Consider the following 69032-nt stretch of genomic DNA (forward strand, 5'->3'; position numbering starts at 1 on the left):
ATAAATTGTATTTTGATTAGATTGTTATTTTAATTAATCATGTTTTTGATTTTTTTGTTAAAATTTAATAATGATTTGCTTTTTTTTTTTTTTTCTTATAGTGGCAATGTTGTCATAGAAACAAAATTTTACGATGACAATCTGCTTGTGAGCACATCAAAAGTTCGTCTTTTCTACATGTAAAAAAATAAACAACATATCTCATGAAAGGATATTTATTGAAAGAACTCTAATGCACCTAATTAGTTTGGTCATTCCACAATAAATGTCAATATAATTATTATGGAAAAAATATCTATTTTGATGTATTATGATTTTTATGAGGGAAAAAAATCAAACTGTGAAAGAAATGAAATTGTTTCTTACAAGATAAAAAAATAAAATTGTTATGAATTGAAACTTTATATATAAAAAAAAATTAACTAATTATATGACATTCCATTGTTTAATTTTATTCCAAACACATTTGTGTTCTTAAAAACTGCCTCATCCTATGTAATCACAAGTACGAGATACTTAAATGTATCTGGAAAAAAGACAAAAAAAAAAAAAAAAAAATGCANCACACTGTCTTCATTGTAGTTTCCCACATCTGCATGTAAATAGATTGATATGATGTTGCATATTTGTATTTTATTTCCATATGTTATACCTAAAGTATGCTTTACTTTGCATTCTTGTTTTGATACAATACAATATTGACGACTAAGAACAATTTCTATTGTGAAAATTACCAAAAATAATGCCATTTTCATAACTACATTCAAACTAATACAATTTTCATTGATTTAATTTTAAATATTTATCTTAATTTATGTTTTTATTGTAACAACATTGTGATATCAATTTACAAAACATAAAACTTGATAGAATTTCATAATGTAAATACTGTATTTATGTTGGAACTGTGAAAAAAAAACACCCTTAGTGCATCCAGCTGAGTACAGTATGAAGTTGTTATATTCATTATAATAAAAAATTTGCATTAAAACACAGATGACTGACTTGTGCTCAAATATGTTTAGATAGATCACTGCAACAGTTTTTTCATTTAAAACTTGTTGCAGTATAAATCAACTGCTCGTGAGAGATAAGCACGAGCTTTTATTTATTGATAGTTTAGTCACAACCGCCAAATTTTTAATCACATAATATAAAAGAAAACTTATTTAATGTAATGGAGTATTGCAGTAAAGTTTCATCAGAATATTTGTTTTATTTTAAATTATTTAATTGTATGAATATGTTTCCCAAGTAAAAGCTGTGTTGTATATGTTAAATCACAATAAAAGTGAATGAAAGTGAGTGTGTATTTAATATATTTTCTTCTATCCCATATCCCATAGATTTTGTTTACATAATTTGCAAACAAAATCTATTCTAAATAGATTGCCATTCTACTTTTGCCATTGTGTTTTTTGGTCAGCAGTTCAAGTGCTGCCTTCAAAATTATGTTATGCAGTTACCAGTGAGTGGGTATGCAGGTAATCACTACAATAGTATTACAAGAGGTGGGAAATGTTTAGAAAAACACTATTTAATGCTTCTCTTATCAATCCTCGGTTAACAGAATGATACATTTTTTCTGAATGTTGCATAGCAAACTATACCTTCAGTACACCTTGCCGTATTATTCCTTATTATAATTAAGAGGTTTAAGGATATGCCTTATGTAATTTTAAGGATTGCTTTGTATCTGCACACAAGTGAAATAATAATAATTGAAAAGAAAAAATTGAATAGTAAAAGAAAAGAGCAAGCCCATTATGGGTTCGGTAAGGCCGAATTAAATTTTAAAAATTCAAAATGTTACATGTAAATAGAACTAAAATTTGTCGTTTTTAAATTTCTTACAATAGAAGATTTAAACATGCAACTATATCCAATGTAAAAAAATCCAGCAACGAGTTGCATAAGTTTCCCGTTGTAAAAGTTTTACAGTATACTTTTAATTGCAATCAAGGCCAGGACACCAATGTTTCCTATGGAGCCGACATTTTGGTTTCGTAGTTCCATGGTCACGGTATAGATTCACGCTAGACTTATTACACCATCAATGAAACGGAGGACAAACTTTAGAAAGACTTTATATTTATTTGCGTGAAAAACGTCGACGTGGTGTAATATTCTTACTTCTAATCTTTTGCCCTACGGCCGGCCGTAGGGCAAAAGATTAGAAGTAAGAATCAGCGTTCACAAAACGTGAAAATGTTACGTAACGGCCGCGGCCGTTACGTAAATTTTCACGTTTTGTGAACGCTGATTGATTTCAGTTGGTGCGCGAAGTATTATTTTCAAACACGAGTTTGGCTTACTGTTAATACGTATCACGCGTATGTATTAATACACAGGAAGTCCTCGTTGGTTCGAAATTCAAAGAACGAAATAATCTCGAGGTATTCTTTGGTTAACGGGGCATATTTATTTCGTGATAAGAAACTCCGATTAAAATCCAGATAATTTTTATTCTTTCTTTTCTTCTCTTGATTGTAACTATTGCGTTCGTCTCTCCTATTTTTCTAAACGCCGAATGGCCGAGTGCTTAAGGTGGCAGTCTATCACTTTGGGAGACTCGAAATCGAATGGGTCGAAAACCCCCAGGAACCAGGAACTTTTTGTAGGGTGATCCGTCCTAATATGTCGGTCTTCGTCCTTCACCATCCGGTTGCCCCATTGTGGGTCTGGCCGGATCCATAATGAATTTACTAAAACAATGGCTCTCTTAATGACTAAAGTATAGAAAGAGTTTTAAAAAATTCAAATTCGGAAAGAATTCTTTTTTTCTTTCTTTGAACTCAAAATAAATAAAATCTTTACAATTATGAAACAAAATATTACGCGAAAGAAACCGTGCGGATGTCCATGTCAGCTTAGCTTCGGCTTGCCGTTCTGGAGAAGGCCCGGATTCGATTCTGGACCTTTCCCAGAATTGCTTGGATTATGAACATGTGACGAGTGCCGGCGGCCTACGAGATTTTAACGGAGATGAGACAGCTTTCCCTCGGAATTCTGCGTTGTATGGCGGGTGCTGAACTCAATTGAAGAAACGCGACTCTCGTGGACTTCAAGAGGTGGTGGATCGGTTTTCGCAACTTTCGGTCGATCCGACACAGTGGGCCTTTCAGATCTTAGTGCCGATAGTTTCTCATAATTAAAAATTAAAATAAAATTACACGTTTAATATTCAATTATAAGCTTTAAAATTTTGTATAAATATCAAACGAATGAATAAACAAAAACAAAAGTTGGAAGAAATATTTTCAAAAAATTAGTATAATACTTCAAAATTATAATATTACAGTGTTTCTGAAAGTATTTAAGTGTTCTAATAAGTGCATCTAATTTAAAACGATTAAGCAAGCGAACCAATGGCAGAGTCCGTTACATAGGAAACGGACTCTGCCATTGGTTTATTTGCTTACACGCTTACCTCTAGATTTGTAAAATAAAATTAAAAGCTAACTCGATACATAAATTTTAATACTTAATTTATAAATTTATATTTTTTTAAAACAGGAATATAAAATAGAAAATAAAATTAATTAGATTCGATTCTTCCAATAAGTGAATTAAATGTATATAAATTTCAGCGCCTCCTAGCGAGAAAAATTCTAAAAGAAAATCTTCGTTGGATTGTTTTAAAAATAAATCATTTAACTTCAACATTATAAGTAAAAATATTGACTAACTTTAACAATATTAATATTGATAATTAATTCATATATAAAAATAAAATATAACGAAATTAAAAATAAAGAGATGAAGAAAAAGGGGGAAAAATTCCGATATTTAAAGAGAGAGACTCGGCGAGCAGCTGGGAGAGTTGTCGGACAATAAAACGTCGGGGGTTTTTATTTATAAGAAATAAACCGATGGATTTGAAATTATCTTAAGATTTTGTATCGAGGAGAAGATTTTAAAATGTTTATAAACCAGTGCGATTGTAAATTCGTTTAAATAATTAAGAAAAATGGAGACTGTTGAAATTCGTAGCATGACAGATGCCAGAAATGGAGAAAACTCTGAAGTACAAGAGGGAAGAGTCGAGCAAGGTATACTTTTTATTTTCTCCTCTTTTAACTCAACCATATCAAGCTCATCATTCAAAAGAGAAATCTGCACTATTTCTTTCCCCCATTTTTTCCCTGAATTCCCTAAATCCCTCTTCAAGGATATTATTACTGTAAATACCCTGACCTGTAAATATAGTATTGTTTTATGAGGTTAACATGTGATTTTTCCATAAATATTTCCTCATTGGATAATTTCACAAATTACTTGATCAAAATTTATTTTTATTACTGTAAATGTTTACTTTTATTATTATTATTATTTTAATATAAAATTTTAAAATTTATACTGTAAATTAAAATGTTTTTCAGTGGACCGACTTAAAAAATCATGTGCTTTGCTTGAAATGATTGAACTTTTAAAGAAATTAACATGACAATTTTTTCAAAAGTAGAAAGACGGGAAGAACGAAACAGAATATTAGCCTCTTGGCTATCTTTATTTTCCTCGAGGCTACCGAATATTAAAATTAAAATTAAAACTGCGACACTGGAAAAAAGATTGACCGTGAATAGCAAAAAAGTTATAATGTTCTGTTTTTGTTTGTTCTTTTGAACTCTTTTTTCTGCTTTGTAACAAACGCCAAACAAATATTTTATATTCTACACCATATAAGTGCAGAATATAAAATATTTGTTTGGCGTCGATATTTCATTTAGTTTTACTCAAATTAAACAGAAGTTGATAGTCATTCGATACCGAGAAAAAGATCTCAAGTATAATGTAAGAGTTTACAGTGTTTGTTTAAAAAATATTTACAAGTGATTATTAAGGAATGCTGAATTTCACACACTGTACTTTGTAATATTTACAGTACCTTGACAAAGAAGACAAGTTTTTATTTATAGGTTTATAAACTCTTATCATAATTCTTTAAATTATTGATTTTTTTTTTTTAAATTCTGTCTTAAATCAGATTATAAAAACATTTGAAAAACCATGTAAAAGAAGTACATTTATGAACTGCTTTAAAATTAAGTGTTCATTTTTTTTTCAGNATTCCAGTCTCTAGCTTGTAGCCTTGGAGACATTTTACTAACAAGATGCCATTGTGGACCGGAACTTCCATATAAATAGGAAGAAAAGAAGAGCGTCTCTTTATGACTTTTATAATTAAATTCCTTTGAAAAAATAAATTGTCATTCAAAAAGGTGGTTAAACCTGCTAGATATTGCGCATTACCTTTTGTTATACATGCATGACAAAACATCATGATGCCATGATGAATAGTTGAATTTAACATTAAATGAAATAAAAATAATTTTATATATAGGCTAAAATCAACAATTAAAATGCAAAAATGAATTATTTTTCATCTAAAGATATTTGAATTTGTAAATGTTAATGGAGGATAAAAAGATTATTAGTATTTACATTTAATTTTTTTATTATGTATATTGAACATACTGTTTTTTTCAAATATGTAGCATATCAGTTACAGTGCAAAGCTAGTACTCAATAAAAATGCTTACATGTTAAGATTTATTAAAAAAAACTTATTGATTTTTTCTTTTCTATTATAGTGTGCGAAAAGCAGTTTCGTATGCCCTGAGGTTGGTGTAAATTTTATAAGTATCGGTAAAAAAGAGAAGTTTGGTAGCACTATGGTTATAGTTTCTGAATTTTTATTATATCAAGTTTAAAATAAAATACTAAAATGATCAAAAATGTTATATTGAAAAAAGTAATAATTTGAGACATAAACTACGTTTACACGTAAGTTAGATACAGACAATTCAAATTGTTTTGACCGAGTAGCCAATTTTCTTGATGTCCTTGTTTTATCAAGACAAAAAATATTTTCAAGGCTTTCTCTTATTTTCATTTTAAATTACCAGAATACAAATTCAAGCATGCTTGTTTTATCTGTGTGCAGACAAGAATGTTTGAAAATATAAATAGAAAAAATATTATGAATTAAAAAGATAAAATCTTTAATGATTTGACAATACAATGAAATTTTTAAGTATTATAAAAGTAAATATTAGGCGATGGATTTAAATTTCTTGTCTTTAGGAAACTTATTCAGTGTTTTATTGGCTGAACTGATTCAACTCAAAAGGTGCCAGGTTTAATTTTACTTAAATATATAATACTATTTAAATTATCTATTAATTGAAACAGATTTAAATAATAAAAATTATTATCCTAAATACAAATTTATTATTTAAATTCATTTTATTAATCATAATAATGAATTTAATAGAAATTAAATTGACTTATAAATTTATATGTGTTTGAAATTAATCTATGTTATACTGACAAGAATTATCTTTGAAACATATTAGACAAAAGATATGCTTAATTATTTTTATTTCAGTTAAAATATCAGTTTTACTTTTCATCATTAGTCTGCATTATATTTGTTTACCATCATATGTTATTTTTATAAAATAAATGAATCTGTTTTGACAGAAAAATGATTGAATAAATTAATGTAGGTTTTCTGTAAATTGAATGTAATTTATATTTAAAACTGTTATTTTGGAGATCCCTTCAGTAGATGCCTAAAGGCTAAAGACAGCATGCAATCAATAATATGAGATCATTCTATATTTCTCCTATTTCCTTCCTTATACGTCTAATACTTGAAATAAAATATTTGACCTTCACTTTGAAAAATTTTCCCCATCAGTTATTCAAGATAATATTTTAATAGAAATAATTATAGCATTCCTTGAAACTACTTATCTAGATAAATTTTTGGCATTAGAGTATGAAATTATATATTTAAATTAGATTCATATTTGTTTATCCATAACTATTAATAAGAAAACTATTTTTTCATTAATATTCTAAATTAATTTTATTACCAATTGATTAATTTTTACATCAGGTAATTGTAAATGTTTGAAATCTTTAAAATGTGACTAATATATTATTAAAGAAGTACAATAAATGTTTAAAATATGAAAATTCTAGTGTGAAACCATGTTGATGCTGTATTCTCTACATAAAAAGTTCTGTATATATATGACTTTATATATATACAATAAGATCTCATGTTGCATTCAATATTACTAACAAAGGAAAAGAAAATTTAAATTCAGTATATTAAACATAACTTCTTATTTTAATTTGAAAGGTAATGAGTTAATTCATTAACCCATCTAAAAAAAAAAAAAAAATTAGAATTGTTAAGCATTAGGTCGTTAGCCAGCCATCTTATTGTATGGGATATATTGTATTTTTTTAGAATGCTGTCTATTGAACATTCAAGGTTAAAACAGCAATTACAAACCAGGGAATTTTTCCTGTGATCAGTTAATAAAAATATTATTTAGTGGTTTTAATATAATTTAATGGTTAAATTTTTAGTAAAAATTTTATTCTGCAAAATAATAGGAATTCACTATGTTAGTGTATTGAATGAATTTTTAATAATTTGAAATCAATAAGTAATACCTTAACAAATGCTTTAACAAATGCCTTAACAATTAGCAAAATATTTATAGTACTGTTAAAACTAGTTTTAATGAATTATGCTGGTATTTAATAAGAGCATTACAGAACTATTAATTTATATTGATACACTTAATACATTCTCTTAAATGGCAACAGTTTATCATAATGTCATATGTATTAAAAATCCTACTAATTAAGCAGAATGAAAAATGAAAATGTATTAAAAAAAAAAAAAATTATAAATTAATGTGTGGAGTATTTGAAAAGATAATTTTTCAATAGTAGAACTTACTCTTTTATATGAAGAAAAATCAATTAGTTTATGAAGATTATACATAATGTATACTTAATTTTCTTAATAATTAAATAGACATTCTAGTGTCAATATATTATTATTAATAATGGCATGTTAGATTGTTCTTCCTGAAATATAAATTTTCTGACTGACTAGATAAATACCTGCATTTCTTCTGAGTATAAAATATTTATCATAAACAAGTTAGCTAAATGAATGTACTGAATCATAATACCAAAAAAATAAAGTGAAATAGTTAAGATCATTTAAAATTTAAATATTTGGACATGATGTAAAATTTACAACTTAAATATAAAAAATTTATTTCATAGAATATAAAATTGGGCCAACAACGTATCCAACTTTAATGCTTTCTCTATATTTTTCCGATTCATTTAACGAAACTTATAATTAAAATATTTCGTTTCCTGACTAAAATTTGGCATTTTTTTTAATATAATAAAAATAGATTATGATTGATTATTTTCAAAATATTTAGCATAAACTATTTCTGTTGCTCAAAAATTTATATTTATTTAAAATAATTATATAAATTCTCCTAATTGTTAAATTGGATTTGAAATATATTAATTATAAATTTTTTTAAAGATTAACAGTATATTGTGATGTAATCAAACTTTGACATATTTTCAGTATTGTGGATTTCATGTAATGAGAATTTTAAATAAAATTAGCTTAAAAATTCTGATTATGTAAGTCATAATTTATGACAATTAGAAATGATATGACCACAACAGGAAATTGATAAAGTTTATTTTCTAACACTATTATTCTTTATAATTTTCCTTGGGAAAGTAATGTAATATAAGGCACCAAATATTTATATTTAGGTCTATAACAAATATATTATTTAAATTACTTCATAATATATGTCAAATAATATCAATATATAATCTAAATTCATAACTTTTTGTCTGGCTTTTATAATTATTTTTAATTTAATTTATTAACTGTGACCATACCAAGCATCAGTGCATCTAATTTAGTATATTTACTGCTTTAAAAAGGATGTTTGCACTTCTTTTTTACAATTTGTCTGATGTAACAAAATTATAATTTAGTTACGCAATGAATGTAACAATGTTGTTTTTTTTCTTTACAAATTTTTATAGATACATAACATCTTATTAAATATTTTTATAGATTATTATTTTAAAGATATTGAATATTACATGACAATACTGTATATACATGTTTTTGTACTGTACAGTATATCAAATTTTTTCCCATTCAATTTGAATTATAAACTTTAACTCTGCATTAAAATTTATATTATTGATTTTAACTCAAGTTTATAAATTTTTATTTTGTATGTAAGAATCTTTTAAAAATTTTTTAAACTTTTGGTTTTGTTTAATTAGAAACAGTTTTATTACAGTGGGAATGACAAAATTTAGAGCAAATGATTTCTATTTTGGATTACTGTTAATTTGCTGCATATCTTAATCATTTTTGAGATCCTTAATTTGGAAATATTATACAGCATGAACGTTTAATTCTTAAGCAAAATTCAAAATTTATTGATACAATCTAATATGAATCACCATTACGAATTAAACGCCGACACTGTAGTTAATTATTCCATAAACTAATTGTTCTGCTGGATTTTTCATATCAATTTATTATTAAATACATACTCCTGTTACCAAAATTACATTTCTTTTTTGAGATTTTTTTTAAGACGTCGTCGTTTTTTTTTCTTTTTTTAAAGACAGTTTGGCGTCATAATTTTTAAAGGAATTTAAACTGCCAGAGCTGTAAAATATTTTTATTCCTTTAAAAAATTTACCTCAGCACGGTTTATGGTTTCATAATGTAGATTTTTTCTTCTTAAATTGAAGAAATTGAAAGGATAATTGATAGAGCGTATCGATATTAGCAGTAACAAGTTCTTTGACATCTTAAACGAATGGTTAAAGTTTTTTTTAAGTTAAATCGTCAAAAAAGTGTTGAGGAGCAGTGTTTTTTTCCTCAAATATAAATAACCAACCTGCAAATGACAGTAAATAATGATACGATCGAAAAAATTTCGAGGTTGAAATAATGATTTCAGTGTATTTTATTCCCTGGCGTATACAAGTAACTCTCGATTTTTTTTTTTTTGTTTTGTTTTTATGCATAATTTAACTCAAGAAAATTTCGAAATAAAATCGAAACTCGAAAGTTTCTTTATATAAAGTGTAGTCATACAATATTCTACAAACAAACTTCCATCCAGGAAGTAGTCAGAAAATTTATTTTATGATGAATAGGTTTGGAACTCAGACACGCCTTTTCATCAACAGCCTTATTGTTATTTCCGACGCTCACGAATCAAAATATTTTGTACGTGTTCCACATTGATGCGATTATTTTTAAATGTCAAATGAAGTTTGTCGAATCTGTGACAAATTTCATTGTATAGGGAGAAAGCAAAACGGTTTTTTAACCCCTTGACAGCTATCCATTAGGAAATTCTATACCATTTTATCAATACATAATATAGGAAATTTAGAAAAATTGTTTTAAAAAACTTATATTTATGATTATATATTATCTCATTTTGACATTAAAGTAGATAAGGCTTGCCTGGCTCCGTTTCAGACTAGATTTTACAGAAGTTTTCGCGCTTTTAAGGTGTCCTTTTTATTGTTTGTGGTCAAGGAATATTATTATTCTCGTTTGAAATTCAAACTGAAATATAAAACGAGGACAGTGTGTATGTTTTATATAGAAATATATACACGTAAAGGCTAGATTAATTAAGAATTTTTTACCGGAAGTGAACGTACAGTACAATAGGCGCACGACTCGTTTATAGTTTAATTCGCCAAATTGCGTAATTCGTCTTTTTCTCCCGTGCTTTCTTTGAAGTGCTATTAGCACAATGCAATAAATTATTTCACAATTCGTAATCTGTTTTTTATTCTGGATAATGCGTCGTTCTGAAAAGTGCATTCAATGGTACAGAATAACTTAGCATCCAATTTCATTTCATCCATGTTATCTACGCTTTGTCCATCTGTTTTTAAATATTATCACATATTCAATATATATATATATTTCTTAATTTTTTTTTTCTAGCCAACTTTTGAATATACTGGAATTTATTCTAAAGAAGACCCTAATGCGTTTAACACTATCAAAATTTAATCTGGGAGGAGCCGAGTTGAACGGATAAAGAAAATTTTAACGCGAATTCAATAAAATTCCCATCTTATTTGACCGCTAATTCGTAAATAGTATAGAAATGAATTTTAATTAGAAAAGGATTTTTGGAAAATTTACTAGTGTTTTATTTCTTTTACTTTGGAGGGAGTGCCGGGGCCCCTTGGCGCCATTGGCCTAATATATTATTAGAAACACCTTAAAGGAAGTAAACATGAAAGGTGATGAGGAAATGGAAGAAAAATTTACAACAGATAAAATTAAGATGTAAAAGTTTGATATTAAACGATGTATATTACCTTAGGGGCTGTCCACACTTGAAGGGGGGCGTTACCACATGTCGGACAAGGGGAAGAGGGTTGAGCATAAGTGGATGACCGTTTCATTAAATTTTATAAAGTTTATGTATACAGTTTATTATATTTATCTCAGAATATCTTGTATGTCTCTTATGGTATCTATTATTCATAAAGGGTAAAGGTTTTAAGGGGGGGTTGAGTTTTTTTGGGCGTCCAAAGAGAGGGTTACGGAAACTTGGACATACTGGGACAAGAGGATGAGGAGGAGTAAAAATTTCCAGAAAAATGTGGACGTAATTTATGGACAATCCCTAATATAGGCCTATAAAATAAAAGATTATCTTTTTAATCCTTTATTTTATATCAGGTGAGGCATCGCTTTTTACACATGTAATACTACTAGTATTGTGTAAAAAACGATGTCCACATTCAAACCAAAAGATCAAGCAGTTTCTAGCCCATGTTTGGAAGAAGCTTAAAATAGTTCTAGTTTAAAATCTAGATTATTAACAAGATTTAAGAAAAAATATATGTGAGAACTTATATTCTGATTTATCTATCTATTAAGTAATCAATACAAATTAAAAATTTTTAATTAATTACAACCTGTTTTCTACCTTATTATAATTTTATTTTTGTTAAGCAATATAGCTTACATGAAACTAAATAAACTTGACTTAGTTATTTGTTTTTGGTGACTTTATAACTATATCTTCATTTAGTTTTTTCATAAGAATTAAATTATATTTTTAACATTTTTATATAATAAAAGAGAATCATAATCATTCATCTGATAATCTTTTTAAATAACATATATCTTTCAATAAATTAATTGGTGAAACCTTCACTAGAAAGAACTTAAAATATGTGTAATGTTGTTTAATTAACGGTGTTAATAGTTTTGAAACAAATTCAAAATGGATTAATGTATTTATTAGTAGTATTAAAATTAAACTTTTTGCTTGAAAGTCTTACTTTTTGAAAAATGAATTTCTGTTTTGTGAAATAATATATTGTTTTTTTCTTTGTAAAAAAAATGTTTGCACAAATCCAAAGAGTTGTTTTTGAAATTAAATTTTAGACAATGCTTTTTTCTTGATTTTATTTTAGGCTTGTTCAGTTTGTTAAAGTTGGTAAAAATGCTTATTGCTTATTTTTAATGTTACTTATACTGTCTGAATTCAAATAAACAATAGTGGTAGGGTGGGTCAAATGTTTGACTTTTATCACTCTGTTCTGTGTTGTGACATCTCAAACCAAATGTTATCTTTTAGCCAAAAAAAAAATTATACAGTAAAAAATTAATAAAAACTTACTTAGTAAGATCTATTTCCAAAAAGCTGACCTTCACATCTGTTCATATGAGCAGTGGCGGCCTTAGGGGGTGGCGAGCAGGGCAATCGCCCAGGGCCTCGCTCTTTGAGGGGCCTCGCGCAACAACTAAGTAGAAAAAAGTTGATATTTAAAACTTTTTATTTTATCCTTGGCTATTAGTTATAACAATAAAATAAATTTAATTCATAGTACAGTATATATCAATATTAATGAGTGCCTACTATTTCAATTCACATACTTTGCACAAAGGACAAGGGCCTCGCAAAGATCTGCCGCCCAGAGCCTCGCAATGGATAAGGCCGCCGCTGCATATGAGAAACAGATTTGAGGTCATAAAAGCTTGAGATTCATGTCTGATAGTTACTGGGAGGATGTTATATTTAGTGACAAAATATTTTTTTTATTTTTTTTTTTTACTTTATAAGAATGATGAAAAGATGCAAATGTGATATGAAGACAGTTCACATCTAAATTCCAAGTGCTTCAACTTGAAGAAGAGGGATTTTTAAAAATTTTTATATGATGCTATAATATGTGTGTGTGTTTAAGCCAGAGCCATAGCAATGCATTGGTAACAGAGCAAGTGCCAAGAAAAATATTTAATAAAATTGTTAAATTAATTATTATTTTAATATTATTTTACAAATGTTAGATGAGGTTTTAGAGGATCATTTTGAATAGTGCTCCCAACAATTTAACAAAATATTTACAATAATAGCTTATCAAATTATTTTAATTTAAATAATAATTAAAATGTGAACTAAGTAAATATAAAACTCGAGATTTTTAAACACTTAATGAAACATCAAACACTTTGGGTGATCTTCAAAATAGGCCATCTTCAGGTGTAATTACACCTGAAGATGGCCTATTCTATGAGGCTGAAAATGTTAGTGTTTCATTAAATAAACATTTCTCAGTGATAGGTGTTTGATGTTTCATTAAGTAAAATGTGTACACTATTAAAGATTATTATTTTAAAGAATGAAACTGAAACATCATTGATAGGCTAAATATTTTACATAACTTAATGCTCTCGCTTAAGAATATTTCTGAAAAAGTTAGAATTTTTATCCTTTTGAGCAATTCTTAGAAATTTAAATTTGAAATGGAAATTAATAGAAAAAATACCTCTGTAGAAATGATACAAATATGAAATATCACTATTGCATTTTCAAATGTATTTTATTTTTCTAAATATCTGTTGGGTTTGATGTGATATAATTTACTATCATATAAGTTTAATAAAATGAATCTGACAGTGATTTAATTATTAACTAATAAAGCTTAGATTTATAATGTTTTTTGGATGAAATTTATGATATCATTGAGGAGGGAAAAAACAGGAGAAAAACATTATAGATAGTAATATGATGATGGATCGGAGACAGCTTAGGTGCATCTTCTCAAGGAACTTGGAGCTGAGGACATTAAGCAATATACAGTACAATGTGTTATGAATGACTCCACAAAGTTATAGCTAACTGATATATTTTTAATAATGGTCTTTTTTTTAAAAAATAACATATACTGGAAACATACAAAAATTTTCCACAAAGCAATTGCAACTTGTTTATACTGCTACTTGCCTTGCCTGTGCATTATCCCTAGTGATTTACACAGTGTGAGTGCCAATAAAGTTCATTGTAGAATAATGTGGGCAGATGGTAAGTGGGTGAGCTACTATGTTTTCTACTCTACATTTGACTTGCTCATTTAATCTACTATTTACTGAAATATTTACTTTCCCAATTGTTTACACTGGTTGAGTGGATATGCTTTCATGACTCTACTCTCTACTCTACCATTTACTTGACTAATGTATAAAAATAATGTAATAAAAATAAAAACTAAGCTTAATTGATGAGTACAAAAGTTTCATTTTGTTGAAATAAATGTTTTTGTAAGGTAATTTGATACCCTGTACATAATTAATCTTACTTTTTATTTTATAATATTAATTGTCAATAAGTAGCAAGACTACTTTAAAATGTAAAAACAAAAATCATTAGTTGAAGATTCTCTTGCAAAAGAAATTTTTTTTAAAATGAATGAACTGTCCATGACCTGAACTAACTAATTATAAAAAATAAAGATACAAAATTAAAACTCACACTTTAATAAGATTGTTTGCCTATATGCAAATATTTTAAGTAAGATAATATAAAATAACACAATAATATTTTTAAAAAAATCTATGCTTTTTTTAAAATTTTGTAGTGTTTGTTTCAAATCTAATTTGCATATATATAAATGTAAAACTGTTAAATTTCACTTAATATATGAAATTTTCTTATGTATCAATTTCCCTAATACACAAACATTTCATACTTAATTTAGATTTAATTCTGAATTTTTTTTTTATATTGCAAAATTTTTTATTCTGAAATGAAAAGTATTAATGTAGAAAATTTATTCAATATTTTTGTTAATTAAAATTGTACTAATGTCAAATAATTTGTTTATAGTATGTCGAGAATGGTTAATTAGAGAAGATGGTGTACTGGCTTATAAGTTGCAAACTGAAGAAAGTGAGTGATGTGTATTCTTTTTTTGTTATTTATTGTTTAACATTATTATTTAATAAACAAATGAAAGTTTTAGATTCTGTGAATTCAAATTGAGTACAATTTAAACTGCTACTGAATTCCATTTTTTTGAAAAGTGTAAGTTTTTAAGACAGAGAATTGTGAAGTTTTAATTTTAAATTTTGTTTAATTATCTTAGAGATAAAATAATTATTTAAATAATTATTTTATAGTTAGAGATAAAATAATTATTTAAATAATTATTTTATCTCTAAGATAATTAAACAAAATTTAAAATTAAAACTTCACAATTCTCTGTCTTAAAAACTTACACTTTTCAAAAAAATGGAATTCAGTAGCAGTTTAAATTGTACTCAATTTGAATTCACAGAATCTAAAACTTTCATTTGTTTATTAAATAATAATGTTAAACAATAAATAACAAAAAAAGAATACACATCACTCACTTTCTTCAGTTTGCAACTTATAAGCCAGTACACCATCTTCTCTAATTAACCATTCTCGACATACTATAAACAAATTATTTGACATTAGTACAATTTTAATTAACAAAAATATTGAATAAATTTNCTAGATGTCCCAGTTTTCTGGGATTGTCCTGCATTTTTTCTGACCACCATCTAGCAACAGAAGGACTTTATTAATGTAGAAGACTTGGTTGCTGTATCTTCAAATTCTGTGTTTAGCGTCTTTGTAATCCAAACAATAATTTTGGTAGACGATCAAACAGCAATGGTTAGAAAAACTTTACGATTTATTTAAAAGAACACTTTAAAAATTCAGATGCATTTCGGGTTGGCTTGTATTCTCAACCCCTCTTCAGTGCTGTTAAAATTACAAAAAACAAGGTGAGTTACACGACATTGGTAAGTAGGATTTAACATAAACGCAGGTTGACAATAACATAAAAACCTTACATGTTATATAATGGTACAGCATAGACATGTGTGACAATATTTTTATTACATAGTTGTATGAATATTTCCTATAATATGAAAAAAGGTAAAGGGCATGGTCGTTTAACCCATCATTTACATGCAGAATATATATAACATAGATTATTAATTTCAAAATATCTATAAACACTTACATTTTTAGTTAAATTGTAATATTGGAACAGAGTACAAATTGACAATGGGTGTTAACCGAGCAACAGTACACCGAGAAGTGATGTTATTTAAACCATTTCTAACATTCTGTACAAGGGGGTGTGCTTTAAACAATATTTAATGCGTGGAGGCGCTCTCTATTAGTTTATACCATTGGCATCTATTGACATGACTTCTGAAATATTAATTAAGTTATCTTTAGGGTGTTTTTTGATTTCTATGTGTTCTTTAAATTTCCTTTTATATGGGTCTTTTTCTAAATGTAACACTTTTATATTGATTTTATTCATTTGGCAATTATTGTCACTTATGTGGTTGTACCAGGGGGAAGTGTTATGTTTAAGGCGGATGGCAGCTTCATGTTCTTTAATTCTGGTTTCTAGTAATTGGCCTGTTTCACCGATGTAAGTTTTCGGATTTTGACAGTTGCATTCAAGTTTGTAAACAGTTCCTACAGATTTTAGAATGTTAGTTTTGTTGTTATGTTGTTTATTAATGCCATAATAGATACTTTGAGATATTTTGTTTGTCAAAGATGGTGCCAAACTGATATTGTCTTTGTTTAGGATCTTATTACAGCTCTCGAAAATGTGTTTGACATATGGGAAGGTTTTGTATTTTTTGTTTAATTTATATTTCGTATTAAACCTATTTTCCCAGTATTTTTTTGTCATGTATTTAATTTCGATTTAGGGTAGTCGTTAAGTAAAAATTTAGTGTCTAGCTCCTTCATTTTAATTTTTTGCCATTTATTATCTGATATTCTTGTATATAAGTTTTTAACTCCATGATATAAATATTCTTTTTTATATATTCTGGGACATATGAATGGTAGTTAATAGTTTTATTAACATTACATGATCTTTTGTATGTTACGAAAGAAAAATTATTAAGTGTATTCATGATTGTTATGTCAAGGTAATTTATTTTATTATTGTTTTCTTTTTCAATATCGAATTGAATATGTTCGTTAAATTTGTTAGCAGTGTTCAGAATAGTGTCGTCGTTTGTTATTCCATTATTGTATATTATTAAGTAGTTGTTGGCGTATCTCATTACTAGTTTTATGCCTGGGATATTATTTATTTTTTCATCTATGTTTATCATAGCTAATTCAGCTAGTTTTGGCCCCATCTTTGATCCCATACTGATGCCATCTACTTGTCTATAGAAGTCTGCATTAACATTAAAATAGTTTTTGGTATATGCAGAGTGTATCAGATTAATTAAAGTTTTATCTACATTTAACATAATTAGACTTTCTTCTATTAATTTCTATTTTATATTTGGGTACATATTTTTGATATCAAGACTGATTAGTTTATCAGTGTTTTGTTTCTGTATTTTCAGTATTCTATTAATAACATCATCAGCGTTTTTTACAGCGTACTTAGAATGATCTATGTTTATTAATTGTTGCTTGATATACTGTTCTAAGTTGTAAAGTATAGAAAATCTAAAATCTACTAAAGGTCTGAATTTTTCTTCGTTTTTGTGGGTTTTTAATCTTATATTTAGTTTGGGGGTTCTATTGTTTTTGAAATTAAGGATATAATTTGTATTGTTTTCACTTATATTATTATTGACGTATATGTTTTTGACCATTTTAGTTAGATCCTTTTTAATATCTTCGTATGGGTTGTTGTTTAATTTGATGTAATTTATGTTATTAATCTGTTCAATAGTTTTCTGTTTTAAATTATTATTATCAATAATTATCAGTTGGTCGGTTTTGTCAGCTTTAATTATTGAGAAATTATTTGTTTTAAGGAAATTTATTGTATTTTTTCGGGAGGCTTTATATTTGTTGATTTTGTGCTTATTGTATTGCTTTGCATGTTTTTAAATTTTGGGTGATCGTAGTGATTAAATTTCCTTTCTCTTCTTTTTTAATTGTTAAATCTTTTATGCTTTTGTCAATATCGGCTGTCATGTTTGTTGTTATATTATTGATGGGTAAGTTATATTCTATTCCTAATGCTAGGAAATGTCTTACATATTTAGGTATCAGTACTTTAGAGATATTCATGATTAACTTATTTACCCAAGCATTTTTTTCTTTGGGTGTTGGGTATGAGACTAACTTGTGTAGTTTCATATCTTTTTTTATATTTATAATCATTAAATTAGCTTTATCTTTAACTTTATAAAGATATGAACTTTAAGAAAGCATTACCTTGATTTGGGTGCAAACATAGGTCCATATTTGAAGGCGTTGAGGAGGAAGGATGAGGGCAATATGTTGTCCCAAAAATTCAATTGTGGGTGAAGTTGTACATTCATATTCTGTTGTTGTTTCTTGATAATTCAATCTAATTTTTTGTTGTATTTGTTCATGAGATTTCTTTCTAACCTTTGTTGTAGGTAAATAACTTGTTTATTCTCATATACAAATAAATTTGGGTCCTTGTCAAAAAGAACGTTTTTAAATTTAATTAAGTTCCCCAGTTTAGAGTGTATAACCTTCTTCACAAACATACAGCTTTTCAAAGACAAAGATGTTTTAACTTAGGTAATAAGGATTCACTTCCTAACGGGAGCCAAATACGGTATATAGACATCGGAAATACCTTATAATTTCTGCATTCTACCAAGAAGTTGAATTTGGCTCTAACCTTCATTAGGTCTAGCACCAGTCTTCTTTATAAGTTAGCCAGCATAGCTTAATCATAGCTCAAACTCTGCAAGCCTAGAATATATCATAAAAAAATAGCAACAAATCAAACCTTAAAAGAAATTTCAGGATATATATTGTAAATTTTAATGTTTTCGATCTATACAGGAGATTTCCTCAGGATTCTCTAAATGTGCTTTTACCCACTGCACGAATTATGAGGACACGTTAAAAGAGCTTAAACAGCTAAACATAGCTAAAAAACATGGTTACAAAAAACACCTTATTTGTAAATTAGCAAATGCCTATTCCAACAGGGATACTCCTTCTACACCCAATAATGTATTGCAAAGTGGGAATCCTCACAACACGTGCCACATAGTTCATGATTATAACTACAACATGAAAAGCTTATATAAAAAAATTGCTTGTTACAGGGGTGATAAATTAGCACATAGGCATGTTCCCACTATCTATGTGGAGCCAAATTTGGTGAAGAAATTTTTGTTTGATTTAATTTTTCGTTAAAGTTGTTTTGCTAAAATCATCAAGGATAATTAAACTGTTTCCCACGGACTTATTTCCTTGTGGAAGATGATACATCAAATGTGTCACCTGGAATCAATGAGTGAAAATGTGACTATTGGCCCCAATGTACTCAACCTCCTAATGAAGTCATGGGGAAAAACCCAGGAGGAGCCTCTAATAAAAAGGAGGGGGTGATAACAAGCCAGGAGCAGTCGTCATCAACCCTTTTTCCTAAGTGTGTGTGTTCCGAACCGCCGTTTTAGCTGCCGCCTAAGAAGCCGAGGAAAAAGGATTACCTTCTGAACTGAGTTGCCAACCTTTCCTTGATTTATGCATCAATACAACTAGGACTCGCAAGTATTTTAAGGTATTTATCATCTTGCGAACTTACTGTGAGCTCGCTCTCTCTTGGTCAGGGTCCTGTTAGGTTTATCTCTCTATATCTCTCTCCCTTTGGCAATAGTGCTAAGCATCTAAAATACTTTTTAGTCATTGTGCTAAGCTTCCGAAATGATCATAAACTTGTAAATAATATCGATCAATAAATGAGTATTTTTGTTAAATGTTAATTTGTGGAGTGTACTTCTTCCAGTCATTTCCAAGTCCGGAAGCCCGTGAATGCGACCGCTCACGTGATAAATAATGTAATGGCCATAGAGACTTCCGTGTCCAGCGGACATGGTGGTGTCAGTACTGACAAGGCATCGAAGAGATGCAACCTGCGGTCACATCTATAACATCCTCAGAAACAGAAAGGACAACACTGACATGCTTAGGCTTCCAGGTGTTTATAAGATTATGCTGAGAGACAATAGATTCGAGCCTGATCTTGAGTACATCGGTGCTACCACATGATCTCTCAAAGTAAGACTGGCTGAACACAAGTATGATATTAGTAAAGGAAAATACAACACCGCCCTAGCCAGGTATACTGCAGATGACGACATTCAAGCCTATCTAGACCAAGCTTCCATCATATGATGACCTAAGCATGATGACCAAATAAGAGCATTGGAAGCTCTTGAAATATTCAAATCTGAAAAAAGTGGCCATTTCATTAATTTCAAAGAAGAAAGGACAATTATCTTAAGCCTGGCAATTCTTATACCAAAGGGAACAGTCAAATTAAAAAAAATTATTTTGAAGAGATTTAAATTCGATTTAATCAAATTAAATTTATTTAAAAAAAAATTTTTTTTGAGAGAATTCTTTTAAAAATTCTCGTTTATATGTTTTTTAAATAATTTTTCAAAAAATTTTTATTCCATTTCTGCATTCCAATTTAGAGAATCCTGAGGAAGATCTCCTGTGTAGATTGAAAATGTTGGAATTTACAAGAGAATATCCTGGAATTTCTTTTAAGGTTCAGTTTGTTGCTATTTTTTTATGATATATTCCAGGCCTGCAGAGTTTGAACTAAAATTTGTCTATTTTACACTGTATAGAGAGAGAGAAAAAGATATACAGTGTGTGTATATATATATGGTTGTTTCAGTATGCAGAAGACATTTCTATTTTTAAAAATGTTATATTACTGTATCACTATATCACTACTAATGGTAATAACAGTGTTCAATAGCTGTTTATAATTAATCTTCTGTGATGCTTCTCACATGCTGTGTGAAACTGTCTTTCATGGCTGCCAGATTTACATCATCTTCAATAAATCATACTTTATAAGTATCTCTACAGCCAAAAATCACACAGAATAAGATTCAAAGTGCCAAAAAACTGCCATAATGGTAAGTAATTTTTTATAGAAATGTTACCATACCAGATTTGGATGCATTTGGACTGCTGAATAGCTTTATAGACAGTGTTGAATAGGGGTATGTACTTTAATTATGATCACCCAGTATATCTCTAGGAACAAGCTCAATTTATGATACTGATATTATGAGAAATACACTGATTTGCTTAATGATGACTTTTCAGGAACCAAATAGATTGTAAAAGCAAGAGTTTATAGCTTCTGCATTTGCTAATTTATTTAATATTGTAAAGGAATTAAATCTATTGAAAATTCTGTCTTTGTCATAACCAATGTTTGTTTTTTTTCCAATTTTATTCATTACATATAAATTGATTTTACTACATAATACAAATTGATAAATAAATATAACTTTTAATGCATAATCTAATTTTTACAAATATTTGTGAATGAGAGAAAAAGCACTTAATTGCAATCGTTAACCAATCACAAAATTGTGATATGGCAAAATGTTCAGCAAAAAACTAATTTAAAATTTCATTTTCATTACTGTTGTTACCAGAGAATAATTTAGAAATTGTAATATTTAGGCAGGACTATTGAGAATGGAAGCTGGGGATTTTTCCTGGGCCAGAGAAAACTGTAGAGGCCTGTAGTTGTTCCTATCTCTATAAATTAATGCTATTTTTACTAACAAAAAATAATATACCGTATATCTCGGCAGATAAGACAATAGTTGAATCATTAAAAAGGCCCCCAAATCTGGGGTTGTCTTATAGAACAGATACAAAAAAATGATATTGAAATTTATATAGATTAAAACTATTTTAAAAAGACAGACAAACTGTAATTATTTACTAGAAGAGAGTAGGGTATGTGCACAACATAAAATAGCCCATACATTTTTCATAGTCAAGGTCATTACCCAAATGATGAATCAGTACAAATGTTTGCAATAATCACAAGGTAGTGTTGCCAGATGCAAGAAAATAAAATTTGTTTATTTGTAAAATTACAAATAGGACATAATTTCGTATTCGTTATACAGTATTATTATTCAGATGATGATTGCTGACTTAAACTAAATTCATAGGCCATTGATAGTTTGGAGGTTGTCTTATAGGACAGATACATGCTAAAACTATAAAACTTTGACGATAATTTATACTTTGTCTTATCTGAAGGACGTCTTATCTGCCAAGATATACAGTAGTTTTAAAGATTAAGTTAATAAAAAAAACATTCTATGTATTTCAATTAGTTAAAAAAAAAATGGAGAAAGGGATCCGCTAAAGGGCAAAGGAGGCCTGCTCTACCTCCTAGGCCCTGTATAAACTCTTGATGATTCCATATGTAGCATACAATATATAGATTTAACCATTATAAAGAATATTTTGCTGGTGACATGTGCATTGAAAGCAATAACACTCAATTTTTTTGGAGAAAACCTTTTCCATTATAACGTTTCATAAGATGCCTTGAAGACATATATTCATTGTATTAATTAAATTTGGTGAATAGAAACAAAATTGATTAGTTTTATGATTATCACAGCTCTATTATGATTAAGTTGATTCAGTTAGTCATGGTATAACTTGCATTTCATTACTGTTATATTTTTTTGCTTCCTACTTCTAACAAATTAATGTATATATGTTTTAATTTAATTTGCGTGTAAGTTAAAATTAAAAAATTATTTTAATTATTCAATTGAAATATTCTATATACAGTAAACCTTTGCTAATTCAGACTAATAGAGGGTGAAGATTGTCTGAGTTTACAAAAGTTGAAGTTAGCAGGGTGTTTCTCTGATGAAAAGTAGAAGGTATGAAGGATATACAGTATAGTAATTTATTATGATCAGCTCTATACAGAACTTTTATTGAGCTATAATTATACTGCTGAATTTATTAGAGGAAATGAGTTCAAAAAATTTCATGACAATAAAGTATACAACAATTTAGTCTTTAGAAATTTACCAACTACAGTAAAATGATATACAGTATTGCAAAGACTTCTGGATATCAAAAATTATTGTATTAGAAAATTTATTTAATATTATTTTTTCAGAAAATACTATGTAAATAACTATCTGATAAATTATCTTGATCCAAATAAAATGTTTATTTGAAATAATAATTAATATTCACATTCACATTTGAGACTTTTAAAAATTTAATATTATAATTCTCTCTGCAGATTTGTACACTTAATCTACAACAGTGAAATTTATTTTATAGAATTTTAAGAATATATCAAGAGATATATCTGATATTCAAAGTTTGGTATCTACTATCAAAAGAGCATAAATACTGAATTCAACATGTTTGAATGATAATGATAATAACAAATGAACTTCTTAACAAATACTGGAGGAAATATAATTCATCACACATAAAAACCTTCTGAAACTCCAGTAATGTGTTTACAAAACAGCAAACGTTTTCAACCCTATCAGGTTCTTCCTCTGAGGGCTATAGTTATGAGGAATTCAATTAAGTGTGAAATGGAACAAGAAACCAAACAAATGCAATTCAAACTTTAGAACAGCAATGTTAATATTAAAAAATAGAACATTACACTCATGTAGAAATGATGTTTAAGCACATGTAAAATTAAGCCTGCAAAACGTTGAATGCCGGTGAAATACATACAAATTAAAGCTACTTACTGGGGGGAGTGTTCCCTCATAACAAAATTTCCATGCGTGAGAGATGCTGACTGCATCCTTAGAGTTAATGCACGTGTTATGTAATCCTGCTTTATATATTTCGAGGGTCTCCATGTTGAGCTGATCAGTACGGTATGATAGCCTGATTAGACGGGCATTTTGTAGATCAACCATGATTCCAGGTTCGGTGGCAACAGTTGAAAGGGTGGTGGTATGTTTATTATTATCAATGTCGTGTTTGTGCTCCCGAAGGCGTTTGTGAAGAGAGCGTTGGTTGAGCCCACATAGACCAAACGACTATTAAATCTATCATCTCAAAGAGGGACAGCATATACCCCCCGGTGTGTATTTTAAGTCAAGCGTATCCTTTCCGTTGCAGAGTAAACTGTAAATGGATCTTGGCCTATTGTAAGCTATTTTAGTTTTCTGCTGGAGGAAATTTCTCTGTATATTTTGTCCAGATGGTGGTTGTACCTTACGATTTTTCTTGTACGGTTGTTATCCCGAGAATCCTCGGGGATGTCAGGAGTGTTGTGTGTGTTCCTCCATGTGTAAGCACTAGCAATATTGTATACTAAGTTCCTATTATATCCATGTTGTGTGGCCATTTCCTGGATATGTTTTAGTTCAGCTACAGTGTCTTCATAATTAGAGTGGTGCGCGAATGCCCTCTTACTTAAGGCCCAAAAAATCGTGATCTTGTAGGAGTAAGGATCCTCCAAGTTAGCAGGGATGAACAGTGGTACATAGCACTTTTCGTAAAAGACTTTGAATGTGATCCCATTATCTATTAATTGAATGTCCAAGTCAAGAAAGCATGCAGAGGTGTTGCTTTTTTGGTCCAATTTGATGTTTAGGCCATATGGGTTGTTGTTCATTGAGTTAATGAACTGATTGACGTCAGGTTCTGTCTCCATATGATAAAGACAACGTCGACATATCTCCTGTACAGGAGGATGTTGGAAATGTACAAAGGAATGATTTGTTGTTCAAGTCTCCTGATTACTAGCTCACATAAATCCCCCGAAAGAGGCTCCCCATGGGGTCACCCTGCTTTTGGAGGTAAGTTTTGCTATTAAAACGGAAGAAGGACAAGTAACATAAGATGACCAAACGACTATTAAATGTGTTTATGATGTGTTTGCGATGAGTGGAGGCACCAGAGTAGGTGAGTAATAAATTCCTGAACTCACAGAAGCACGGCTGAATTTTTATGAACAGGTACAGTGAAACAAAAATCCTGAACCGTGATATAAGTGGAGTCAGTTATGTTAAGATTCTTCAAAGTTTCAATAAGCTCAATAGGGTTCCTGATAGTCCAAGTGTAAGTGTTTATACGGTCATATATGCATTTGTGCACTGCATTTTCCAAGGCTCTAGTGGGTGATCTAGCCTTATCTAGGACCGGCCTAAGAGAAGGTAACTCCTTGTGGGTTTTGGCGAAGGTAAAAAGCCTAGGCATATCTGGAGATGTCACCACCACCCTATTCAAGCCCCACTCTCTAGCAAACCTTGTTTGTGTGAAACGCTTAACATGTGCCTGTAATTTGTGAAGGTATCCATCATCAATGCTTTCATAGTCAGTATCTGTGATGTACCCCTGCATCATAGAAGTATGTGTGTCCTTCTTCATTAAAGAGACTTGCTTTTGTCTGCTCTGATGATCACAATGTTTTGTTAAGTTAACCATTTCTTGGATCTATGTATTAGTTTCCAGAACCCATCCTGACGCTTCCTATTGTTGGCTTCACATATCTTGATTGTAGCTTTCCACCTATAATACTCCTTGGGATGTCCAGCAATCCTGTGATGAGATGTTCCATGTCAAGCATTACTTCTTTCGGTTATATTACAGAATCCCCCAGTACATACACGGGGCCATGCACCAGTGCACGGATGAGTTATGGTGGGGGGAAATGTTGTCCCAGCATATGGGCCATGAAGCCCAAGATGTTATGTAACTGTATCTTGGGCTTCTGTTTACCATGAATCCACTCCAACTTTTTCTGGTACTGCTCAGAAATGTTTCTTTGAAGAATTTCTTGGTAGATGGCCATTCTTCTATTGATATCATGTAACCTAGCAGGATTTTCATGATGCAGATTCTCCAGGTTAATCAAGCTTTTGAGTTTAGAGAACACTGTTTTTTGGACTGATTGTATTGCTTTTCTTAAGCATAACATATGCAGCTTTGGTAATAGCAAATCACATCCACTCGGAAGTCAGATCCGGTACGTAGACATAGGAAATACTTTTTTGTTCCTGCATGTCATAAGAAATCCCAGTTTAGCCCTAGCTCTAGTTAGAGCTAACACTATTTTCTTGTACAAATTAGCCGGCATAGCTTGTTATATAACAAATGAACTTAGCAAATACTGGAGGAAATATAATTCATTACACATAAAAACCTTCTGAAACTCCAATAATACGTGTTTACAAAATAGCGAATGTTTTGGACCTTATCGGGGTCGTCCTCAGGCTACAGTTATGAGGAATTCAAATAAGTGAGAAATGGAATAAGAAACCGAATGAATGTGATTCATTTTTACACGAGCATAATGTTCTATTTTTTAATATTAACATTGCTGTTCTAAAATTTGAATCGCATTCATTCGGTTTCTTGTTCCATTTCGCACTTAATTGAATTCCTCATAACTGTAGCCTGAGGAAGACCCTGATAGGGTTGAAAATGTTTGCTGTTTTGTAAACATGTATTACTGGAGTTTCAGAAGGTTTTTGTGTGCGATGGATAATAATTTTATCATGGTTACTGTGTTTTATATTTTCAACTTTCATGTATGCTCTTATAGGAAGAGAGAATTTTTGAATCTGTTACTTGGAATAGAAACATCTAATTGTTGAATATGTATTGATATCATTATTTGGACTGATTAGTTTGAAGTATCTTCAATAGTTCTGTTTATAGAAATAAAAAAATTGCACAATATTAATCAGATAAGGTTGACCTTAAGGACAATTGAATTTCTAATTATTTTAGAAGAAATCATAGTCAAAATACTTCGGTATTGAATCAGTTTGAATTTGTGAAAGTACTATAATAAACTTGAGATTTTTATAGATAATAATTTGTTATTATTTTCAAATGCATTGAATGCTATCAAATTTCTGTCTATTTGTATGGTCAAAGTAGTATAATCATTTTCACGTTACCATAAGGAACGAGTTCAAATCCAAATCGAAGTTTCAGAAATTTTCATGGATAGTCTGAACCAGATAATTGCCATTCATTCAACTATATTACAGTTAATTCTGTTCACAATAGGCAAATTTTAGACCAACCACATAGTCCACAGTTATGTTGGTCACATATATAGATATCTCTCGTATAACACTGTAGTTACATTCCAAAAAAGCTCTGTGTTATGCAAATCCATGCTATATGAAACAAAAGACTAATGCAAAACATTCTAGAATTAGCAAAAGTATACTATTTTTTTTCACTACTAATATATGAGAAATATATGAAATAAGAAAAATATGTTTATTAAAGAAATTGATAATTTATTTCCAATCAATAATTAATTAACAATTAAATTAAAAGTACTGTATCACATGTTAATATTAATTTTAGTTAAATGAGGGCATTTTCTTTTTACAAAGTATCATCATCATCTCAGCTTTTTTGTCGATCTTGATCAGAAATTTCAGCAACATCTTCATTTTTTTTTATTTATCATAATTTTTTATGGATGACAAAATAAAAATATGTTATTAATTGAAAATTTGTTCTAGCAGATTGTACTTGTTCAATTGAGTTCCAAGCAACTTGTTTCCATAATTTGTGTTCAAATACCGGATTGTTCGAGTACCGAGATACTGCCATATTTTATCTGTCATTTTATGAATGATTGCTTACCTAAAGTTAAAAAAAAAAGTTTAATAGCACTTATTTTAAAATGTTTAAATAAACTGTACTAAATACAAAGATTAATCTATAAAAAGAAAACACAATGACAGTCTTAAGGGCTAAAATCTGAATGCAGTGACAACACCTGGTTGATAGGAAAGTTAATGCAATTTTTTCCTTCCTTGCACTATTAGTTTTTATTAAAGTAAACCTGATGAAAAGCACCAAATAATTTGAAAATTTTAATATTCTAAAATTCATGGGCAAATTTGAGACAACACGTGTGCTTACTCGAATAAAAAAAAATATCAAATAACAGTTTGTACTTAAAAATTGTGAAATTTTGTACAGAAGATTTCCAAAACAATGTTAGAGTGAAACCAGAAGTCATATTGTATGGAGAATATTCCCAATTTTCAAACCATGTTAGAGCAAAACCATGTTGTACAAGGGATACCTGTATATGTTGATATCTTGTCTTGTGTCAACTATCAATTTCTAAATTTTGTTTAAAGGCTTTTTATGTAAATTACTATTCTTCAAAATTTTGATATATATTTATTTTTTTTTATATTTACAATATTATTTGTTAAAATTTTTCAAAATATATAAATGACTAAATTTTTGTAACAGTTTTATTAAGATAATACATATTAAAAAAAATCATTCTTTAATAAGTAGTAATAAATATTTAATAGAACTATAATCAATTCCCTGTAATAAGTTTTTCCATTAAATTTATTTTTAATTTATTAACAATTTTTATGTTGTTTTGATAATATTTTTGCAGCTGAAAGTAAAATAATTTAAGTTGATTGTGCCATTATATACAGAATAGGTGTTTATCATACCAGTGTAGTTCTTCAGCATATAAGTTACTTTAGTAATTTAACTAGCTTAAGATTTGGCCAGTTCAGATAATCATAAATAATGAATAATTTCAGTAGAATTTGTTTATTGTAATCACTTTGGGACTTGGTTATACTGATAACAATGACTGAATAACATTAAGTGGGGGTGAGTAAATAAGATTTCATTTAGTTTAGTACAAATTGTTTTTATTGACTAGCACTAAGAGGACAACATAAAGACCGTTATCAAATGCATAATTTGAGAAATTACTAATTATAATTAGTGGAACTGTGAGGTAAGGGACCACTGGTTTTAGTTCATTTTATCCATGTACCAAAGTTCATTTTAACCGTGTATCAAAAGAACAATTAAAAGGCATTGAAAAAAATGCAATAATTTACTCAATATTCAGCAGAATTGCATTTATGAAGCATTTTTATTGTCCTTTATGACTATCTAATTTTGTACAACTTTGAAAATATCTCTAATTGACTTTTGTTTGTAAAAAAGTGTTAAATGAGATTTTCATTTAGCACTTTAATATTGTTTGATATATATTGAAAGATATATTCTCAAAGTTTTCATTTTTCTTGAAGTTTGGCAAGTCCCCATATTTGTATTATTTCCAGTGCCTTCTTGGTCTCTTCAGTACTCAGAATAGGAGCAATTACTTTGCACTCATAACTTTCTTTTTCTTTATCCTCTTCATCTTCCTCCTTTTTTCTTCTGGGACAATGACAAATTGCAAAATTTTTTCATCTGTAAGAACTCCTTCTTTAGTAAGATCTTTATTAACACTGTGAATGCAACTGAAAGGGTGAAACTTCTAGAAACAAAAGGGTGAAAATTTCTAGGTTAATGAGGAATGTGAATCATTGGCTATGTTAATGTCAGTAACTAAACAACAAATGTTTTCTAGGAAAAGGAGCAGCATGTGGTTTACCAGGTGTTTTGGAGATCCCTGGAGGCAGTTTGCTGTAATCGAGATCTCTCAAATAGAGGTTCAGAATAATTTGGTTCAATAAAACCAAGGTTCAACAATATTAAACAATTGAATAAAAAAGTAAAAAATTATTGGGATTAATTACAGGTGTAATCAGTTGACATTATTCTATTTAAAATTGCCACTTCTTGATCAGTTCATATAAAATATTTGAAACATAAATGCTACTTGGACTGTTCAAAGAATTATATGAGAACTACAGTCCAGAATTTACATATTTGTGTAAAGTGCAATAAACAACAGTGCAACAAACATTACATAATCTTATTACTGTTTTCTATGTAGTATGAAATCAATATTTGCCAGCATAAATATATATTAGATTTTCAACCATACTAACTTTTCAAAATATTTAGAATTAAACATGATCACAAATTGAGAAATTAACAATGTACCCAGAACCAATAACCAGTGTGAACAGAAAAATCAAAAAACTAATGCAAATGTTTTCAAACTCCACTAGAGTTCTTCTTTGGGTGTTATAACAGTTACCCAATAGAATGTCGTGAAAGTTTTTTGGAATATAAAAATTTTGAATTACAAATACAAAAATTTAAAAATCCAAATTTCACCTGCATATTCAGTTGCCCAACAGAAACTCAACGAATGGTTAAACCGTGTTGTCAATCAAAGCTTGCCAAGCCATTGACAAAACCATTTCCTCTTTGTAATTTGTGCACAATGATTTAAAATTATATTTAAATATCTTGCACAACCTCCAACCATCTGAGGTGTTCTGTGTGGGGAAAAGCGAGGCTGAGTTTGGTTCATTTGTTTTTTCTGTTCACACTGGTTGTCGGTTCTGGGTACATTATTACTATATCCTGGTGGTGTGTTGTGGTTTACTGTTTACATACTTTAGTAATTGAGAAATTTTTATAAAAGTTTTTTATTAGAAATCTTTTATGATAAATTCAAGTAATCATAGAAAAATAATGATAATTTATATATGCTCAAAATTTTATATCTGAATATATAAAATTACTTGTCCTGACTGACTGAATGAATGATTCATCATCACTCAGAGCAAACTGCTGAACCTAGAGGTGAAATTTGATACACAGTTAGGGTATGTCATGAAAATGCATACTAAGAAGGGATTTTTCAAAATTCCTCTGCAGGGGGCGAGGGATAGGATTATGGCTAAACCTGAACAACGGCTTTTACTGTACTATTTTAGATGCGATTTTTTGTTTTCAACTACATTTAGTCTTCATTGAGTATTTAGGTGTATTAAATTGATAACATTTCAGACATTGTTATAAATATTTTTATCTATTTTGATTTTAAAAATGTTCGAACCATTTTACATTCAAATTTGTTATTGCATATTGGTTTGATTATAGAATGATTGTAAACATTCCAGAAAATTGATGAAATTGAAAATAGTTCATTTGATTTTCGGCAATTCTCATCATTTTTAGCAGTAGGTGTTATATAATTATATAACAATTACTATGGTTGTTGAAATACTGAATATAAATTGGATTTGCTTGCAAAATCTGCACGGGCAAAATCACGTGTAACAGCTAGTATATTATAAAATAACTTATTGATTTTTATTTTAGCAAATGTTTTTATGAATGTTTGTACTGTGATTATTTTAAGTTTGAAAGTAAAAACAAAAAACATTTTTTTTTATTTTTAGTTGAACAACATTATAATTATAATAGACATAGGAACCGTTTAGTCAGAACAGATATGCAAGAAGCAAAAACAGTTCAACAAATCGAAGATGAAGAAGCTGATCTCCAACAGAAATATGAACAAATGCTGCTAGAGCAACAGTAAACATACTTTTTAGAAATTAAAAAAATTTTTTTTTAATAATTCTTTTGTAAGCAAAATACTTTTTCTTATGCAGAGAACGAGATGATGAACTTATTGCTCAGAAACTACAAGAACAATTGACCAAAGAAGACATCGAAAAACAAAAACATGTTGAGCAGGAAGATGAGGTAACTTTCAATTTTCAGCATAATAACAATTTGAAAGATTAAGATTTAATAATGCATACTTATATCATTTTAAATTATATTAATATTAAAAGGAAAATATCAAATGTAATTCTATTATTATTAAATTAAAATCAGTACTTCCATATTTCTTGCATATTGAATACTTCAATAGTGAATAAACTGAAAATTTGTATATTTGACTTTTTATATTTGGTTATTAAATTTGAAATTATTCAAGGCCAAAATATTATTAAAATGAAAACTTTACATTAAATTATAAAATTTAAGAATATATAGTGCAGGCACAAACATTGCACCATTTTTTAAAAAATATTTTCTACTTTTTACAATAAGCTAATTATATATAATATAATATATATAGATATAAAATAATTTGAACTGAATTTAGATAATTAAGTCACCATCTTGTATTAAGTTTATCTGCATAATAGCAGGAGTTGCTGGTTCAAGCCCACTTTGGATTGAGCCTTTCTTTCAGAATATTCTAAATTAATTGATTTAATCTTAATTATTAAATTTAACAGAGGATGGCAACTTAGCCTACCATTTAGTCTAAATTATTTAATATTTATATATTACTTTCCCGGCTGTTATATATAACAAAGGGAAAGTATGGCAATTTGTCAAGAAATAATCCCCATATTTTTAGCAAGTTATGACCTGATGAACCTGGTGTTATCATTTGATTAATTAGGACCACTGAGTTATTTTATTACGATATCAGGTTTATATTTGAATTAATTCTTGTGAAAATTGTCTTTCAGAGTTAAATTACTTTAATATTGAAGAACAATAAAAAATAATAAAATTTACAAAATTTTTTGTTGGCAATTGCCTTCAATAAAACAATCTTATCTTTAAAGCAATCCACATAACAAATAATTTAAAAATAGATAATGCTATTCTAAATTGCTATAGATTTTGGTTTAAAGTAAATAAATATTTAAAGATATTCAATAAACATATTCTTATTATCAGACAAAGATAAACATCTAACATCTTGAATAAATAAACATATCAAAATATACAATATTAATTTCATGAATTCCCAGCAGAATAATTTATATTTTTATTTTAGAAGATAATAAAGGACTTATTGTAGATGGCATCCCTCCCACAACGTGGGTCTATTTTTATAATCACTAATGAATATCTATAAGGCTTTATTTTCCCCTCTTTTTTTTTTACTGTTGGCCATAAGTTGATTCCCAATTTTGAAATCCTTGCTTTTCTTAATTTTGAAAAAAAAATTAGGACCCAAATATAAGTAAGTTGACCTTTTCATTATTAATTCTATATTCATATAAAAATTAGCAATTTGCAGTAAAAAAAATTTGAAAAGTTATTGAAATAATATTTCAGAACTTTTATTGTCATTATTCCTATTTCTTATTTCATTAATTTGATTCCAGATATTTGTAAACAAAATCGGCATAAATGAATTTTTGATTACTTTCTTAGTAATTTTTATGAATTGTATTTAAATTATACCTAATTGCACTCAAAGGGTTTGTTTTATAGAAAGAAATATATGCATCAGATACCTAAATTATAAGTTACAAATTGTAGCTTATTTGCTTCTTTGTCAATATAAATAAAAATGAAATTAATAAAAGTTACAGATAAAAATTGAAACAATGTCTTATACACCTGATGATAGGCTGATCAGCATATAACATTACACCATAGAAGTAGGCTTCGTTGTATATTTCATGTGTTTTCTGGAAAGTGTATTTCCAGTTTTATGACTATCAAGAATGAAACTGCAACTTTGTTTCACTTTCTTCTGTCCTATTTTTTCTGTAACTGTCTAAAATGTGTAATTATAAATTTACAAGTATATATTTCATATGATTATAATAGAAATTTATACCTTACAACAAAATAAATTTTCAGCAACCTTCTCCAATTTTTGACAATCACTCAATTAGTGAAGACTCCTAGGAATGAAATAAAGTTACCAAAATAAAATTTTCGTAGAACTTATCAAACTTGACCAATTCTATTAAATATGATGAATCAAAGCCAATTGTTTTTATCATTCAAAAACAATTGACTAATCAGTTACAATTGTACGTAATTTGCATGCATGGTTTGCAGGCTGCAGCAGAATATGTCATAAATTGGCTGACTTTTAGTATCACTAAACAATTGACACACCAAATTTTAGTGTCAGTTTAAATTCTGCACAATATTTACTGCTGATAGTTATCTAAATTAAAGAAAAACTTTAGATTTTTCCCTCCTTTGTAAAGAGGGAGAAAACATTGACTAATGTTTGGACCAATACAGTATTTACAGTGACTCTTGAATAACAATAATAATTTATTTATTATTTTCAATAAGTTCAGTTCTATTATATAAAACTTACATATTTAAATATATAAGTATATTGATGAATTGTGATTTGGATATTTTGTTATATTTTAGTAAATCAAATTTGATAAATTTCTTTTGTAGAGATTAGCAAGGCAGCTTCAGGAAAAAGAAAAACATAGGTTAGAAAGAAAAAGACTAGAATGGGAACTTCGACAAGTCGAAAAAGCTCGTTGTCAACAATCACCTACTAACATAAATAGGGAAAATGGTAAATATTTTATAAAATTATATATGTAAGTCTAGTTCAGATTTTAGCAAAGTAGTTTAAAAACTAAAAAATTTAAGCTTTAATATTATTAAATTCTTCATTGATAAATAAAAAAGTAGTAGTACTAATTGTCAGAGATTATGAATGATAATCATAATTATATTTGTATTTGTTATATTTGTGATAAAATTCAATGTTTCAATGTTCAAATTCAAAGTTTTTTTCTTGGAGTCCATACTTGTACAGGTAACCAAAAAAGTTCTGTCATTTTTTGTTGAAAGAAAACAAGCATAAAAATGTATAGCAAGTAACACAATTTATTCATCAAAATAACCACCCTCACATTCAATAACCTGTTCCCAATGGGAAACAAGCTTATAAATTCCATTTTTATAAAAGTCNAAATAGACAAATCACTATATTGATTTTTATTAGTGATAAAATTCAATGTTTCAATGTTCAAATTCAAAGTTTTTTTCTTGGAGTCCATACTTGTACAGGTAACCAAAAAAGTTCTGTCATTTTTTGTTGAAAGAAAACAAGCATAAAAATGTATAGCAAGTAACACAATTTATTCATCAAAATAACCACCCTCACATTCAATAACCTGTTCCCAATGGGAAACAAGCTTATAAATTCCATTTTTATAAAAGTCACGATTTTTAGAGTTGAAAAACTTCCCTAATTCCGTTTCTATAACCTCTCTATTTCTAAACTGTCAANTAATAAACTGTGTAATGTGATATATGTAATGCTTTCTTAAAGTTAATTTATAAATCCTTTGATAACCTAGCAATTATATTCTAAATTTAAATTTAGGAAGAATATTAAAATTTATTTTTTTACACTAAAATTACTGTTTTCTTCATTGACATATACAATATTATTTTTAGTTTGATATACAGATTTGTTATTTTCTATGCCACTTTTGATTTTGTTATAAAAAATATTTTGATAATTTTAAGATTTTTTTCATAAATTATTAATACTGGACTAATTTTTATTTATTTTTCTACCTTTTAATCAATCACTAGACTATTTTAACTAATATGATTTCCAAATTTTTATTTACAAATCATATGCTGTTTATAGGGCCTTATTACTGTCTTGAAAATTAAGTTAGAAACACAAATTTAAAAAGCAAGTGAGTTTAATTTTATGTTTGATGTTAGCTCTTAATTTTTATTCTACACTCATTGAACTTTATACTTTTTTTCTTTTTAATTTTAACTGAAATTTTTGATTTTATTAGGAAATCAACACCTAATATTGAAATGTTCTAAACATGTCCATAGAAAAGTTCAGCATGCTTGCTGCTTAGTCTTCATAATAAACTAAGAGAAGAAAAAACTATGTAAAAGAATTCAGTCTAATTTTTATGAAATTTATGAAAACATAGTTTTATTCAGACCATTTTGTGAATGCATGTCAAAGAAGATTTCTGGATTTTTTAAAAATATCAATAATGAGTTGTTTAACTTTCCTGGCAACGTTTAAAACTGCATGTGTGGTGCCATCTGTTATGATATTTTATTATTAAAACCTTTTTATAATTTTATTTATAAAATGGCAAAAAGCTTAATGTTGAAGATAGGGATGGGTTTTATAAAAAATTGTAAATGCTAATAATGAGTAAAATTGTCATTAAGTCCAATCCTACTGGAGATACACATGACCCCCCTTTATCTCCCTCAAACAGGGTGAACAAAATTGTCCCGCTCCACACTAACATCCATACATACAGAAAAACCCTTGAATTTTTTTCATTTCTTGATGTTTCATGGTCCTGAGTCCAAAAATGTAAAAATCTTAGGGGGGGTCATTTGTCAGATTGCCATACTTTTCCTCTGTTATATATAACAGCTGAGAAAGTAAAAATGAAGAAACAATGTAAAATACTAATTCATATTTCTCTACATGTAGGATTGAATGATACTGTAAAAGCATTTATAGAAATTATAGAATGCTGTAAAAAATTTTTGTATTTCTATTTATTTTCTTGCGTTATTATCAATAATTTTAACAGATGATAGTAGAATTCTATTTCATTGGCTGTTAATCAGAAAACATTTCTGATTAAATACTTTTGGTAACCTCACTTCAGCAGTTTGTTTTATTTTTGTTATAATAGTGCTAAGTTTCATGGACTTTCATGAAAATTGAAGAACATGTAGAAGATACATTTAAAGTGGTATTGAGCAATAAACTATATGAGCACCAGATTTTTTAAATAGCATTTATATTAATTGCAATCTTGTTTTATTAATATTTTATCACTAATTTACTTATTTAGTTGAAAAATAATTGGATTTTCTACATTGTTATCTGTTAAATTTAGTTATACATGTCATAGTGTATAAAGCAACTGTTTGTTTGTAACCATATTAATTTCTTGGTGATCAGAAAACAATGGTTTAAGCAAATATTTTATATAGTGAATTATGTTTTTAGATACTAGTTGAGTGTATTAAGTTAATGTTGTAAGACATTATAACTTTTTCCCATTTAAAATAATAGAAAAAAGTTTCTGGTTAATGTTTCACACAGAATATATAGTTTTAGGAAGGGATTACTGATATTAAATGGAGTATATCTGTATATATTAAAACCTATAAATAAATTTCCTTTATTAGTTTAATAAAGATTTGAATAGTAACAGTTTATAACAAATGAAAAACTTTTAATTTAAAATTTATTTATTTTTAGAATGCTCCACAAGAAATGAAGTTGAAACTGTCAGTAAATCATTTGCTAAAACACAAATTACTCCACCTGTGGATTTGCTTGCCAAAGAGGATAAAGACTCAGATCTCTCAGATTTCTGTTTAAAACCCCCACCAGGTCTCACAGATGATGAAATGAAGAAGTTTCAAGAAGAACAAGATGCAGTAAGTTTTTTTAAATGTTATCAATTTGTATTTTTTTTGTTAATAAAATAAAACAAAAAAGAAGTTAAGTTTAATTTACTAAAATGCAAATTAACTAAAAAACTTGTAAGAACCTAATTTTGGTGCAAACTTAATTCAAAAAAGTTATATGAAGATGAAATGATTTAAAGCAATTTAGTGTCATTGTCTTATTTTAAATATTAAATCTTGGTAAGTGTAATATATGTATGTAGTTGTGTGCTATGTAAGATAATTATATATTTATATAGACAGATAATTATTCTGTAGAAATATATTAAAATTCAGAGGTACATTTTCAATGAATGCATAATTAATTCATCAGTTAAACAACAGTTTTTGACTTACATTTTAATTTAAAAATTTTTCTACATAAAAACATAACATAAATAAAATAAATTTTAAATTGAATGAAATTTGTTATTGCAAAATTTGCATTGCTATAAGTGAAAATAGTCTGTTACTGTCATTTCATTTCCAGTTCCAAAGAATTCTTAAGTTCTTTCAAATTTATATACAATTTTAGAAAACTATATGAATATGAATCCCCATAAAATATACTAAGACTGAGCCATAATAAGGCAAAATATTCCAATGTAAGAGATCAGACATCATTTAGATCAACAAACAAAACAAAATCACATATGTCATAGACATAGCTGTTCCAAATACCCACAACATAAAAAATACACTGAAAAAATTACCAGTATTAAATGCTTTATTTCATGAGTGAGTTCCATCTGTTGAGAATGAATATGGTAAGTACTTATTATTTATCATGCCTGCAGTTCTTACTTGTACAGGTCATACCATATACTCTACATATGTATAAAAACATTAGAACTTTACAACAGCACATCACATTAATACTAGACTCATGACATATAGGAAATTCCTAAATACAGATATATATATGAACAGAATATAACCACAGTAACAAGTTTTCTGTATCTATGTCTTGATCTTGATGCAGCATAGCTCTGCACACTGGTATTAACTGACAGGATGGAATTCAAATACACAACAGACCACAGTCCAACAGAATTGGAATGTGGTCTGTGTGGTTTTGCCAAGAATACTATGTTAAGAAAGTTGCACATAGACTACAATATTCAAAGTTCCTATTTACTGTAGAGAATTAACATGTACTAAAATTGATTCAGTAAGCTAATAGGCTTCTAACTAGCTTACTGAAAGTACTTACATAAAAAGTAGAAATTACTTGAAATTTACTAGCTTTTGAGATAAAAGTTTAATTATTTGTGTCTAACATTAATTAAAATAAAGATTGACATACAGAAAAAGAAATGACACGAGATATAAAAATGTGTCTTTGATAGTTTCCAGAAAATTTGAATGATAGATGAATTTACATAATGAGTAAAACTTTTTACAATTATTAAAGGTATTTTTCAAAAAATTTAGATACAAAAAAATGTTGGATGACCTCATAATTGCTAAAATCATCAGATAATTACCAGCAGCAATATATAACTTATATTCTCTTTCAAATTGAGTATAAAACACATATAACCCATAGGTTATTTGTGGGAAATTTTGGCAAACAAATTTATACAGAAATATCAATGCAATTTTATCAACTGAGAAAATTTAAATAAAAATTTTTAGTTTTTATTCAAAAATGATTGTTACTAGTAATTTTAAATTTAAATTTTTTATTTTCAATACCTTCTTTAAAAATTTTGATTTTGTAGGGATGCTACTGTTTAAATATCTATTTTTTTAAGTTCAAATATATTTTAAAATTAATAACAAAAATGTATAATTTTTCACATAGGAATTGGCCAGGCTTTTGCAAGAACAAGAAACAAAAGTAAGTACTTGCTTTTTGAACCAACGTAATAATTATAGATGTTATTGACTTACATATATTTAATTGTTAATGTTTTTGTCAATGTGGTCTAATAAGGACAAAACTTAATTATTTTCAATGGAAAGTAATTTTAACAAAGTTGTAAACGTATGTAAAAATAATTTATGGTGATTTTTTATTCTTGTCTCTAAAAAAGTTGGTTTGAATTAAATTCAGATCATTTTATCTTCTGTTAAATGAAAGAGTGACATGATTTTTCATTAATATAATCATTTTTTAACACACGAATGCAATTACAGTAGAGCATTGATTATCCAAAACAACAATTCGGGACTGGGGTTGTTCGGATAATCGATTTTTTGGATAACTGATTAATATATTTTTTTGTACATAATCTATCCCATGTTGAAATTCGTTCAAATCCTGGTGCGTCCTTAAGTACACGCTCATGGTCGCATCAGTGCTACCAGCTAAAACACGCACACCAACAAAAATAATATTGGGGTAGCCCAAGACATAGCCAAATATTGCAGCGCCATAGCACTAGCAGAAATTTAAATTTGCCAACTGGAACGCTTTCAGTTGATCAATATTTGGATAATCGATGCTCTACTGTACTGTACTTCATTTTTAAATATGAAGATTTTTTAAAATAAGGAAAACATTATTATTAAATTCAGAAAATGATGTAGGTTTTAAGTAGAGATAATGCACCTAAAAATTTCTTTAGGTAATTATTATTTTCTGGTTTAAAAACAGTTTTAAGCTTATCAGTTTTAATTTAATAGTATACAAAATTTTTATAGTAATTATTTGTACCACAATATTTAAAAAAACTAACATGTGCTTAAATCCTTGTAACACGACTCTATGTATTAGATCAACAGTACTTACTTGTAACACAATTGGGTGCAGGAAAGATCTTTAACTTGGAAAATGGTTTGGAAAAACATATTTTCAGTTAAAAATCTTTTCTGGACCCCTTTGTGTTGCAAGTGAGTAAATGTTACTTTTAAAAAATAAAGCTTTATAAGTCCAACTAGTATGTCACAATGTTTAATTTTTTTGATTCAGAGAAATCATACATTTAATTCCTAATAAAAAGTTAAGTATTATAGTAGTAATAAAAAATACAATGATACTCACTCATTTGAAATTCATATATACCAACAATAAAGTTGAATCTAATTTTAAGTATTTTTAAATACAGTGTAACCTCCATTAACAGACACTCCCACATAGTGGACACCTCTACTTAATGGAATTTTTACAATTCCTAGACCTTCCAAATAGAGCATCTATAATATTTACCTCTAAATAATAGACACCATCATCCATAATCTACCTTATGAAAACACAAAGTCCCGCCTTCAATATTCTGAAAGAATTTATTACATAGAAAATATTTTAAAATTAAAACAAAGAATCAGTTCAAATAAACTTCATAGGATGAATTTTGACTGTAGGTGCCAAACAAAGATTGACTTAAAATAGGAATAGGGGAGGAGGGCAGGTTATAAAAAGTTAAATATTTTTTATCTGTTAGAGAAGACTAATCTGGTTAAGTTGTCAATTACCATTCATCATCACACATATTAATGCTATTAAACTTCTGTCTTATTGTTGGAATTAAGCTTATAAATGCTATTGTCTTAACCTTAAAGCTGTTTCTTTTTCATAACTACTGTGCTATGGTTCTTGTTGAATGAATGAATAACTTTGAGAAAGTTTATGGTTTCTTGGTACCATAAGCTTAACTCCAATAATAAGTTTGGAATTACCAAGCTTTCACCAATTGGAAATTAATTTCCAATTGGCAAAAGTTTAAAGAGTTCAAAGATTGTAATTATGAAGACAATTTGCTGACCACTTTAAAGGGTAGGAAGATATAGTTTTCTTGCATATATGACATCATTTATGATCTTAACAGCTTTGTGGTAGCTAAAGTTATTTTTAATAAGTCATTTATTGAAAAAAACAAAAATGTTTGAAAAATGACACCTATTTGATAACTACAAAATAGACAAATCACTATATTGATTTTTATTAGTTGCTTAGATTGTAAATGACATTATAAATGCAAGAATACCAAATACATTTCTTACCCCTTGAAGTGGCTAGCAAATCATCTTTGTAACTCAACATTCAAACTCTCGTCACCTAAACAGACCTTCGTTCATACTTCTGTTCATAATAACAGTTTCAGTTTTCTTTTTTGTTACTTCCACTCAGGTCATTTTTGATGAATTAATAATTAATGTGATTTCTACAGCTGAAAATGAAAAGATAAATAATATACTTAGTATATATAATTAAAATATATATAATGTACACTTTTTGGTATTTTCACATTCCTAACACAAATTTGATGTGTTTGCAATTCAGTGTATTCTTCACTTTAGAATGACCAGGTTAAAATACAATATGGCTGCCAGCATGTACCTTCAAATAGCGGACAAACTTCTTAGTCTTGATGGTCTCTGCTATTTGGAGATTATATAAAAAGATAATTCAAACAATTAGATAAGATTATGTATGAAATAGTTATGTATAAATTGAAGAGATATTTATCACAATAAATTTTATAAAACTATGTATATTGAAATAATTTTTCTGACCTACAAAATATTTTTATATAGAGACGTGGACCAAATTTTAAAGACAGACAGCTTGCTATTGAAGCACAAGATAGAGAATTAGCAAGAGTGTTACAAGAGCAAGAAAGAGCAAAAGCAAAGAAAGCCAGGGAGAAGGCCCGACAAAAAGCAATGTTACAGCAACAGCAACAACAGCAAGAGATGGTAAGCACAAATGAAATAAAAATTTAATAATTTTTTTACTAATTATGGATTGATGATTTTACTTTTATAGGAAACAATTGAAGAAGTTAGCAGCACTTCTCCAGATTCGAAAGATGGACTTGATCATCCAAATTTAGACCATAGACTTCATCAGGAAATGGATAGGAGGTATTATGAAAATTATTTATATTTAAATGTGCATAATATCATGATAGTGTTCAGAATCATTGTACATAGCTATCACTATACAATGATTTTGTAAATTATGCTAATTAATCATTTTTTCTTAAATTGAACAAATTTTAATTGCATTACATTTAAATATATTATAATCTAGAGTTAAGTTGTATTAATTTACAGTTTGATTTTCCAGAAATTTCAATTTATTATGTTGCAAAATAAAAGTCTGGTTTTTAAAAATTTTCATATTTAAAATAATGATAAGGCATTAAACAATAAATCATTTGATGCCTAATTGCTATATTAAATATAAATTTTGTATGATTGTAGTAGGAAAAAAAGTATAGTCATTATCGTATTCATGAACAAAATGACTGACTAAGCTATATAAGTCTGCAAGATTGTAAATATTTGGTTTTTCTAAAATGCATGTTTTTGTGAAACTTTTCTAATATCTGTAATATATCATTATATTATGTTTCCTTTACTAATTTAATAATTATGTGAAGTGCAAATATAAGCAATAATAATTATTTGATGTTTACATATTTATAAATGTAAACATCAAATAATTGTCATTTTTTATTTACATTTCTTATTTAGTTCTGTCATTTAATTTGTCTGTGTTTTTTACTGTTAATTATACAAGAGTTTTCTGTATCCTCCTATCTGATTAAGTGGGATAAATTTTCATATAAAGTCTACATATCTGAATCCTTTTAGAAATGCTTTTCTCTAGGTTCTAGCTTACCCTTAGTAAACAAATTTAATGTATTCTCTTTAATTTTTTTGCACGATTTATCATTCAACAAGTAAAGAAATACACTACAGTCCAGTCTATTAAAAAGTTATTTATACCGAATTAGAAACTATTACATATTATATATATAAAATTATATTATAAACTTAAATTTGCTGGATATATATTGCTTAATATGTAAGATGTTACATAATAAGAGAGAAAACACTAGGCTGAAAAAATTTACAATCAAAAAATAATTTAAGACAGCATTTGAAAGCTGCAAATTTAAAGCTCATAATATGATAAAAATGAACTGAGTTATGAGAATATAATTTAGAATATTTTAAGTTAAATGTTCTTTTTTAATTAAAAAGTTTTCTTCATTTGTTAAATAATAAACAAATAAATTTCATAAAATACTATTTGCTTTTTGATATGTAACAACAATCAACCTTGCTTGCATAATTATGTAAATAATTTAATGTTTCTTGGAAAGTTGCTTTACAAACTAATAAGAAAAAAATTAAGCATTTTCATTTTTCCAATAATTACTTCTTATACTATTTTTTATTAGTATTACCTTGTATGCTTTGTTTAATTATGTTTTTCAACACTGTTGTGGAAGTGAAGATTGACTAATTTTGTAATGTGATTTTCTGATAGAAATTTCCAAGTTTTTATTTGGATATATATGTACACAACAGTAGAAGATGGAACAGTAATCTAATTGTTATAGCTGATTAATTTAATAAGGCAAATTTGTTGTCTGTCACACATTATTAGAGTGTACATTATTGCTTAGAGAGCTGTATAATATAATAAAAACTAATTGTTAAATTAAATAGTTATCTTTAAATAATTTATTAAAATTATTTAAGATAACTATTTAATTTCTTGTCCTTAAGTACNAAATAAATATTTAAAGATATTCAATAAACATATTCTTATTATCAGACAAAGATAAACATCTAACATCTTGAATAAATAAACATATCAAAATATACAATATTAATTTCATGAATTCCCAGCAGAATAATTTATATTTTTATTTTAGAAGATAATAAAGGACTTATTGTAGATGGCATCCCTCCCACAACGTGGGTCTATTTTTATAATCACTAATGAATATCTATAAGGCTTTATTTTCCCCTCTTTTTTTTTTACTGTTGGCCATAAGTTGATTCCCAATTTTGAAATCCTTGCTTTTCTTAATTTTGAAAAAAAAATTAGGACCCAAATATAAGTAAGTTGACCTTTTCATTATTAATTCTATATTCATATAAAAATTAGCAATTTGCAGTAAAAAAAATTTGAAAAGTTATTGAAATAATATTTCAGAACTTTTATTGTCATTATTCCTATTTCTTATTTCATTAATTTGATTCCAGATATTTGTAAACAAAATCGGCATAAATGAATTTTTGATTACTTTCTTAGTAATTTTTATGAATTGTATTTAAATTATACCTAATTGCACTCAAAGGGTTTGTTTTATAGAAAGAAATATATGCATCAGATACCTAAATTATAAGTTACAAATTGTAGCTTATTTGCTTCTTTGTCAATATAAATAAAAATGAAATTAATAAAAGTTACAGATAAAAATTGAAACAATGTCTTATACACCTGATGATAGGCTGATCAGCATATAACATTACACCATAGAAGTAGGCTTCGTTGTATATTTCATGTGTTTTCTGGAAAGTGTATTTCCAGTTTTATGACTATCAAGAATGAAACTGCAACTTTGTTTCACTTTCTTCTGTCCTATTTTTTCTGTAACTGTCTAAAATGTGTAATTATAAATTTACAAGTATATATTTCATATGATTATAATAGAAATTTATACCTTACAACAAAATAAATTTTCAGCAACCTTCTCCAATTTTTGACAATCACTCAATTAGTGAAGACTCCTAGGAATGAAATAAAGTTACCAAAATAAAATTTTCGTAGAACTTATCAAACTTGACCAATTCTATTAAATATGATGAATCAAAGCCAATTGTTTTTATCATTCAAAAACAATTGACTAATCAGTTACAATTGTACGTAATTTGCATGCATGGTTTGCAGGCTGCAGCAGAATATGTCATAAATTGGCTGACTTTTAGTATCACTAAACAATTGACACACCAAATTTTAGTGTCAGTTTAAATTCTGCACAATATTTACTGCTGATAGTTATCTAAATTAAAGAAAAACTTTAGATTTTTCCCTCCTTTGTAAAGAGGGAGAAAACATTGACTAATGTTTGGACCAATACAGTATTTACAGTGACTCTTGAATAACAATAATAATTTATTTATTATTTTCAATAAGTTCAGTTCTATTATATAAAACTTACATATTTAAATATATAAGTATATTGATGAATTGTGATTTGGATATTTTGTTATATTTTAGTAAATCAAATTTGATAAATTTCTTTTGTAGAGATTAGCAAGGCAGCTTCAGGAAAAAGAAAAACATAGGTTAGAAAGAAAAAGACTAGAATGGGAACTTCGACAAGTCGAAAAAGCTCGTTGTCAACAATCACCTACTAACATAAATAGGGAAAATGGTAAATATTTTATAAAATTATATATGTAAGTCTAGTTCAGATTTTAGCAAAGTAGTTTAAAAACTAAAAAATTTAAGCTTTAATATTATTAAATTCTTCATTGATAAATAAAAAAGTAGTAGTACTAATTGTCAGAGATTATGAATGATAATCATAATTATATTTGTATTTGTTATATTTGTGATAAAATTCAATGTTTCAATGTTCAAATTCAAAGTTTTTTTCTTGGAGTCCATACTTGTACAGGTAACCAAAAAAGTTCTGTCATTTTTTGTTGAAAGAAAACAAGCATAAAAATGTATAGCAAGTAACACAATTTATTCATCAAAATAACCACCCTCACATTCAATAACCTGTTCCCAATGGGAAACAAGCTTATAAATTCCATTTTTATAAAAGTCACGATTTTTAGAGTTGAAAAACTTCCCTAATTCCATTTCTATAACCTCTCTATTTCTAAACTGTCAATTTCGCAGATGATTATCTAGGCTTAAAAATAGGTGATAGTCAGAAGGGCTAATGTCAGGGAAATAAGGAGAGTGCAAAAGAGGTTCCCATCCAAGGGTCTGAATTGTGTCAGAGGTCACACGCGCAACATGATGTCTATAGCATTATTGTGTAGGAAAAGAACGCCTTTATGGTTCACTAAAGCTGGTGGTTTTTTCAAAAGTGATTGGTGAACTCAATGCAGTTGGTCACTGTAGACATTAGCAGTAATAGTCTGGCCAGATGGTATAAGTTCATAGTGAACAATTCCATTTGCAGTCCACCATATGCACAATATTGGCAGGTGCCAATTGATGAAGTATCCATTTACTGAGCTTGTAAACTTTCCCAAGACAATGCAAATGTAAACGGACAGTTTCATCACTTACGGAGAACCTTTGTGCTAACATCTGACAAGTTTGAACAGAATATTCTTCGATTGCAGCCTGTAATTCAACATCATTCTCATGGCGCATCTTTAAGCGACTCATTGCCGGAAGAAAATTTTGTAAACCATCTTTGGGTGGTGTGAGTGCTAACAGAACCTTGTCCAAAAGCCTGGCATATTTTTTGAGCCATTTGCACAGCACTTGTTCCAAGTTTAAATTCATACAACATACAAGCACGAATTACAGAGTTTGGAGTACTCATCTTCAAGTCAATTTTTATAATATTTAAGAGATAACCTTTCCACTTCTCTTTATATAAGGTGAGTCAGCATTAAATCTTGATTAACATATTGCTGGAATTTTAGTGTCATCTATTGTGTATTGCGTGTAACATTCTTTAAACTTTGTAGTTTCACAAAAAACAACAGAACTTTTTTGGTTACTTAATAATAAACTGTGTAATGTGATATATGTAATGCTTTCTTAAAATTAATTTATAAATCCTTTGATAACTTAGCATTTAGATTCTAAATTTAAATTTAGGAAGAATATTAAAATTCATTTTTTTTACACTAAAACTACTGTTTTCTTCATTGACATACAATATTATTTTAGTTTGATATACAAACTTGTTATTTTCTGTGCCATTTTTGATTTTATTACCAAAAATATTTTGATTATTTTAAGATTTTTTCATAAATTATTAATACAGGAAATTTTTATTTATTTTTTTACCTTTTAATCAATCACTAGACTATTTTAACTAATATGATTTCCAAATTTTTATTTACAAATCATATGCTGTTTATAGGGCCTTATTACTGTCTTGAAAATTAAGTTAGAAACACAAATTTAAAAAGCAAGTGAGTTTAATTTTATGTTTGATGTTAGCTCTTAATTTTTATTCTACACTCATTGAACTTTATACTTTTTTTCTTTTTAATTTTAACTGAAATTTTTGATTTTATTAGGAAATCAACACCTAATATTGAAATGTTCTAAACATGTCCATAGAAAAGTTCAGCATGCTTGCTGCTTAGTCTTCATAATAAACTAAGAGAAGAAAAAACTATGTAAAAGAATTCAGTCTAATTTTTATGAAATTTATGAAAACATAGTTTTATTCAGACCATTTTGTGAATGCATGTCAAAGAAGATTTCTGGATTTTTTAAAAATATCAATAATGAGTTGTTTAACTTTCCTGGCAACGTTTAAAACTGCATGTGTGGTGCCATCTGTTATGATATTTTATTATTAAAACCTTTTTATAATTTTATTTATAAAATGGCAAAAAGCTTAATGTTGAAGATAGGGATGGGTTTTATAAAAAATTGTAAATGCTAATAATGAGTAAAATTGTCATTAAGTCTAATCCTACTGGAGATACACATGACCCCCCTTTATCTCCCTCAAACAGGGTGAACAAAATTGTCCCGCTCCACACTAACATCCATACATACAGAAAAACCCTTGAATTTTTTTCATTTCTTGATGTTTCATGGTCCTGAGTCCAAAAATGTAAAAATCTTAGGGGGGGGTCATTTGTCAGATTGCCATACTTTTCCTCTGTTATATATAACAGCTGAGAAAGTAAAAATGAAGAAACAATGTAAAATACTAATTCATATTTCTCTACATGTAGGATTGAATGATACTGTAAAAGCATTTATAGAAATTATAGAATGCTGTAAAAAATTTTTGTATTTCTATTTATTTTCTTGCGTTATTATCAATAATTTTAACAGATGATAGTAGAATTCTATTTCATTGGCTGTTAATCAGAAAACATTTCTGATTAAATACTTTTGGTAACCTCACTTCAGCAGTTTGTTTTATTTTTGTTATAATAGTGCTAAGTTTCATGGACTTTCATGAAAATTGAAGAACATGTAGAAGATACATTTAAAGTGGTATTGAGCAATAAACTATATGAGCACCAGATTTTTTAAATAGCATTTATATTAATTGCAATCTTGTTTTATTAATATTTTATCACTAATTTACTTATTTAGTTGAAAAATAATTGGATTTTCTACATTGTTATCTGTTAAATTTAGTTATACATGTCATAGTGTATAAAGCAACTGTTTGTTTGTAACCATATTAATTTCTTGGTGATCAGAAAACAATGGTTTAAGCAAATATTTTATATAGTGAATTATGTTTTTAGATACTAGTTGAGTGTATTAAGTTAATGTTGTAAGACATTATAACTTTTTCCCATTTAAAATAATAGAAAAAAGTTTCTGGTTAATGTTTCACACAGAATATATAGTTTTAGGAAGGGATTACTGATATTAAATGGAGTATATCTGTATATATTAAAACCTATAAATAAATTTCCTTTATTAGTTTAATAAAGATTTGAATAGTAACAGTTTATAACAAATGAAAAACTTTTAATTTAAAATTTATTTATTTTTAGAATGCTCCACAAGAAATGAAGTTGAAACTGTCAGTAAATCATTTGCTAAAACACAAATTACTCCACCTGTGGATTTGCTTGCCAAAGAGGATAAAGACTCAGATCTCTCAGATTTCTGTTTAAAACCCCCACCAGGTCTCACAGATGATGAAATGAAGAAGTTTCAAGAAGAACAAGATGCAGTAAGTTTTTTTAAATGTTATCAATTTGTATTTTTTTTGTTAATAAAATAAAACAAAAAAGAAGTTAAGTTTAATTTACTAAAATGCAAATTAACTAAAAAACTTGTAAGAACCTAATTTTGGTGCAAACTTAATTCAAAAAAGTTATATGAAGATGAAATGATTTAAAGCAATTTAGTGTCATTGTCTTATTTTAAATATTAAATCTTGGTAAGTGTAATATATGTATGTAGTTGTGTGCTATGTAAGATAATTATATATTTATATAGACAGATAATTATTCTGTAGAAATATATTAAAATTCAGAGGTACATTTTCAATGAATGCATAATTAATTCATCAGTTAAACAACAGTTTTTGACTTACATTTTAATTTAAAAATTTTTCTACATAAAAACATAACATAAATAAAATAAATTTTAAATTGAATGAAATTTGTTATTGCAAAATTTGCATTGCTATAAGTGAAAATAGTCTGTTACTGTCATTTCATTTCCAGTTCCAAAGAATTCTTAAGTTCTTTCAAATTTATATACAATTTTAGAAAACTATATGAATATGAATCCCCATAAAATATACTAAGACTGAGCCATAATAAGGCAAAATATTCCAATGTAAGAGATCAGACATCATTTAGATCAACAAACGAAACAAAATCACATATGTCATAGACATAGCTGTTCCAAATACCCACAACATAAAAAATACACTGAAAAAATTACCAGTATTAAATGCTTTATTTCATGAGTGAGTTCCATCTGTTGAGAATGAATATGGTAAGTACTTATTATTTATCATGCCTGCAGTTCTTACTTGTACAGGTCATACCATATACTCTACATATGTATAAAAACATTAGAACTTTACAACAGCACATCACATTAATACTAGACTCATGACATATAGGAAATTCCTAAATACAGATATATATATGAACAGAATATAACCACAGTAACAAGTTTTCTGTATCTATGTCTTGATCTTGATGCAGCATAGCTCTGCACACTGGTATTAACTGACAGGATGGAATTCAAATACACAACAGACCACAGTCCAACAGAATTGGAATGTGGTCTGTGTGGTTTTGCCAAGAATACTATGTTAAGAAAGTTGCACATAGACTACAATATTCAAAGTTCCTATTTACTGTAGAGAATTAACATGTACTAAAATTGATTCAGTAAGCTAATAGGCTTCTAACTAGCTTACTGAAAGTACTTACATAAAAAGTAGAAATTACTTGAAATTTACTAGCTTTTGAGATAAAAGTTTAATTATTTGTGTCTAACATTAATTAAAATAAAGATTGACATACAGAAAAAGAAATGACACGAGATATAAAAATGTGTCTTTGATAGTTTCCAGAAAATTTGAATGATAGATGAATTTACATAATGAGTAAAACTTTTTACAATTATTAAAGGTATTTTTCAAAAAATTTAGATACAAAAAAATGTTGGATGACCTCATAATTGCTAAAATCATCAGATAATTACCAGCAGCAATATATAACTTATATTCTCTTTCAAATTGAGTATAAAACACATATAACCCATAGGTTATTTGTGGGAAATTTTGGCAAACAAATTTATACAGAAATATCAATGCAATTTTATCAACTGAGAAAATTTAAATAAAAATTTTTAGTTTTTATTCAAAAATGATTGTTACTAGTAATTTTAAATTTAAATTTTTTATTTTCAATACCTTCTTTAAAAATTTTGATTTTGTAGGGATGCTACTGTTTAAATATCTATTTTTTTAAGTTCAAATATATTTTAAAATTAATAACAAAAATGTATAATTTTTCACATAGGAATTGGCCAGGCTTTTGCAAGAACAAGAAACAAAAGTAAGTACTTGCTTTTTGAACCAACGTAATAATTATAGATGTTATTGACTTACATATATTTAATTGTTAATGTTTTTGTCAATGTGGTCTAATAAGGACAAAACTTAATTATTTTCAATGGAAAGTAATTTTAACAAAGTTGTAAACGTATGTAAAAATAATTTATGGTGATTTTTTATTCTTGTCTCTAAAAAAGTTGGTTTGAATTAAATTCAGATCATTTTATCTTCTGTTAAATGAAAGAGTGACATGATTTTTCATTAATATAATCATTTTTTAACACACTAATGCAATTACAGTAGAGCATTGATTATCCAAAACAACAGTTCGGGACTGGGGTTGTTCGGATAATCGATTTTTTGGATAACTGATTAATATATTTTTTTGTACATAATCTATCCCATGTTGAAATTCGTTCAAATCCTGGTGCGTCCTTAAGTACACGCTCATGGTCGCATCAGTGCTACCAGCTAAAACACGCACACCAACAAAAATAATATTGGAGTAGCCCAAGACATAGCCAAATATTGCAGCGCCATAGCACTAGCAGAAATTTAAATTTGCCAACTGGAACGCTTTCAGTTGATCAATATTTGGATAATCGATGCTCTACTGTACTGTACTTTATTTTTAAATATGAAGATTTTTTAAAATAAGGAAAACATTATTATTAAATTCAGAAAATGATGTAGGTTTTAAGTAGAGATAATGCACCTAAAAATTTCTTTAGGTAATTATTATTTTCTGGTTTAAAAACAGTTTTAAGCTTATCAGTTTTAATTTAATAGTATACAAAATTTTTATAGTAATTATTTGTACCACAATATTTAAAAAAACTAACATGTGCTTAAATCCTTGTAACACGACTCTATGTATTAGATCAACAGTACTTACTTGTAACACAATTGGGTGCAGGAAAGATCTTTAACTTGGAAAATGGTTTGGAAAAACATATTTTCAGTTAAAAATCTTTTCTGGACCCCTTTGTGTTGCAAGTGAGTAAATGTTACTTTTAAAAAATAAAGCTTTATAAGTCCAACTAGTATGTCACAATGTTTAATTTTTTTGATTCAGAGAAATCATACATTTAATTCCTAATAAAAAGTTAAGTATTATAGTAGTAATAAAAAATACAATGATACTCACTCATTTGAAATTCATATATACCAACAATAAAGTTGAATCTAATTTTAAGTATTTTTAAATACAGTGTAACCTCCATTAACAGACACTCCCACATAGTGGACACCTCTACTTAATGGAATTTTTACAATTCCTAGACCTTCCAAATAGAGCATCTATAATATTTACCTCTAAATAATAGACACCATCATCCATAATCTACCTTATGAAAACACAAAGTCCCGCCTTCAATATTCTGAAAGAATTTATTACATAGAAAATATTTTATAAAATTAAAACAAAGAATCAGTTCAAATAAACTTCATAGGATGAATTTTGACTGTAGGTGCCAAACAAAGATTGACTTAAAATAGGAATAGGGGAGGAGGGCAGGTTATAAAAAGTTAAATATTTTTTATCTGTTAGAGAAGACTAATCTGGTTAAGTTGTCAATTACCATTCATCATCACACATATTAATGCTATTAAACTTCTGTCTTATTGTTGGAATTAAGCTTATAAATGCTATTGTCTTAACCTTAAAGCTGTTTCTTTTTCATAACTACTGTGCTATGGTTCTTGTTGAATGAATGAATAACTTTGAGAAAGTTTATGGTTTCTTGGTACCATAAGCTTAACTCCAATAATAAGTTTGGAATTACCAAGCTTTCACCAATTGGAAATTAATTTCCAATTGGCAAAAGTTTAAAGAGTTCAAAGATTGTAATTATGAAGACAATTTGCTGACCACTTTAAAGGGTAGGAAGATATAGTTTTCTTGCATATATGACATCATTTATGATCTTAACAGCTTTGTGGTAGCTAAAGTTATTTTTAATAAGTCATTTATTGAAAAAAACAAAAATGTTTGAAAAATGACACCTATTTGATAACTACAAAATAGACAAATCACTATATTGATTTTTATTAGTTGCTTAGATTGTAAATGACATTATAAATGCAAGAATACCAAATACATTTCTTACCCCTTGAAGTGGCTAGCAAATCATCTTTGTAACTCAACATTCAAACTCTCGTCACCTAAACAGACCTTCGTTCATACTTCTGTTCATAATAACAGTTTCAGTTTTCTTTTTTGTTACTTCCACTCAGGTCATTTTTGATGAATTAATAATTAATGTGATTTCTACAGCTGAAAATGAAAAGATAAATAATATACTTAGTATATATAATTAAAATATATATAATGTACACTTTTTGGTATTTTCACATTCCTAACACAAATTTGATGTGTTTGCAATTCAGTGTATTCTTCACTTTAGAATGACCAGGTTAAAATACAATATGGCTGCCAGCATGTACCTTCAAATAGCGGACAAACTTCTTAGTCTTGATGGTCTCTGCTATTTGGAGATTATATAAAAAGATAATTCAAACAATTAGATAAGATTATGTATGAAATAGTTATGTATAAATTGAAGAGATATTTATCACAATAAATTTTATAAAACTATGTATATTGAAATAATTTTTCTGACCTACAAAATATTTTTATATAGAGACGTGGCCCAAATTTTAAAGACAGACAGCTTGCTATTGAAGCACAAGATAGAGAATTAGCAAGAGTGTTACAAGAGCAAGAAAGAGCAAAAGCAAAGAAAGCCAGGGAGAAGGCCCGACAAAAAGCAATGTTACAGCAACAGCAACAACAGCAAGAGATGGTAAGCACAAATGAAATAAAAATTTAATAATTTTTTTACTAATTATGGATTGATGATTTTACTTTTATAGGAAACAATTGAAGAAGTTAGCAGCACTTCTCCAGATTCGAAAGATGGACTTGATCATCCAAATTTAGACCATAGACTTCATCAGGAAATGGATAGGAGGTATTATGAAAATTATTTATATTTAAATGTGCATAATATCATGATAGTGTTCAGAATCATTGTACATAGCTATCACTATACAATGATTTTGTAAATTATGCTAATTAATCATTTTTTCTTAAATTGAACAAATTTTAATTGCATTACATTTAAATATATTATAATCTAGAGTTAAGTTGTATTAATTTACAGTTTGATTTTCCAGAAATTTCAATTTATTATGTTGCAAAATAAAAGTCTGGTTTTTAAAAATTTTCATATTTAAAATAATGATAAGGCATTAAACAATAAATCATTTGATGCCTAATTGCTATATTAAATATAAATTTTGTATGATTGTAGTAGGAAAAAAAGTATAGTCATTATCGTATTCATGAACAAAATGACTGACTAAGCTATATAAGTCTGCAAGATTGTAAATATTTGGTTTTTCTAAAATGCATGTTTTTGTGAAACTTTTCTAATATCTGTAATATATCATTATATTATGTTTCCTTTACTAATTTAATAATTATGTGAAGTGCAAATATAAGCAATAATAATTATTTGATGTTTACATATTTATAAATGTAAACATCAAATAATTGTCATTTTTTATTTACATTTCTTATTTAGTTCTGTCATTTAATTTGTCTGTGTTTTTTACTGTTAATTATACAAGAGTTTTCTGTATCCTCCTATCTGATTAAGTGGGATAAATTTTCATATAAAGTCTACATATCTGAATCCTTTTAGAAATGCTTTTCTCTAGGTTCTAGCTTACCCTTAGTAAACAAATTTAATGTATTCTCTTTAATTTTTTTGCACGATTTATCATTCAACAAGTAAAGAAATACACTACAGTCCAGTCTATTAAAAAGTTATTTATACCGAATTAGAAACTATTACATATTATATATATAAAATTATATTATAAACTTAAATTTGCTGGATATATATTGCTTAATATGTAAGATGTTACATAATAAGAGAGAAAACACTAGGCTGAAAAAATTTACAATCAAAAAATAATTTAAGACAGCATTTGAAAGCTGCAAATTTAAAGCTCATAATATGATAAAAATGAACTGAGTTATGAGAATATAATTTAGAATATTTTAAGTTAAATGTTCTTTTTTAATTAAGAAGTTTTCTTCATTTGTTAAATAATAAACAAATAAATTTCATAAAATACTATTTGCTTTTTGATATGTAACAACAATCAACCTTGCTTGCATAATTATGTAAATAATTTAATGTTTCTTGGAAAGTTGCTTTACAAACTAATAAGAAAAAAATTAAGCATTTTCATTTTTCCAATAATTACTTCTTATACTATTTTTTATTAGTATTACCTTGTATGCTTTGTTTAATTATGTTTTTCAACACTGTTGTGGAAGTGAAGATTGACTAATTTTGTAATGTGATTTTCTGATAGAAATTTCCAAGTTTTTATTTGGATATATATGTACACAACAGTAGAAGATGGAACAGTAATCTAATTGTTATAGCTGATTAATTTAATAAGGCAAATTTGTTGTCTGTCACACATTATTAGAGTGTACATTATTGCTTAGAGAGCTGTATAATATAATAAAAACTAATTGTTAAATTAAATAGTTATCTTTAAATAATTTATTAAAATTATTTAAGATAACTATTTAATTTCTTATTTTTATTGGTTAGACATTAATCATTAATGTTCACTTTTGCTTTCTTATGACTTCATAATAATTAAGGATAAACAAAGTTTTTTAAAACATAAAAACATATTTAAAAAATAATTTTATAAATTCATGATTACCTAGTGTTTAATTTTATCTTAAAATATAGCTTTTAAATTTGATTTGTAAAATAATTCTACAAATATATAATTACTAAGAAAACAAGATTATATCATTTAAATTATAAAACAAGAAAATAATTGATAAATTAAGTTATATAATAAGAAAACATTGTTTTTAAAATACTAATTATTCATTGAATTGAATTGTTAGATACAAAGAGCAAAAATTATAAAGCAAACAGAAGTTTCAGTGCCTAAAAATTAGTACATTTGTTTTTATTACCTATCAAGACAGTAAATAAATATTAAGTAAATACTATATATTTACATATAATGCATCTAAACATCTATATTGTAGCTTTATTGATGATGATGATGAAGCATCCACTTCTGGATTACCAAATAAAGCTGTTCATAACATTGCCATGGTAATTGATCCAACATATAATCGTCAGAAAGCACAAAGTCTTGGAAGTCCTCAGAATTCATTATGTAATACTCCCACATCATCACCAAATAGGGCTGTTCCCCAGTGTCCAGGTATTAAATTATATTTTTTTATTTTTATTTTCTGATTAGTTAGAGTTCTAATAAGATGAAATTTAAATACAAATTTAAGGAGAAAGTATTGACTACTAAAAAACAATAACAAATCAGAGATAGAAGGATACAATATAGCCTTTATTATAGGTTTTATTTAATGGCTGTATATGGTAATGAGTTTGTCAGTTTTATTTTATTTATTTTACTTATTTCTAAGATTACAGACAATACCTTTCAAATGTTCATGAATATAATCACAATTAACAATTTTGTAATATTTTAAAGAAATAATTTTGTAATAACTAATTTATTGTAATTTCAGACATAAAAACTTAAATTCAAGTATATGCAATATAAACAAATATTAATTATTAAAGCATCTTGGCTGAAAATTTTGAGAAAAATGCAAAAGTTTTTAATTAAAATTTTATGTTCAAAGTAACTGTTTAAAAATTTAGAATTGTATATTAAAATTAAATTCTTTAAAGTTTATTTTTTAAAAATAATTACTATTTTGGCTTTTAATATCTAATAATTTTGTGAGAGAAATATAAAATTACAAAGAGGAAACAGTTGTAAGTGCAATAATTAGTTAATTGCTACCTACCTAATATTTGGATTATTGGTTAACAAAATTATTTTGTGAGCACAAAATTGTTTTTATGTTCTAAACAAATTTTTAAAATGAACAATGTGTCTCATATTGTTTACAAAATATTTTCATTGCACTTTCATTTATTAAATCTTTGAAAATATCAAAGTTCTTTTTAAGAATTATAAGAAAACTAAAATAATATATATATGCAATATGATGATCTAAATTTTAAGAAGTTTTTATATATTCTCTTTGTTAATTAATTAATTAACAAATATAGTCCCTAGCAAAAAGTATTTGAATATGAATAACATATACTGCAATTTACCATTAGATCGTGTTTATTTAAATGAAAATAAAAAAAACAAATATCATCAGTGGATACATAATTAATAAATAAATATTGTATGTGTGTGTGTGTGTGTATTCACACACACTAAAGATTATTTTTAATTACAAACTGTGAATGGTGCACAAAGAAAAAGGAAAAATTAAACTGAAAGGTAAAGTATCTCATTAGATCATCTCCATAACAATGCAAATTCTACTTGCATTAAAGAATACAACTTTCTTTTAGTTGTCAGTATCCCAACTTGTATGTTTGTGGCCTAATGTAAATGGCATTAGCATTGTTTCTATTATTTTGTCATATATGGAAAATCTCATTTCATTTAATCTGTTGAGAATTGTGTGATCCGATACATGGATCCAATACTTTCCATTCTGCATTCAATTGCTTTGAAGATGCTCTTTTCATTTTCATGCAAATTTTCTTCAGGATGTGATTTTTCATTTCAAATGTTATTTTTGGTTTTAAACTGTATCTCTTGAAATCTTTTTTGTATAATTGACTGTTGAAAGAGAACATACAATAATTTTTGGAATTTCTCTCTGTTTTACCATTTTTAATAATTGAAGAATTTATTTTATCAGTTTAAAACATAAAATGTTTTAAACTGATAAAACATAACATATGATCATATAACACAAACATATGATCATAAAACAAAACATATGATCAGGGTGTAGTATCAGTTTAAAACATAAAATGTTTTAAACTGATACTACACCCTGATCATATGCATAAATACATAAATTGTAATCAATATTTCATGTGGGATGCAAATCATAGAGTATTTCATAGCTTGTTCTAACTTCTTCCAGTGATTTGTATGTTTAAAACTTATTTTCCAGATATTTTAAATTTCAATCTAATTTCCCTTACTTTTTCTTTACTTATCATTTCAAATTTGTGAATAAAAGCATTATTTTTGTGTGTTTGTGTGTATAATGTATCCATTGATATTATTGCTTTTTTTCTCTCTAAATAAATGCAGTTTAATAGTAAACTGCAGTGTTCATGTTCAAATACTTTTTTGCCAATGATTGTATTTTCAAAAAACTTAATAAGTAAGAAAAATATATTATTTGTATACATCAAATTTCTGTTTTTTCTGAACTGTTTAAACTGTACTAATAACTAAAATATAAATTTTCATCTACAATTACATATCTTCTATTATCAGGACTTATTATACTGGCTTTACAGATAATGCTACAAAGTCCTGATAATAGAAGATACATAATTGTAGACGAAAATTTATATTTTAGTAAGACAAGGACATTGAGGCATTTTAAATTGTACTAATAACTATTGATTATATTTATCCAGTGTTATTACTGATATCTTTGTATAGATTGTGTTACCATCAGCAATCAGCATATTCAAAACATTAAATATTTTAATTTTCTTCATTTTTAGAAAATAGTTACCAAACAAAAAATGAAACTGTAATGTATATGAAATATATATTGTTTTTAAATATATTATTTATAACAAAACTTTTTAATGTTTATTAATAAAATAACAACATACACACGTGATTATGGTCATTCTTTCATATAATAATAATTTTTGCTTAATCATCATTTTACCTGCATCATTATAATCTCTTATTTAGTAAATAATGTGGTAAAATAAGTTTTTCAAGTATGAGATTATATTGTATCTAAAATTCAGATGTTTATTTTCCTACAAAGATTAGTTATAATTAACAAATTATTTCTATTATTTATTGTATTTGTTCTTTTATGGTAATTGTTTAGTGGTAGAACATGAAATACTGTGAACAATAATGTGAACAAATTTAATGAAAAATATACATGTAATCTGCTTTTAGTTTGTGGTATAGACTGTCATGCAGTTATACTAGTTAACATTTCCTTACAGAATATTTTGATTTTGTAAACTGAAAACTCCATATTGAAATCAGTTTCTATTTATAATATTTAGAAAGTTTAGAATAAATTTGGCTATATTACTTTACAACATTCCCTTATTAGCATAATTCCAAATTTTGAAGTCCTTTGAATATAGTTTAAGGAATATTTCATTTACCGATTATTGTAAAATCAGTTGAACAGTTCTTCTATTCTTACAATTAATGTGTTTATGATTTAAAAGAAAGTTTAAAAAGAAATGAATATTATGAGTATAAAGTGATTAGCTAAACAAGCACTCCAGTTTTCAACAAGCCAGAAAACATCCAAAAAATCTAATTACAGTTTAGAGACATGTTTAAAAATGAATTGCAATTTAAAAAGTTCTTATTTAAGTAATGTTCTACACATTCAAATGGAGTAACTTGTTTGGAATGCTGCAATTTGAACATTCATTAAACTGTAAAGGTCTGGCAATGGAATGATGAACATACTGAAAACATTAACCATTCATTTAATAAATAATATATTCTGGCTTCTTAACTCAAGTGCTTGTTTAGCTAATCACTTTATCCTCATGGAGCCAATGTATTCTCAGAATCATTAATATAATATATATACTGTAATACTAAAAATAGGTCTCTCTTGTAATTCTTAAAATTAATTTGATAAAGTATAATGTAAATAGTTTCATTAACTTTTGCTATTTTTTAATATTTTTTTAAATTTTAGGCGATTCTTTAATTAACTGTGGTGTTAATAATGGATATTTTGAGTGTGGTGAAGAAGAAGAATGTGAAGGAGCAGTTCCACCTTATATGCCCATTCAAGGACAACGTAGGACATCATCTTTAGATAAAGCAAAGAAAAAGAAAAAAGAAAAAGATGGTTGTAAGACTCAGTAACATATTTGATTATGGTTACGTTTGAAAAAATATTTTTTCAATAGTTCATTATGTGAAAGAAAATTTTAAAAACCTAGTCAAAAAAAATTTTCTTCTCTTTGTTTGAAAATTATCCAAATAAGTGAAATTTGTTGACCAGATGATAAAATCCATCATTGTTTTATTATTATTATTATNCAAAGAGAAGACCAATAAGTTATTATTATTATTATTATTATTATTATAAATATATAAATAAGTATATTATATATTATGCATATTACTGTAAAAGAATATAACATATATTATGCATTGGAAATGAATCTCCCTTTCCACAATTTTTATAAAAGGTACGTCCATATGTTTAAAATATTTAAAAATAGTTTACAGATAACTCAGCAAATGTAAGCTGTAATAAGTCATAGCATATCAAAATGAAATCCATTAAATGTAATTTTTAAATATTGAAATTTACATCATATTTTGAAAATATTTAAGGGAAAAAAAATAGTTTTATTTTTAATACTTTGACTTTTACTTTCCTGATGACAGTTAGAAGTAAAAAAAAAAAAAAAATAGTAATATATCATCCCTAACTGTATTTATTAATAGGAAAAGATTGTCTTATAATGGAAAATGAGAAATTCCACATTTTTAAAATTATTGTATATTGAAATAGATCTTACATATCTTTGTGGATGTTTCTATGTTTTGATGATATCGCATTCACATTATTGATATTTTTTCTATCTGCCAATTCATTTAAAATAAAAATGATAATACTGGGCTGTAAAATTAGTCAAAACTCAGAGAAACATACTCACAGGCTGTCAATTAAAATTTATATTTTTGAACAGATTGATAGAAAATTTAAATAATCCTAATCCTTTTAAATATTTAACAATAAAATTTGATATTATTTTCCAATAATACAACACAAGCAAACAAGAAGTAAAGATATACAAGTGGAATAAAATGTTAGCAAGCGTTAAATTAACAATAAACTATTTTCTTATGATGAAAATATTTTGGTAAAACTCGGCACTCAAAGTAGAGATTATTCAAGCATCATTAATGTTTTATGATAGGCTCAGTTTATAACTTTTTCATTCAGCTACACAGATTTGTTTTTTTTTTTTTTTCTTTTCTAATTTATATATTTTAAGAGTAGGCAGCTCTAATCCGAATAAATAGTATCATTTAAGGCAGTTAAAAATTTGTAATTTTACTCATTTTTTTGTATCATACTCATTACAAAAGTCACTATTATATATTATATTATTTAAATTATCTTCGTTATTTTTAATAAATTGATTTAATGATGATAAGATTCCATTTATCCATTGTTATGGTATAACTCATACTTTTTTTAGATCAGATTGCTTAGATATTTGGTCTAGATCTGAAGTGTCAAAGTAAATTAGGATCGATCATCTATAATTTATGTTTTTATTATTTTTACAATTTACTGCTGGACTGATAAATTAAACTAAATTAAGTAAAAAATGGAAACTAGACTTTGCCTTAATTTTTTTTTGTATGTAATTCCTTAGCAATAATTTTCTTTTTTATCAAAAGAAACATATATGCAATTATTTGTTAATTTTTTATAATTTTACAGGTCAGTATTTTTAGATAATAGATTTTTCCCTGTTTTAAATTGTTCCAATTTTTAAATACTTTATATAAGAAAAAAAAATCAAATTATTTTTAATTGTAAATTNTAAAACTGTCTTTTCAATTAAAAATGAAGGAAAAAAAAAAAGTTGTTTGCTGTCTGATTTTTTTCTTTTACATTTCATCAGCAATTCATGCACATTTTTTCATTATTAATGGGGAGGAATGGCAAAAGTAGTTGGCTAAGGAGGAGAAGATCAGCTCTACTTGTTTAGACTACTACCAAAAAATTAATTGTTAAACAAGACTTTTTATTTGCAGTGTATTTTCTAAACTACAAGTGTCATAGAATGTAATAGGCACTTTTCCAGAACATTTTACCAGTATAAACTTTTAAGACTCACAAGTTAGTGCTGTATGCCACTGTGTAGTCTAAAAAGTAACTACAGTATATTTTGGACTTCGTGTTTGATTATACAGTATTTTACATTCTTAAACCTAAACACCTATTACTGTTATATCTTATTACTGTAGTACAGTACTTTAACGCAATGAAAGCAAAATATGATTTAGTATAACGGTTCTTCTGTTCTATAAACTTTCTTGAGGGTTCGGATAATATCTAACTTTTGGGATAATCTTTTAAAAGGAAATTTTTTCCGGGAGTACCCAGAACTAAAGAACAGTAAAATTTTCCTACTTTAAATGATTTTATTTTTACAGTGTGTGTTACTGTATATAATGGGAAAAAATATATTTAAAATGTGTTAAAATCATAGATTAAATTAAACAGAAAACAGACAGTAAAAAAAATTTTTTCACAAATGATTTTGCTCTTGCCGAAATGCAAAATTTAGTTGAAAATTTATGAGACAGTCTGGATTCGGCATTTAAAAAAGGGGGGATTAGTATGTATCGTTTTTTATTTTTGACTCTGTCCAGTGAGCACTTAGGGGGTTTTTTAATCATGCTCATTACGGGTTCGGCCCGATCCAAATGGGTTGACGAGGAAAGGGCACGACACATCAATGATCTCTGGGATTGCTCGCCCGAATTTGATTCCGGATCTTCACAGTGAATTTGAATTCCTCGGGAGTTTCTCGAGGATGATCTATCCCAGTGTATGCGGCTTGTTCATCTGTTAGCCCTGATTGTTGAACAAGCAGAGTACATCAGGACAAATCAAATCAGGACAAACCTTTGGGTTAGATACATAGTGAAACACAGTGCTTGTTTTCTTTCTGTATAATGAATCACAGCTTTCTGCCATACAAAACTTCAAAAAATACCTGTTGTGTGGACGGTTGTAATGTTACATATATTACTGCGTCGCCAGGTACAAAGTTTTATTCGTTTCTGAATGAAAAATACCCTGGAAGGAAAGAGAAATGGCTGGCTGCAATTCGGCAGATTGAGTAAGTATTATGCTTGGGTATTTTTATTGAAGGTATTTTTTTAAAGTTGTGTGTGTGTGATATTTAAAGGCATTGTATTGTAATGATCTCTGTAAATGGCTAGGGTGCTTTTTAAATAGGTGTAGTCCACTTTACATAGTTTGTTTATTGTACACTTTACTTATTGTTTACATAGTGCATTGAGTAATAACTTATTAAAAATACCAAAACATTTCGTGTTTCTGTAAATCTAAAATCCTGATAACAAAATTTAAAAAATGCTTAATGATGTCGTTATTAGCCAGGGACAGTATTAAAGAACATTTCAAGTAATTTATTAGTCAAAAAGTGACCAAAGTTGCTTGATAATTGTAATGTAATATAATATGTAAAATTAAAAACATTTTTTTCAGAAAGGATGGCAAACCTTGGCAACCCACAAAGTACAGCAAAGTCTGCAGTCAGCATTTTGTAGGTGGATGGAAAATTGACCACCCTGACCATCCAGCATACGTTCCCACACTTTTTCCAACATGCTACAAGAAACAGGGTTGTGGAAATGCTGATAGGTTTTTAAGGCAGGCAAGAAGCAATGTTGCCAGATCTGAAGGTTAAAAAGTAGCGTGGTTGTGCTCCAAAAGTAGCTGATTTGAACTGTTTGTAGCCCAAGCAATAAAAATGAATTATTTTCCAACTATGCACTTTTACTAATGAAATAAGTTTGTAATATATATATATATATATATATATATATGGGGGCATCCGGTGTATCTGCATCAATTTTCTCTAAATCAAAGTGTGTCATTTTTTTTAAACTCTTTCCTCTCTGTGGGCACTAAGAGGGCCTCTTTTTTGCAAGCCCATTATGGGTACTACCAGGCCCACAAATGGGGTGACCGGGTGGTGAGGGATGGGAGGGCCTGACACATCCGGACGGACCCTCCCAAAAAATTCTGGGATTATTCAACCCGTCCGCATTCGATCCCGGGTCCGGGTAGGCTGCCATCTTGACCGATCGGCCATCTGGCCAAGCGAGTCATTTGCAGGCGAGGCGATTTATTTTTTGAACTTAGAGGCTTAGCGAGTGCGGCTTTTGTTTTCAGTTTTAAGGCCTCCCTGTTTCCATTGTATCAAGAACTGTTGTATCAAAATTTAATAACTTTTGGATCACTTATTAGGAGATAAAATTGGCAATTCCAACAGAATAATGCTGCCATTCATGCATCAAAGTCAACTAAAAATTGGTAGTAGTGCGAATTCAAGAAATGTCTAGGGTTGCCAGATCTAAAGTTACTAAAATGTAACAAGTTCGATACTCGTTTAATACTTTTTAGTACTAAAACAAGAATTAAACGAGTATCGAACATGTTACGTTTTAGTAAAACAATATCATCACAAATAGAAATATTGAACAAACAGAACTTTAAGTAAAATAAAAAAATATAAAAACATGGCTGACGGTAATACATTTAATTTCATTAAACTTAATTGTATAAATACAGTAGAGCGTCGTTTATCCGAAAGCATTTCAGTCGGCAAATTTAAATTTTCGCTAGTGCTGTGGCGCTGCAATCTTTGACTATATCTTGGGCTACTCCAATATATATATATTTTTTTGGTGTGTGTGTTTTAGCTGGCAGCACTGGCACTTTTCTGTGTTGTTTTTCTGAGGATTGTGTGCCATGCTGAATCGAACGTTTTTGATACTAGATCAACTTCTAAAGTATATATTTTTTTGGTTTTTTATATTTTTCAATAAATTTATTTTGTTTGTACAAAATAAAAAAATAATTTTTAGCGATACAATAGCCACGATTATTATTTTAAAAAGTTTACGTTAGGCTTAACATCGACGAAAATTCAACGCGAAACGACACGCAACGGAGAAAAATTTCAACGTGGGATAGGTTAGTTTATTTTTTCGTACATACTCGGTTATCCGAAAAATAAGTTATCCGAACAACTTCAGTACCCAATTAATTCGGATAAACGACGCTCTACTGTATTTATTTTTTATAAAATACAAGGGAAGCGGCGTTTCCATCGCTTCTAATGACGGCACGCCACTGGTATCAAGATACCTAACACCATTTTCCTAGTACCATTCATGAAATCCTAATAACTTTCCTTTCAATTTAGTACCTTTCAAAACATTCATTTTTATTCTATTTCTACCGGTATTTCTATATTTTTTTTTACTTTACTTTGGCAGTAAATAGATGTTTTTATTGCTTCTTCATTCAAATGCAGCAGTTGAACGTATTTTTTTTTGCAATTAAATTTAATAAAAACTAAACTACAAAATCGAGTTCTTACCGATTCCGGCGAAGCACTGTTATTAGCAAAGCAGCTACTTAAAAGCAACAACGATAAAATGTTACGCTTGGAAACCATCATCTGCTTTAACCATACAAAAACATTCTAGTGAGGAAGATTCCGATGATGATCTTACCAATGATTTTTCGACATGATAATTTTAAAGTTTAGCAGTGGCGTGCCGTGACATTTGATAATTCGCGTTTTTCATGAAGTATAGAGGGCGCTGCATTTTTACAAAATGGCTACTTTATTTGGGTCGCTTGCAACTCGTAATGTAAAATTAATCATGTATTACTGTCCGATATAATGATATATGCTGCTTGTAGATGTTTATCGAGAAATTTTATAGAAGAACAATTATTGCTAGCGGGACATGTCATTATGTGGTAACGATACAAATGAGAGAGATCTTTCTATACATATTTGTGCCCTTTGTATTAAAAACGTCAGCTTTGACATTGTCATATCTGGGCTGGTTTTACAAGTAAAAAGCTATGTAAAATGTTGCTTAGGGCTTCGACTTTCAAGGAGCCTCAAACATTTCTATCAAAAAAAAAAAAAAAAAATTGAAATCAAATTTTGTAATAAACATTTTTTTTACTAACAACAATATACTTTTTATTTTGTGTAGTATTTCATTAATTTTTTTCTAAGAATTAACATATGGTCTTTAAAAAAATTGATAAAACCAATTTACAAAAAAGATTTTTAATGGAATGAGTATAAAAATTTAAATAAATTCGGTTATAAAACAGGAGACTAGTGAAACCTCGCATCTTTTTCTTCCAATAACCGTATTGAATCAGAGGGATAGTCTGATTTAATTCTTTTCTTTTTATGATTGACTTCTAAAATTGTGAAGGGTTGGTAAGGGACATTACAGAGTTCAGCTTAGGGTTTTGAATGCTTAAATCTGACCCTGTATCTCACACAAAATTACTGGCATTTTAAACGTTAAGAAAATCTTTTAAAATGGACAGCATAACTTGTTTATGTAAAGCTGGACAATCGGGAAATCACCCATTCTTAACAGTCTAATCCAGTGGTCCCCAACCCCCGGGCCGCGGACCGCTACCGATCCGTGGATCAAATGGTACCGGGCCGCCCAAGGAACATTAAATTATTTCCATTTTATTTACTATGGTATTTCCTCGGATTTGTGCGACTTTTAATGGATGACAGAACAACGGAATAAACTGGACATAAGAATCACACTTCGGGTGTCATTGTCTCCTATTACCCCCAGATGGAACCGTCTCGTTGCAAAGAAACAAGTTCAGGGTTCTCATTGATTTAGCGTTCTAATGAATTAAAACTTTAAATCACATAATATACAGTTACACCAAAAATGAATATAACTTTGAAGGCATTTTTAAATACAATTTAATTTAATTTAATAATTTTAATTTATCTAAAATATAAACAATCAACGTCCCCCCTCAGTGGGTCGCGGTAAAATTATCAAACGTTGTCGGTCCGCGGTGATCAAAAGGTTGGGGACTGGATTAGACTTTAATCTACTCTCAGAATTCAGAGAAGCTCATAAATATAATCGACCGATTTCCGAATAATCATCTGTTTTTCATGTCGGAATAGACGAAAACTTATGTTATAATCCCTAGGGCTTTGAAATTGCAATTTGGAACGCAACAGAAAGCTTTGCTTTTTCTATTCGGAACATTCCAATTTTCAACACGAGTGTTGAGTGTTGAAGTCAACAATTTGACGTCATCAACGACGTGCCAACTCGAGTACGAAGTGCTTAGTTCACATAATTCCATTCTCAGCAAGATAGATTCCATTCAAATGTCTTACCAATTACCCACAATTCATTGGAAAGTAGCAGTCAACATATCTGTTGAGTGCTGAGTGTGTTGAGTCAGCGCTGACTCAACACACTCAGCACTCAACAGATATGACAACAGCGCTACCTCAACGTTGAAAAAAGGAACGAATTTTAACGAAGTTGAGATCAGCGCTGAGTCAGCGTTGAAAATTGGAATGGCCCGAATTGCTATTCATCTTTACTGCTGATAATACACAAGAATGAATCAAACAACCCAGATAAAATAGTTTTGTTTTCAAACAGCAAAGGGCGAGCATCCGATGAAAAATGCGAATATGGAAACTGTGTTTCTGTAAGAAGCCGACATCCAGGGGCAATCAGTCAATTGTGCATCAGTGATGGTCTGAAAGATAATGATGATCATGTTTTTTCCCGCGAGTTTTAATAGAATTTGTTGTCAATAAACATCCAAGAACAGACAGTATGTCGTCATCAGATGCCATGGCCGACTGACTGACTGAGAGACAATGGCGTAGCGAACATAACTGGCGCCCGGGGCACGATACTATATTGGCGCCCCCTCCCCTCCAGAAATAAATCTTGTTTGTCTTGGAGACCATTTGGCGCCCCTCTGCGAGTGGCGAGTGGAGACCATTTGGCGCCCCTCTGCGAGTGGCGCCAAATGGTCTCCAAGACAAACAAGATTTATTTCTGGAGGGGAGAGGGCGCCAATATAGTATCGTGCCCCGGGCGCCAGTTATGTTCGCTACGCCATTGTCTCTCAGTCAGTCAGTCGGCCATGGCATCTGATGACGACATACTGTCTGTTCTTGGATGTTTATTGACAACAAATTCTATTAAAACTCGCGGGAAAAAACATGATCATAGAAGTCTATGGTGTAAATAGTAGTAGTAGTGATTGGGTAACACTGATCACAAAATTAATTTTTCATACGAATAATTTTTTAATGGAATTATTTCAGATCACAAAATTAATTTTGCAAGAAAAATCTTGGGCTATAGATTCTGTTAAAAAGCATCAATTATTAGCGAAAGATCAATGGCAAGTCGATTTTACTAGCAAAAAAATTCATGGATTAAATTTTATAGACGAATATATATTAATAATTCTCAACCACATCCGATATTAGTACAAATTGTAAACATTATTATCGCAAATTAATTTTATAATTTAATAATTAAAAAGAATTTATTAAACTTTGTCTTATTTTAAGTTGTCATGTTTTAATTTACTTGGATATTAAAACAATAAATTTTTTAAAATGTAGAAGAAAATGATAAAGAGTATCAAGATGTTTTATGAAAACGGAAGAAATGAATTGAGAAGTTTTCTAAATATTAAAATTATTTATAATTTTAATTTACTCAAGAAATTTTTGATCCGAAAATAATTTATAACCTGAAAAATTAATTTATTAGGTTATAAATAATAAAAGTTAATAAGGTTATAGAAAATAATTCTTCCAAACATTCACGAGACATTGTTCTAACTACTCAGCGGCCTCACAACTGAACGACACGACGGCACACACGTTAAGGTCGGCCTGCGCACACACTATCAGGAATTACTCAAGATCAGGCATGCATGGTTAATCCTTTGAGAATTAACTTAACGCGTATGACCGCTTTTAACAATCCAATTGCCCCCTATGATGCGTGGGCCCCGCGTTGGAAAACACTGGTCTAAACTCTCGGTCGAACCCATCTCGGGCACTTCTCCCACCCTCGAAATTAGGTGCAGGTGTTAATGAATTAGTCTATCAGACTAATTCATTAACACCTGCATTAACAAAGGAAATTCATTTGTTTGTTCGAAATTGTCTGAAAAACGAAAGAATTGCAAAGTGTTGTTGTTAGAAGATCGTGTTAAAGTTATCACAACAGCAATTAGCGGGAAAACGGAGTTGATTTTACCGCAGACCTACAGTATTTTCCTTGGGGGTATATAATATTGTACGCGATACAATTAATCGGCTGATCTCATCGTTTGATAAAATTTATTTTTATTTATTTATTTATTTTGAAGCTCACATACAGTACATGTGCGATAAATAGTTTCTGTATCAATCTACATTATTTCTACGATATTTTTAGAAAAATAATATACAAGTAATTTTCGCGCGAAAAATATTCAAAAAACAATAAACGCATTAACCTTTTTATACTCGCGACCCACCAAATATTTCATAATTTGTTTTGTGACCCCCATTTTTTAATAATAATTTATATTTATTAAATTATCTATAATAAATTGATTTTTTAAATTATTGCTTTATTTTTTTTTTATATAATAAATGTAAAACATAACTTTATTATTTTATTATCTATTTAAATAACATTCAAACTCCACAATTAAACATAAAAGCTCATTAATATTTAACAAAAAATAAATAAGAAACATTTAAAAATTCATAGAAAAAAGAAAAAATATTCGAAAATACGTACTTGCGAAAGGCAGCAAATTTTGCATTGCTGCTGAAAACAGGGGAGGATTTTCTGCACGAATTTGTAT

The 69032-nt window shown here is 28.0% G+C and overlaps 2 protein-coding genes across 4 annotated transcripts in view; both read left to right on the forward strand.

Annotated features, from left to right (window-relative positions):
- Nucleotides 1–1305, forward strand: part of LOC111626065 (retinal rod rhodopsin-sensitive cGMP 3',5'-cyclic phosphodiesterase subunit delta) — a 31821-nt gene extending 30516 nt beyond the window's left edge. For all 3 annotated transcript variants that reach the window (XM_023369346.1, XM_023369347.1, XM_023369348.1), the window contains one exon: nucleotides 102–1305. In XM_023369346.1, the coding sequence (XP_023225114.1) occupies nucleotides 102–183 (82 nt within the window). In that variant the 3' untranslated portion in view covers nucleotides 184–1305. The remainder of the gene's footprint in view (nucleotides 1–101) is intronic.
- Nucleotides 1306–3779: 2474 nt separating this feature from the next.
- LOC111626081 (trichohyalin-like) lies at nucleotides 3780–59434 on the forward strand. The gene is made up of 16 exons (XM_023369364.1): nucleotides 3780–4052; nucleotides 15042–15104; nucleotides 31127–31265; nucleotides 31343–31436; nucleotides 33918–34044; nucleotides 36751–36932; nucleotides 38749–38784; nucleotides 41424–41585; nucleotides 41656–41814; nucleotides 44944–45070; nucleotides 48372–48553; nucleotides 50370–50405; nucleotides 53047–53208; nucleotides 53279–53376; nucleotides 55500–55681; nucleotides 59232–59434. Exons 1-16 carry the CDS (start codon nucleotides 3971–3973, stop codon nucleotides 59402–59404), a joined length of 2004 nt encoding a protein of 667 aa, XP_023225132.1. The 5' UTR covers nucleotides 3780–3970; the 3' UTR covers nucleotides 59405–59434.
- The last annotated feature ends 9598 nt before the right edge of the window (nucleotides 59435–69032 follow it).

The sequence above is a fragment of the Centruroides sculpturatus genome, unplaced genomic scaffold, assembly GCF_000671375.1.
Source record: "Centruroides sculpturatus isolate CEXI.00-Female unplaced genomic scaffold, Cexi_2.0 scaffold350, whole genome shotgun sequence".
NCBI lineage: Eukaryota > Metazoa > Arthropoda > Arachnida > Scorpiones > Buthidae > Centruroides > Centruroides sculpturatus.

Bases quoted from the DNA above. Each gene is read 5' to 3' on its own strand.
- LOC111626081 (XM_023369364.1), top strand. From the start codon at position 3,971: ATGGAGACTGTTGAAATTCGTAGCATGACAGATGCCAGAAATGGAGAA. The intron at 15,105-31,126 runs GTGAGTGATGTG...TTTTATTTTTAG, and splicing joins TAAGTTGCAAACTGAAGAAA to TTGAACAACATTATAATTAT. The intron at 41,586-41,655 runs GTAAGCACAAAT...TTACTTTTATAG, and splicing joins AGCAACAACAGCAAGAGATG to GAAACAATTGAAGAAGTTAG.